Source organism: Antedon mediterranea, chromosome 1 (assembly GCF_964355755.1).
Source record: "Antedon mediterranea chromosome 1, ecAntMedi1.1, whole genome shotgun sequence".
NCBI lineage: Eukaryota > Metazoa > Echinodermata > Crinoidea > Comatulida > Antedonidae > Antedon > Antedon mediterranea.
Genome location: NC_092670.1, coordinates 3,924,083 through 3,996,171, shown reverse-complemented (window position 1 = coordinate 3,996,171; position 72,089 = coordinate 3,924,083). Strand labels below are relative to the sequence as shown.

General features: G+C 33.0%; 2 protein-coding genes and 3 long non-coding RNA genes across 5 annotated transcripts; 2 read left to right on the top strand and 3 right to left on the bottom strand.

The window, feature by feature from the left end:
- Positions 1–5,622: 5,622 nt before the first annotated feature.
- On the bottom strand, positions 5,623–7,728 carry LOC140051363 (uncharacterized). The gene is made up of 2 exons (XM_072096559.1): positions 6,937–7,728; positions 5,623–6,831 (listed from the first exon to the last, which is right to left on the bottom strand). The coding sequence occupies exons 1-2, from the start codon at positions 7,726–7,728 to the stop codon at positions 5,623–5,625; spliced, it is 2,001 nt and encodes a 666-aa protein (XP_071952660.1).
- A 4,324-nt stretch (positions 7,729–12,052) lies between these two features.
- On the top strand, positions 12,053–41,400 carry LOC140045939 (uncharacterized). The gene is made up of 6 exons (XR_011844727.1): positions 12,053–12,085; positions 12,618–12,688; positions 16,030–16,127; positions 19,499–19,750; positions 19,994–20,072; positions 40,908–41,400. It is a non-coding gene; the product is annotated as an uncharacterized lncRNA (long non-coding RNA).
- LOC140045887 (uncharacterized) lies at positions 34,254–36,324 on the bottom strand. Its single transcript, XR_011844724.1, has 2 exons — positions 35,855–36,324; positions 34,254–34,654 (listed from the first exon to the last, which is right to left on the bottom strand). It is a non-coding gene; the product is annotated as an uncharacterized lncRNA (long non-coding RNA).
- A 1,043-nt stretch (positions 41,401–42,443) lies between the features above and the next one.
- On the top strand, positions 42,444–55,073 carry LOC140045875 (uncharacterized). The gene is made up of 5 exons (XR_011844723.1): positions 42,444–42,502; positions 43,841–43,916; positions 54,034–54,097; positions 54,357–54,435; positions 55,048–55,073. It is a non-coding gene; the product is annotated as an uncharacterized lncRNA (long non-coding RNA).
- A 2,256-nt stretch (positions 55,074–57,329) lies between these two features.
- LOC140051354 (uncharacterized) lies at positions 57,330–69,921 on the bottom strand. Its single transcript, XM_072096547.1, has 3 exons — positions 69,525–69,921; positions 58,707–59,317; positions 57,330–58,625 (listed from the first exon to the last, which is right to left on the bottom strand). The coding sequence occupies exons 1-3, from the start codon at positions 69,919–69,921 to the stop codon at positions 57,330–57,332; spliced, it is 2,304 nt and encodes a 767-aa protein (XP_071952648.1).
- Positions 69,922–72,089: the final 2,168 nt, after the last annotated feature.

Genomic DNA, 72,089 nt, shown 5'->3' with positions numbered 1-72,089 from the left:
ACATCAACCATTCGGCTCGCACGATAAGAGGGGTAGGCCTACAGTGCGTGTTAAATGGAATTTTTACAACAATAGTTCGGCTCGCGCACGATGAATACACGTGGTGATTTTTACAAGAGGGGTACAGTGCGTGTACATTAAATGGAATTTTCACAACAATAGTTCGGCTCGCACGATAAATACACGTGGTGATTTTTACAAGAGGGGTAGCCTACAGTGCGTGTACATTAAATGGAATTTCCACAACAATAGTTCGGCTTGCACGATAAATACACGTGGTGATTTTTACAAGAGGGGTACAGTGCGTGTACATTAAATGGAATTTCCACAACAATAGTTCGGCTCGCACGATAAATACACGTGGTCAACAAACAACATACGTTAGCAGGATTTTCGATCATTATTTATTTAAAAAGTAAATTGTATTCGATGTATTATAAATATATAGGTCTGGTTGTCGATTGAAAAATAATAATTGAACGATTCGCGCGCGAAACGACATGCAATTGATATGGGTCGACGCACAGAGGGCGCTTTTTGACCTAAGAATTCCAATCTTAATTGGTTTCGTGTCAGCTTACCGGTACTTTGTTTATTCGTACGAACGTCGTATGGGTTTTACCCCAAGGGTAAAAACCAAATAAACGTGTATTTCAATCGCCGTACGAACACGGTCATTGAAAATTCATCCATTATTTTTTATTCAGATAACAAACAAACATGCCAATCCACATAAACCTTTGTAATGCTTCAGCGGCATAGCTAGCGCGCGACCGATACACAATGCACCAAACCATCGTTGTACGCGCTACTGTGATGCGCGGTGTATGTTATTTCGACAGGTACCATTTTGACAATCGTTCGTAACCAGATTAGTTACTTTCAAAAGGTAAAATATTCACGGTCCAGACCGAATTTAGTGTCCATATTTATAGTATATACCAATAATTTACCTACCTACCGGATTTCGTAAAAAAACGCGAAAAACGAAGATCTTCGTGTTTGGCAGTCAAGCGTTGTGTTTCCAAAAACGAAGATCTTCGTGTTTGGCAGTCAAAGTGTTAAAAGAGAATTGAATTTATGTTTAAGTATTGATTTTGTAACGAGTTTGATAAAGATTAATTTTGAATTTTGATGATCGATATATTGAGATATTGAAAAGAACGACAATCATTTTGTAACAAATATTTTGTTTAACCTTTGAGTCGTTAATCTCAAGCATTAATTAATTGATATACAATAACAGGAGATTTTCTTAGTACTTTTAATTGTAATTTTTTTAACATTGAGTACAAAAGTCGAATTTGCCGACCGATTGAAATCGTAATTACCTGTAAATATAAATGCTTAAATCGATAAAGTTGTGACGATAATGATATATTGTGGATAAGTTTGTGTCAACGGGACACACACATTTGTTTCTTTAAAGTTTTAAGTGATTAAGTTTGATATTTTGATTTTAGGCTAATCAGCCACAGTTTCTTGAGTTTTATGTTTTAATTTGATGATTTATGTTTGAAGACCATTAGAACGCGATGAGTTGTCGCACGATTTGACGTATGTTCAATGTAACATACTATTTTTAAGTTTTGTATTTTTATTTTTAACTGATTTATGTTTGATTTACGCGAATTTTATACCAAATTCATTTTTAATTTCATTTTTTTAAAGAGAGAGAAGAGAGAGAGTGAAAGTGATAAGGTTACACTTCAGAGTCAATGGTTTTGGCTAACTCAATTTTTGCATATATGTATAATGTTTTTTTCTTTTATATAACTTTAATTTTGCATGCCACTATTATAACCATTTTTATATGTTAAACAGATTAAAAAAAAAAAAAAGGGAAACAGAGGGATGTGATATAAAGATATACTTTTATATTTAAGAAATTGACCTTTGTATCGGAATTCAAATAGGTTCACAAACTTGACCCAGAAAGGCCGAAGGAGAGTTTGTCCAGATGTTTTAATGACCATTTAGTTTATAATAGAGTCCCTAAAGAAAACACTTAGCTTAATTTTGTGACTTTCCCATCGTTAAACCACAGGAGTGATTGACACTATTTAAGTACAGATTTGACAGTGTCATCCATCACAGAAATACCTTATTATACCGTTAATCACTCCCACTTAAACACCCCTGGATCAACTTAGGACCAATCGTTACCCTCACAGATGATGTAATGACATTATGCAAATGAACTGAGCCAATATACTCCCAAGTTTCAGAAGGGCCCAGACACATCTTACAGCCACCTCACGGAGCACACATCTTACAGCCACCTCACGGAGCACACACCATACAGCCACTTCTCCAGAAGCAGACCTACACACTTCACACCTCACCGACAGCATCATTGATCCTCCGCGTTCCTTATGTATACTTATAGTTGTATATTGTACTGAAGTATTATACTGAATAAATAATATATGTGTTACGACAGTCAAGCGAGTTAGAGTCTTTCATTAGTACCTCAACAACCCAAACATTATATTACATTTATAACATTTTTTCAAACAGTCTTCAATGAGCGGAATTGTCATTAGTGACGCAACTGATCACCTTCCTGTTTTCACTGTGAACATTACTAATTCAAGTAACTCTACAGACAAAGAGAACCGTAAATTTAGAAAATGTAATGAAAACAATATTCATCATTTTCGGAATGATCTGTAAATAACATCGTGGAAGGATGTCCTAGATAAATTATACCCTGACGTAGCGTATGATACTTTTTTAGCAAAGTGCAAAGCCCTCTATGATAGGAACTTCTTTTTGTTAGGTCCACCTAAAACTAAAAATAAATTAAAACCTTGGATGACCAACGGGCTTTTAACCTCCATGTCATACAAACAAAAACTTTATCTCAAGACCATTCGGCACCCTTCAAACACTAATATATTGAAATACAAAAAGTATCGTAATAATAATCTTCTAAAAAGTGTTAAAGTTGATTATTATAACAACTTTTTAAATGAAAACAAATCCAATATTAAAGCTGCTTGGCGTACTATAAACTCTATACTAAAACCATCAAACAACACAATTCCTAAAATTGAGATAATGAGTAATGGAAATCTAACAAAAGACCCGAAAATGGTGTCCAACTTATTAAATAACCCTTTTACCAATATAGGGCCTGAATTAGCAAAAGAAATCGACACTAGTTCTATTAATAGTTTCCGTCACTATCTTAGTCCTCCCACTCCAAATTCCTTTTTTTTATCTCCAGTTTCGGAACATGAGGTTCTTAAAATTGTCAACTCGTTCAAAAACAACAAGGCTGCTGGAATTGACGACATATTATGTGGCAATGTTGTTAAAAAATCAATAGACCTTATTCTTTCTCCACTTACTCATATTTGCAACTTATCTTTATCTACAAGATCTTTCCCTAAAAGCATGAAAACTGCAAAGGTCACTCCTATATACAAAAAAGGTAACAAATTTGATCCCAACAATTATCGACCAATTTCTTTTCACAAATTCTTGAAAAACTTATCTATGACCGTACGTATGATTTCATTAACCTACACAACATTCTCTACAATAAACAATACGGTTTCAGACAAAACTATTCCACTTCTTTTGCTTTAATTGAGCTTACCAACAACATTGTGGATGCTATTCATAATAAGTTGTTTTCGTCTGGCCTATTCATCGATCTGTCTAAGGCATTCGATACCATTGATCACACTATTTTACTTTCAAAACTTTTTAACTATGGTATCCGTGGCATTACTCTTGACCTTTTTAAAGATTATCTGTCCAATCTACTTCAATGCACCCATATCAACAATGTATTTTCCGATTTCAAACCTATTGTTTGTGGTGTTCCTCAAGGGTCTCTATTAGACCCTCTTCTTTTTTTTTTTATTGTAAATGCATCTGACATCCTTTCTTTTTATCTTATGCTGATGATACAACCATTTTTTATTCACATACTAATTTTTATTTCATTTTCAATACTTTTAATAGGGAATTGAAGAACGTGAACGATTATTTCAATGCAAACAAACTTTCAATAAATATTAACAAATGCCATTTTATGCTTTTTGGTTTTCGACACCAAGATTTGATTAACGACACTCATAATGTTTGCCTTGCTGCCAACAAAATTCCCATTGTTAAGCAAACCAAATTTAGACGAAGAACTAAACTTCAAACACCACATTAAAGAAATCGAAACTAAAATTTTGAAAAATATTGGAATTTTATATCGTCTTTCATTTTACTTGCCCAAAGAAGTCGATCCTTCGCATGATTTGACCTTAAATTATTAACTGTCCAAAACATCAATATCTTCCAACAATGCACCTTCGTCTATGAACATGTCAACTGTCTACTTCCAACTAAACTTTCTTGCAGCTTTATAAAAAATAATAGTATTCATACCCATTAAACTAGATCCTCCTGTAACCTCCACCCGCCCCTCACCAAATTAAAATTATTGCAACATAATATCCGTGTGGCGCCAAATTATTTAATGATCTTCCCGACAAAATTAAAATGGCACCTTCAAAAAAAATATTTTCTTTTAAACTTAAACAAATTCTACTCCATAAATAACTTGTAATAATAAATGAACATATTTATTCTGGTTTTTCTGTGCTTCCTTAGTATTTTTTTTTATAAACTTGTCGTTGTCTGTTTTGTTTCTGTTTGTTCAAACTTCAATATGATTACAACTTCTTAACTGGCTACCCGTCACAAGTTTTTTTTGGAGGAAAACCTCCAGATGTTATTACTTTCTGGGTTTTTGCCTCTTAATTATTTATACTTAAATTGTTATTTTGTTTACTTTGAAAGATAAGAAATTGTATTGTCTAAAGCCTCTTTAGGTAAAATACTACAATAATTCATGAATAATTGTTTATAAAATGTTAGCAAATTGATATTATATTTCATTACTGAATTAACTCAATTCACTTTGTAATTGTAATGTAATGATATAGATTTATAATTGAAAAATCAACCTCAGTATCACAATTCAATTGAGTTCACCAATTTGTCCCAGAAAGGTCCAGTGAAGAAATTTTCCAGATGTTTTAATGTTCATTAGACATAATAATTAGTGCCCCAAAGAAAACAGTTGATTTGACCTATGATCTTTCCCATCGTAAAACTATTAGCAGTAATTTGACAGGCCAATTCGTTATTGTAACCTCCAGATAAAATCCATCATTCCTTCCAAAAGGTGCATGGATACACTTAGGACCAATGGTTAAGCTCAGAGATGATGTAATGACATATGATAATGAACAGAAGCCGATATACATGTACCCCCAAGTTTCAGAAGAGCCCAGACACAACTTCAAACACTTCCTCAAAAGCACATCTACAGCCACACCTCACTTACAGCATAATTCATTTGTTCCTGTTTCTTTATTACCGTATTATCCTGTATCCTTCCTGAATGTGTATTATATTGTGTATGATACCGTATTACTGAATAAACAACTGTGATATTCAATCAACCAAGCGAGTAGAGTCTTTAATGTAGTAAAACCTCACACTTTATTATTATTACATAATATTTATTTTTCATAAAAGAAAAGTATTAATATTTTATTTGTAATCAATGAATGACTTTTTACAACAGTTATTTATTTGAGGAAAACTTTAATAATTAAATATTTTGACGTTGCTGCCACTGTAATTAGCTACAGCAATTCTACGTGGGTGATATGAAATGATGCATAACTGCTGTGGATTGTTAATTCCATCTTGTTCCTGATCTATTCTTTTGATAAAATGTCCATCACTGCTGAATAGTTGTAGTTTGTGGTTACTTGATACAATGATGTTATCATCCTCATCAACTACAACTCCTTTTGGCCACATCACCATACCATCTTCATCGCCTTTATTGATAAGTACTTTAAATGGCTTGTTTTTATTATTATATAATACAATTTGATCATTTTCCAAATCCGCTACAAGCATTTTCCCAGTTTGTTTAAGTGTTACATCATAGTATCCATATTCTACTTCTTGTGATCCTATCTGCATCAGTTTCTTACCACTATTGATGTCAAACATGAACACACATTCAGTGTTCCATTCTGCTACATAAATAACATTTGTTGCCTCATCTATGTAAATACCACGTGGGTCTTTCAATACACCTTTACCAATTGATTTGATCACATGACCATTCATATCACATACTTGAATGCAGTTTACATCACTGAATGCTATATGGTTATTCTTCATTTTGTACATTCTGTAAACTGTCACACTTTCTGGTAGTGTAATCTTGCTGATGCATTCTCCTGATTGTTTGTACTCGTGAATTTCATTTGTATCAAATGAAACAAGCAAGCAACCATCATCAAACTTCACTACTCCTGTTGGGTTTTTATCAACTTCAAAATCATTTACCAGTCCTGTCTTCTCTATTTTGATAGTAAATGGTGATTGTTTGATTGGTTTGTCATTCAAATACACATTTAATGTACAAACTCCTATATTGTTACATACTCTTCTTATAACATACTCATTATCTTCTTTAACAAGATTAATGTTGGTTTCTCTTTTTGAATGTGTCCATGTTGCTGTAAGTTGATTTGGACCAACTTGATGTTTTTGTTTTATTTTTGCAACAATTGTTTCACCTTGGATGACATATTCCGGTACCTTTACATTAAGCTGTGTCACAATTCCAATTTCATGTTGGTTTAACATATCAATTTGATGTTTGTTTCCAAAGAAGTTAATTTGTCCATTGTTATTTTGTTTGATTTCTTCAGAATTGCTCATCTGATCCTTCAGTGTATTCAATGCAATCTCACTTGACATCATAGCAGTTGATGGTTCACTTTTTAGTGACTGATTAAGGAAACTCACATTTGTGTTTAGTTCAGCAGTAATTGCCCTTATTTTCTCCATTTCTATGTCATTTATTTTCTTTTCATTTTCATAAATTGTGTCAACTTTTTTTTTCATTTCATCTCCCTTTTTCTGGATTATTTGTATCGTTTCTTGAACTTGATTATTAATATCTTTGATACTTGTTTCTTTACTGTCTATTAGTTGTTCAGCATTCTCTGTGAGTTCCTTGAGTCTATTTTCTAGTTTAGCTTTGTAGTGATGGGCTGTTGATTTCAGTTGTTGTGCAGATTCTTTAAATGATTCAAATGCTTTCACAATTTCAATTGGTTTGTGATCTACTGCATGTGTTATTATGGCACATTGAATACATATTGGTTCTTTACATTTTGTACAGTATAGCTCTAGTGGTTTGTTGTGAGAAGAACACAATGGTGGATTTAATGCTTCAAGTTGTTGTGGCGTCATTGATTGCACTTCCTCTGCAGCAAGTAGCGTATGAGTTGCTGACATTGGCAACATTTTGTGATACTTACTACATGTGGAACACAAGTAATGTCTGCATTCTTTACAGTAGTGTATTGCCTGTTCTGTTGTTCCACAAATGCACTTTATATTATCCTTCTTCTGAAATTGTTCAATGTTTTCTAACATGTTATTTAGAAATGTATTTGGTGGAAGCTTCTTAAGCCCGCCATCTGGAATAGGACATGATTTGCAACAAATTGGACATGTTAGTTTGCCGTTGTTTGTTTTTACCCAGTTATCTATACATGACAAACAAAAGCTATGTAGGCATGGGAGAATTTTAGGATCCTGAAACCTTTCCTGGCAAATGGCACATACTAAGTCCTCATCTACAACTTGAATAAACTGATTTAATTTGCTTGTAGCCATTTTGAAAGAAGTTGATCCTGTAAGATAATAACACCCCATAAGAGTTATAATACTCCTCTCTATGGTGAAACAATATTTGATATATTTATATCACATATACAGAGTAATGTAACTTGCTCTGTAATATTGTTGGCCATCATTGAGTATACTGTTTCTTTAAAAAATGTCCCTGGAAAATATGTATATTTTTTATTTCTTTGACCCTAACCTTTCAAAATTTAAATACAATTATATGATGAGTCATTGATCATTGTGGCTAAGTTTGGTGAGAATCGGAAAAAAAACTGTGGTCTCTAGGCAGTGAAATATTATTTTGTTAGTTGTGACCTTAACCTATGACCTTTTCCTCTCAAAATCAACCTCGTCCGAGCTTTTGGGGCATAGATCATTGTGGCCAAATGTGGTCAGATTCGGATGAAAACTGTGGCCTCCAGGCTGTTCACACACACACACACACACACACACAAACACACACACACACACACGCAAACACCCACATACAGGGGTGAAAATATAACCTCCATGGCGGAGGTAATAAAGAACAAATTATATTGCACTGAAATTAATTTATAAACATGTCTGCATTTTATTGAAATTTAAAAAATAAAATCTTATTCCTGTACACGCCCAGATGGGTTTTTCCAATATCTACTACTTCGTGTCATATGATCTCTGCTTGTTAGTTGTAGTCTAGTAAAACTTGATGTAAAAATGGGTAAAAATCCTATTTTAAAGACTATAGAATTTTATTTAATAAATTATAGTAAATACCTTGAACTTTTGATGTTTGTGTGTTTTCAGAAGTTAATGATGTGTGTCCATAATGAAAGTTGGTTTTCCTGCTTGTTTGTGGCTGTGTGACCATATCATTATTGAGTTGTTTCTATGTCAACTGCCACGTCACACCATGTTTAGCGATGCACAACACTGAACTTCAATAAAAGCAATTTCATTATTTTAGGATATGTAATGTTTTGATGCAGTATTGTATGTACTTTGTATTGTTTAGATAACAAAGGCCAGCGCAGGAATTGGAATATTAATTATGTAGATTTTATGCTCCAATGCCTTTTTGAACACGTAACATACAGGTATTTTTAATTCTGAATTATTTTTTTTTAGGCCATGCGAGAGAAATAAGCATGATGAAGAAGAAAACCTTTGATAAATTGCGAAGCAGGCAAGAGGAAGATATTGCACACTTTACAAACTGTATCCAGAAAGATTCAATCCAACCAGGGAGTTGTTAATTCTAATTAACAAATCCCTGCTATCACCAGGGAAAATATCTTGATAGTTTGAAGAAGAAAAAGTGAACTGAGTTGATCAACTTTTTGCAAGTTTTTGTTTGACAACAAAAGTAGAACGACTAAAGGAACGAATCTGACAGATTTCCTGCCAACGAGTTTGTAATTCTGTTTAGTTTGCCTATCTATGAATTTTCATACCTGTAACTAAGTTGTTAGTTGTCGTAAGTACCATTATAACATAGTTCCTTAGAATCATCGGCAAGTAACTTATATATTACTATGGACAATAAAATAATATCAGTATCAGTATAGTTTGTAATACTTCGCATACACATGGTTGGTTGGTTAACTATCTATAAGTATCCGTTAGTTTATAATCAAACTTAACATACGTGTACGTGATTGGTTAATCATGTTTAATGTAAAATGTATTTTTCCGGAGTACAAATTAATCTGTTTCGTAAAAATCGATTTCTGAGTCATTTCCACAAACTGCATTGACGCGACGCCAAATATCGGGTGGTGGAAGTATTTAGTATTAGTGTTCTTCCTATAGAAAGAAAATGTTCTAAAAGCCTACTGTGCATATACGTTCCTGGACTTATGATAATAATGTTCATATTTGTCCTTTTGACAATATTTTACAAAGCCATTTGAAATTATATAATTAATCATTCTTCATTTTTTTTCTTTGAATTTGTTTTTGCGAACTGTCGCTTGCGATTGATGAACTTGCGTTGCGCGTACAGCCTTGCGTTGCGCCCTGTCTAGTTGGAACCAAGCATTTATGAGGATCACCATTCTCAATATCAATTGCGTTGGTGATAGGTAAACTTGTTTTTCGTTGCTCTAAGAAATCGGTCCAAAGTTTCAGCTACAGACGCGAAACCATAGTATTTTAGTGTTGCTTTACAGATACAGATACAGATACAGATTCATTTATTGTCCAACATAATAATGGAAATTACAGCGCTCATAAACCTTGGCTTGCCTAACATAAATATAAATATAAAGGGGACTATCTAACAAATGTTTTGTTATAATGCCTTATCCCAGCTGTGTAGAACGAGTACTTGTAACGGTCCGTCTGCGCATTCACCGTCCTCATCCTTCTAACAATAACGGAGCCGATAATGTCCTTATGAAGAGGATGGTTGGTGTCTTCCAATATAGCATGGAACACATCGGCAAGACGTTCGCTGTAGAAAGAGTCAAGCGTTTGCATAGACGAACCAATTACTTTCCCCGCTCTACCCAGCACCTTTTCAATTCGGTCTTTATCCCCTTTACTGATATTCCCAGCCCAGCCCAACATACAATAACCCCAAATAGATAACATCACTGATGAGTAAAACATTTTACAAATATCCTGCTTTACTCCAAACGAACCGAGTTTCCTTAGGCAGTACAGCCTTGTATTTAACTTCTTAACTATATGGTCAAAATGATCCCCCCATTTAAGCTTATAGTCAAATACTACCCCCAGGTATATATAATAAGGTATTATAATTGTTAACAATCTCTACTTCCTTTCCTTTAATGTATACCGGGTCCATACTGTCAGACCTATTGTGTTTTCGAAAATCAATCTGCATTTCTTTCGTTTTATTTATGTTTAGTTCAAGAAAATTATTGCCACAGTAATCGGTGAATCGAATAATCTCAGAAAGGTATAGAGAAGAGTTGTTATTATTAATAAGTCCTACCATAGCCGAGTCGTCCGCAAATTTTATCATTGGACAACTCGGGGATACCGACCTAAAGTCTGACGTGTACAGAGAAAACAAAAAAGGTGCCAATACGATACCTTGTGGTGCACCAGTACTAGTACGCACAGTATCGGAACAAATATTATTCTGTAACTTAACAAACTGGCTACGTTCGACTAAAAAATTAAACACACACGAAATTAAAACACTTGGAACATTCATATCAAATAATTTATGAACTAATATGTGTGGCTGAATTGTGTTAAATGCGGAACTAAAATCAAAGTACATAACCCTAACGCATGGGTTCGTTTTCCAGTCATCTAAATGACGGTACATTTGGTGGAGCTTATATATCAAAGCGTCTTCAGTGCTCCTGTTTGTGCAGTACGCGAATTGGAGTGGGTCAAGATAATCCGCAACTGATAACTTAAGCCTATTTAACACAATTTTTTCACACACCTTCATATGCACAGAGGTCAGTGCATAAAAGAGCTACACTATAAAAAAGCAGGCCAAAATATGCATCGGGCATTGAAAAAAATAGTTTACTTAATTTGTTGCTATAATTCCTATATTTATTCTATTTACTACAATGTTTCTTCTTTGAAATCCTTTGGGCAACCTTATTTATTTATTTTTTGATTTTGGTTTTGCCATAGGGGAGAAGTATTGCTGCTTAGTCATTTTGCAAATACTGTGGTGTGAAATTGTTGATAGTACTGTAGAATAATTTGGGTAAAAACCATATAATTCTATGTTGGTTTAAGTGTACACTGACATGCATACTGATTTATTTAAACAATACATTATTTGTTTTATTATATATAGAAATACTTCGTAACTATAACATCGTATTTTTATTTCATTCTATTCCAATGTACAGTATTTGTTTTATAACCACTCTACTGACCAGTTATACATTTTCTTTTTACATTTTGTAATTGTAAGAAAACGCTGAGTGCATGCCCACTATATAACACTGAGAAACTAGTTATATTAGTAGGCCTAGTCGTACATTTATATATTATTTTAAGTTAACAAATGCAAAACCATTTAATAACAAATACTGGTTTTCAAATCTAGTGCACACTATTTAATCGCATTTTACTATACTATGCACGATTATGAAATTTACCAATAAGAATTGATCAAAGTACACCCTCATTAACTTTCATTTTGTGTATCTAATCTGTGTGTATTTACAAGTTGTACTGATCTGTTGAGACACCGGTATCTCTTCAAAAGTATATTTGTACATATATTATTGCTACACATCCTATATCCAAAGGTTTTTCTGACTAGACACAAGTCTACACAAGTTAATTTTATACCCTGGTATTTCAGAGTTGCTGACGTAGATGTAGTCGATGGGTATGTCAGAGCTACATAATAAAAGTAAGCCAACACGTGTAATCGGGCATGGAAAGACAAACTTATTAATGTGTTCCTATTTATTTACCTCCGCCAAGGAGGTATAATAAGTATTCAAACGCGTGTGTTTGTCTGTTTGTTTGTTTGTTGTTGTATTGTACTCAAAAAGTTATTGCAAGATCTTTACCAAAATGAAACATATAGCTATTCAGTATTCATGGTCAACCACAGTAAAATATGCACATGGTTTGAAACTTTTTTGTTTGTTCAAATTCAAAAGTAAAAATTTCACATAATATAAAGATGAGTTTAAAAGGTTAAAATTTGGTAAAATACAAATAAAACACATCATTTAAAATACAGATAAAGTAGTAGTAATTTAGTATTATTTTCAGACCTGTTAGTGTAGTGTAGTAATTTTAAAACATAATTTGATTTAATGTACATGGTTTTTTATACAAGTAGATTAAAAAAAACCTATCAGTTTCCTTGTGTATAACGAAAGTGCTCCCTCTATAGAACATAGAATGTCAACAAACATCTTTTTTTCTTGTAGATACATTACTGAAGAAAATGAGGTGTTTGATGTGGCTAAGGTGCATATGAAATAATGGCTCACAATATCAGGTTAGTTGAATAGGTATTGTAGATACGTTAGCTGACGAGAATAAGGTGCTAGATGTGGCTAAGAGGTGTTTTATTCAAAACATTACCGGAGTAATAATGTGAAGCGCTTAGATAAGATCGACGTATTATTATTATTAATTATATAAAGGCTAATATTGTCGGAATAACACTAGAACTACAGTAGAATGGTATGGTGAACATGTGTTTAACATTGTGTTGATTGTGGTCTGTTGGTAGGCCTATATATTTATTTTATAAAGTTATGGTTTACATTAATGTGAAAACATGCTTTGATGATTTAAAAAAAAAAAAAAGATACATTAGCTGAAGAGAATAAGGTGATGGATGTGAAGTTGGTTACTAGTTCCTAGTTCCTTATTCAAATTGAATTAAAGGGACAGTCACAAATATTTAAAAAAACAGATTTTAATACGTAATAACTATCTAACACTTAAGTAGGTCATGTGTTATTACGTTCGTAAAAGCTAGTTACTTATTCGCCGTAGAGGGCGTAGATGCAAAAAAGTTCGCGGAACTGGGGTGGCCAATGGTAAAGTAGGTCAAGGGTCATCGATCCATACCAAAATATTTTGAAAAAATTAAGTAGGTCAAGTGTTATAACGTTCGTAAAAGCCAGTTACTTATTCGCCGTAGAGGGCGTAAATGCAAAAAAGTTCGCGGAACTGAGGTGGCAAATGGTAAAGTAGGCAAAGGGTCATCGATCCATACCAAAATATTTGGAAAAAATTAAGTAGGTCATGTGTTATTACGTTCGTAAAAGCCAGTTACTAATTCGCCGTAGAGGACGTAGATGCAAAAAATTTCGCGGAACTGGGGTGGCAAATGGTAAAGTAGGTCAAGGGTGATCGATCCATACCAAAATATTTTGAAAAAATTAAGTAGGTCAAGTGTTATAACGATCGTAAAGCCAGTTACTTATTCGCCGTAGAGGGCGTAGATGCAAAAAAGTTCGCGGAACTAGGGTGGCAAATGATAAAGTAGGTCAAGGCTCAACGATCTATACCAAAATATTTTGAAAATATTAAGTAGGTCAAGTGGTCAAAATTATGCCTTTTTAGTCACGTGGACGCGACTCACTAGTTCACTATGTTGGTCGGTCTGTCTGTCGGTCCGGTATCATTATGCATTGTAGCACGCGACATAATGGCTGTTGGCCTTGTTTAAAATATTTGTGACTGTCCCTTTAATTCAATTTGAATAAGGAACTAGGAACTAGGAACTAGTAACCAACTTCACAGACATAATAAGGTGCTGGATGTGGCTAAGGTGCATTATGAAACAAGGCTAAAAATTCCAGTTGAATTAAAGTATTAGTAGGCCTAGTTGGAGGTTTCCTCAAATACCAGGTTATGTTACTTGGAAAAAAGTAAATTATTGTGGGAGTTTCCTGCTTTTTAAACACTCAGTTCACTTGTATCCAGCTTCTGTAAGAAAACCAATCTAGAACTTAAAATGTAAACACAAACCTTGTAATAGCAATTCTGTATTATTGGTTTATTTATTCCACCAAAAACAAAATACACAAATATGCCAATTACAGTCTAGTATACATAAGCAACATTACAGCTACACGTAAATCTATGTTAAAATATCCTAATTTTAACAGGAAAAAGACAATGATAAAATTAGAAACTAAAATTAAGTTTGTACATTTGAAAAGAAAAACAAAATCATAAAGGTTGTATCTATCTGATGCGATAACAATATATCTATACATCTAATCTAGCTATATTTGAATTTCAGTAAAATTGCTGGGCAGTTCATTCTGTTTTACTTTGAAGTTCTATTTTCATTTCTAAATTCTAAAACAATGCATTAATTCAAAAATGTATTATTAATAATTAGACTTAAAAATTAATTTAATAATAATAATAATAAATATAGTTATTTAATCTAAAACTAGACTTTAATTCGTCACTTTGAAAAATTACACGTGATCATTTTATAATTTATTTCAATGTTTTAAAAATGATGCACATACGTTAAAATACGATCAAAAAATGTTGATGTATTACTGAATTAGCTGAATCTAATTATTATTATTATTATTATTATAAACATTTTATTAAGAGTAATTGTTAATATTAAATATTATATTTTTAGTCAATGAATAACATTTTACATTTTAACAAAAATATTATGTGCAGTTTTTAGAACTTAATAATTGAATATTTTAATGTTGCTGCCATTGTAATTAGCTACAGCAATTCTACGTGGGTGATATGAAATAATGCATAACTGATTTGGATTATTAAGTCCATCTTGTTCCTGATCAATCATTTTGATAACTTGTCCATCACTGCTGAATAGTTGTAGCTTGTGTGCACTTGATATGATGATGTTGTCATCTTCATCAACTACAATCCCACATGGATCCATCACCATGCCATCTTCATCACCTGTTTTGATAAGTACTTTAAATGACTTGTCTTCATTATTGTATAATACAATTTGATCATTTTCACAATCTGCTACAACCACTTTCCCAGTTTTTGTAAGTGTTACATCATAGTATCCATATTCTACTTTTTCTTGTGATCCCATCTTCATCAATTTCTTACCACTATTGATGTCAAACACAAACACACATTCAGTGTTCCATTCTGCTACATAAAGAACATTTCTTTTCTCATCTATGTGAATCAATACAGTATTTTTGTAGGTACAGTATTGTACTTTACAATGTTTTTGATCAATAGAGACCAGCAGGAACTGGAGTACTAAAAATGTTATTTAGGCAGGTGTAAATAATAAATTTCATTCATGCTTCAAGGCTTTTCTACTTAACTAACCTTTGTTAATTCTAAATTCACACCATGCTAGAGAAATAAGCAAACAGATGATGAGGAAGAAAACAATTTATAAATTACGAAGCCAATAAGAGGAAGATATTGCACACTTTACAAACTTTATCCAGAAAGATATCTAAGGAAATGTCTTGACAGTTTGAAAAAAAAAATTGAACTTGATCAAATTATTGTTTGACAAGTTACAGAAATAATTAATTTTGTAATTTTTTTTTGCAAATACCATGTTCAATAAATATACTGTGCAAAATACTACATTTAAGACTTTTTTCCATGCAAAAGTTTTTGAGATAATACTGTTGATTTTGTTGATAGGATGTACAAATAATGTCTTTGTTTATTGTGTTTACACATCTTGTTTTCATTGCAGATATAGAGTAAGTACACTATGTGGTTGAGATAATATGTAAAATGGTAAATTGGATCTTTCCATGGTTTCATCATATTGTTTTGTACTCATACTTTGTTACATTAAGTTCTTTATCAGCTTTTTAAAGAATTTCAATCTTTCAGTGACATAGTCCAGCAGACGGAGCACTTTTAGCAATGTTGTGTAACTATAGAGTCATAGCATCTGGGTCTTGCGCAATCAGGGTCAACAAATATTATTGGTAAGCTTATAAAACCATTTATTTTCTACTTTTCTGGTCCTTTGTATTGGCTAACTCACACCTTAATATGTACAATATCTATCTTACAGTTACTATAATCTCAGACATTTCTTTTATTACTGGATAAATTCATTTAATTCCAAGAAAGACAAAGTCATTTCTTAAAGGTTGTATCTAAAACGATGCAATAACAGCGTAACTATACTATTTCTTTGTGATCTAATTAACTATTTTCTGATCTTTAATAACGTTTATGGAAAGTTCAGTCTGTTCATTTCTTACTTTTGATGTTGAAAGAATTCAACAAATCTAAACTTGATTTCTTAGTAAATACCATGTTCTGTGTACTTAAAAATATTCTATATCTAAAAAATGTATAAGAAATATTTGCAGAAAAATATTTGTCTTTATGTTAATGATGTTTAGGTAAAAGTCCCATTATTAAATTAATAATTCATTAATGTCATTTAATTGTGGGCCACCTTAGTAGTTAAATATTTTAATTTTGCTGTCTTCATAATTAGTTACAGCAATTCTACGTGAGTTTGATGAAATAATACACAACTGAAATGGACCATTAATTCTATCTTTTTTCTGATCAATTCTTTTGATAAAATGTCCATCACTACTGAATAGTTGTATTTTGTGGTGACTTGCTACAATGATGTTGTCATCCTCATCAACTACAACTCCTTGTGGATACATCACCATGCCATCTTTATCACCTTCATTGATAATTACTTTAAAAGACTTGTCTTCATTATCATATAATACAATTTGACTATTTCCCCAATCTGCTACAACCACTTTTCCAGTTTGTGTAAGTGTTGCATCAAAGTATCCATATTTCACCTTTTCTTGTGATCCCATCTTCATCAGCTCTTTACCACTATTGATGTCAAACATGAACACACATTCAGTGTTTAATTGTGCTACATAAATAACATTTGTTGCCTCATCTATGTGAATACCACCTGGATCTGTCAATACATCTTTTCCAATGGATTTGATCACATGACCTTTCATATCACATACTTGAATGCAGTTTACATCACTGAATGCTATGTTGTTGTTATTCATTTTGTACATTCTGTAAACGTTCAAATCTTCTGGTAGTGTAATCGTGCTGATGCGTTCTCCTGATTGTTTGTACTTGTGAATTTCATTTGTGCAAAATGAAACCAGCAAGCAATCATCACACTTTACTACTCCTGTAGGCTTTTTATCAAATTTGTAATCATTTACCAGTCTTTTCTTTTCTATTTTGATAGTAAATGGTGATTGTTTGATCGGGCTTCCATTGAAATACACAATTAATATACAAACTCCTGGAGTTTCACATACTCCTCTTATAACATACTCATTATCTTCTTTAACAAGATCAATGTTGTTTTCTCCTGTTGCATGTGTCCATGTTGCTGTAAGTTGATTTGGACCAATTTGATGTTTTTGTCTTATTTTTGCAACAATTGTTTCACCTTGGATGACATGTTCAGGTGCCTTTACATTAATCTGAGTTACAATTCCAATGCCATGTTGGTCTAACAAATCAATTTGATTTTTTCCAAAGAAGTTAATTTGTCCATTGCCATTTTGTTTGATTTCTTCAGAATTATTCATTTGCTCTTTCAGTGTATTCAATGCAATTTCACTTGACATCATAGCAGTTGCTGGTTCACTCTTTATTAACTGATTAAGAAAACTCACATTTGTATTTAGTTCAGTGGTGATTAACCTTAATTTCTTCATTTCTACATAATTTATTTTCTTTTCATTTTCATAAATTGTGTCAACTTTTTTTTATCATTTCATCTCCTTTTTTCTGGATTATTTGTATTGTTTCTTGAACTTGATTTTTAATATCTTTGATAGTTGTTTCTTTACTTTCTTTTAGTTTTTCAGCAATCTCTGTGAGCTCCTTGAGTCCATTTTCTAGTTTATCATTGTAATGATTGGCTGCAGATTTCAGTTGTTGTGCAGATTTTTTTTTAAATGTAAATGCTTTCTCAATGTCTATTGTTTTATGATGGTCCATTGATTGATGTTCTGTTACTGCACAGTGGATGCAAATTGGTTCTTTACATTTTGTACAGTATAGCTCTAGTGGTTTGTTGTGAGTAGAACACAACGGCGGGTTTAATGCTACAAGTTGTTGTGGCGTCATTGATTGCATTTCCTCTGCAGCAAGTAGCTTATGACTTGCTGTTATTGGCAACATTTTGTGATGTTTACTACATGCAAAACACAAGTAATGTCTGCATTCTTTTAATGTGTTGCCTGTTCTTTTGTTCCACAAATGCATGTTATGTTACCTTTCATCTGAAACTTTTCAATGTTTTCTAACATGTTATTTAGAAATGTATTTGGTGGAAGCTTCTTAAGTCCGCCATCTGGAATAGGATATGATAGGCAACAAATTGGACATGTTAGTTTGCCATTATTTGCTTTTACCCAGTTCTCTAAACATGACAAACAAAAGCTATGTAGGCATTGAAGACTTTTGGGATGTTGAAATCTTTCCTGGCAAATGGCGCATACTAAGTTTTCATCTACATCTTGAAAAAACTGCTTTAATTTGCTTGTAGCCTTTTAAAGCCGTTAACCTGCAAGATATTAAAACTCCATGTTATCCTTCTCTGGTGTATTAAACAATGACTAAGAAGTCACATATATAATAGAATTGCTCTGTAATAATGGTTTTCTATCATTGAATACTGTTATGAATATGAAAGCAAATTAAAATGCCAAAGAGTCCTTCAATTAGTTACAAAGTGGAAACAGTGCAACACATGATACGGAGGACACATACTGAATAGACATTATTGCATTATTGAAGTTTATTGATTTTTAAAAGTCCTATATCTGTACACACCCATATGGGGTTTTCCGATCACTTGTCATGGAGTATACAATATTTATGTAACAATCCTATTTTAAAGAGAATATTTTTAAGCAATCATTTAATATATAAAATGTAAATACCTTTGGTGTTGGCGAGCTTTCAGAAGTTAATATGTTTTCCAGTAATGAAACAAAAGCTGGTTTTCCTCGTTGTTTGTGTGTACGTACGTGTGATCATTATTGAGCTGTTTGTATTCCAAATCGTCACGTCATTACGATTTCAAAATCAGTGATGTAGAACATCAAACTTCAATACAAACTATTCGTTACTTTAGTATTGGATATTTTATGTTTTGGTAAACAGTATTGTACTTTATAATGTTTAGAGAACAAACGCCAGTGCAGGAACTAAAATACAGAATATTATGTAGATGGGTGCTAATATTTTTATAATTTATGCCTCAATGCTTTTTGAAATTGTAATAATTATACTTTTAACGCTGAATTAATTTTCTTTTTTTCCCTTTCAGACGATGCTAGAGAAATAAGAAAATAGATGATGAGGAAGAAACCCATTGATAAATTACGAAGCAGACAAGAGGAAGATAATGTTAATTTTAAAATCTAAGCCTTTCCATATTTCATCACATTGTCTTGAACTTTCTTTAATTACATTACATTCCATTTTCAGTTTAATCGTTTGAATCTTTCAGAGACATAGTCCAGCAGCAGAGCACTTATTGCAATGTCATGGCAATTGGATTCAACAAAACATTACAATGGTAAACTAATTCATTTATTTTCTATTGAACTATTATATTGCATTGTATTATATTCACACTATGATATTATTACAATGTGCCATTATGGAGTTCTGTAGCGTTGACAATATCATGACCTGAGCTGTTTGTAAAGCACATCTTGTTGTATTTTTGTCTTGCGGAAAAAGCGTCACTTTCTGGGACCATATTTGAATTTGTTATAAGCCACCAATGTTTTATAAATAATATGCATTTGTCTTGCAGTGTATTGCTGCACCATTCTGGTTTATGGATGTAATGACCATGATTGGACACAGAAAGATGGAAATTTCTTTACAGTTAGGTTAGTGTTGTTCTATTTACAAAACAATGGCATAGTATTTTTAAGTCGTCTTAAGAACAATACTTGTTGAATGACAGTTATGTGTTCAAGTTTTCGCTTTGCTCAAATACTTAGCCCTCAACAAATGGAATATATTCAAGTGCCTGTTCTTATTATGTATAATATATATCATATACAATATTTCATTTCATTTTTTCATTTTTTTTCATTTCTTTATTCGACAACAAGCGGTCCAGGGATTGCGACAGCAACAGAGCGCCATAACACATTTGTGTCCGCAATCCCTGTAACATACAACTTAATACAAGTTAAAAATGAATATAAAATATACAGAATATATTAATTCATTAATATTCATACGACAAATAGTCATATTCATAGATATACATAGCAATTCATAAACAGTTACAGTTCTAATACTCTACTTTCTGGAACACTAAGCAAAAGTGTCTCGTTTTAAAGACTTCCTTGTGTCAGAGCCATATATATAAAGAGTTACGTAATTGAAAATTAGAAGCCATTTTTGTGTCAAAGAATTTGCACGCTGAGTGCGCGCGCGTTTATTTTGTATAGCGTTTTCCTGTAGTTCATGCATTATTATTAGATTTTGTTGTCTATGAAATAACGCTTATATTCCGTTTTTATCTATATATAAATTTACGTAAGGGCAAAATTCGGTAAAACGCGCGTTATTTCTAGAATGTTTACTCGATGGTATGTAAAGTTGGTTCGTACTTTCGGTACTGATTTTAACCACCTGATGTAACCCTGTTTACTAATTAAATTGAGTTCGATAATTAGTTATTGAAGATTAAAACGAATTTAGGTTCAACGATTTGCCCCAAATAGGGGTGTTTTTCGATCGTGGTATACACTGTCTAATGGATGTCCGTCTTGAAAAATACCCGCAGACGATAATACGAGGATGCTTCGCATTTTCCTATCTCTAGGCCTCCTACGATAATTGTTTTTAATGGCTGAAAACCGGTTGAACAGCTCGAGTACAGCATCATAATGTTGAAGACAGGCCGATTTTCTTTAAAAAATACTATTTTGATAGATTTAATATACGTTTATACAAATGTATTGATTTGCGATGAATGGAACATTCCAATCTCTGTTCCACAAGTGTCTATTCCCTCAGGCGTCGTAAAGGCAAGTACTGTATACTCATAACAGAAATTCGATCCATTTTCTTTTCAACCAACCCAACCATTTCAATCTGTGCTGCAGAGGTTGGATATACATTTTTTTTAAACAGATAATGAGCTAGCGTTTTCACTCGCCGTATATTATGTACACATCTTTATTATTGCAGTTAAACCACCCACATCACCACCCTTCCCTCACTGGCATGAGTAGCGTTGTAAAACCAGTAAACGCAGAACAACTTCAGAGGGTAGGGTAGGAACCAACTTAAGTATGAATTGGCTCTAAAAACAATTGAAAACCATTATGCCTACTAATTAAGTTGAGTTAGATAATTTAAAATGTATTGACCATTAAATCGAATTTATGATTTTGCCCGAATAGAGGTGGTTTTCACAAATTGTTTTAAATTATATAAACATATACACGTCGTAGTGATGTATCGTTACATGTACTATACTATTTCAATCGACGGTGGTAGTTTCAACAAAGTATTAAATCGCAATGTTTTACTGTATAGGCCTATAGTGGTATATTATTTGTAAAACATGAAAACAATTAATATTTCGTTACTAAATGGATAAAGAATATATTTAAAAATTGTTCTTCTTTGCACCCATCCTCTTCCCCATCCCTCAACCCTAATGTTACATACAATACACAAATTAAGTTTGTTTAAATTTGACTTAAACAATTTGTCTCATTTTGTGACAAGTTTCTCTTTCGGAAGTAATTCCCAGGGTGCTAATTTTAGTTGAGTACATAAATCACAGTGTCTATTTATTCGTTCCTGTAAACGACATGTATTATTGTCCTGCGATACGTACATTTGAAATCGCCAGTTCTTTAACGCTGAAATTATTATGTATTCGAGAACCATCTAGTTTTAGTAATTAATATTATTAATGGTATTGATTTTGTAACATATATATATATATATATATATATATATATATATATATATATATATATAAAATAACAGCAGAAAACTTGGTTACTTCATTGTTTTAATCACTACAAATTTGTTTCGTACGACCAGCATGTAGCTGGCCGCACTCTTCAGGTGAAATATAAAACATAAGTAACACAGTTGTTTCATAGTGCTTAATAAAAGTGAGTCATCAGGAAGTCGTATACAATAGCCTATTGTTTTAGATAAACTGTTTGGATCTGCAATTTAGTAAGAATTTTTTCCTATGTCTATTCAGTATTTATTGGTAGGCCTACTCACTTTCAAATCAGTGGCACACACCTTTCGGTGGTGCGTCCATACAAATATAAACAACAACATATAAAAGGTAAAAGGTAAACTTACATAATTAACTTACATTGAAAAAAAACAAAAACAAAAACAAATGTACAGTAGTAATTGCACACTTGAGTAGATACTTAAAAACAATTGTATAACGAGCAAATCAATAAATCGATGCAATAGGTCAGTAGTAAATACACATTAGGGCCTACTTACAAAATGTCAGACAGAAAAAAAAAAAAAAATACTTAAACATAGTAGGCCTAAATAAAAAAAAAAAAAAAAAAAAAAAAAAAAAACTAAAAAAAACAACAAAAAAACAAAAAACAGAATAAAGGTACAATAGGTGGACAGTATAAATAATACATAATCATGATAAAATTACTACATAAATCAAAATAAGCACAAATATATGTTTATAATATGTACTTGAAATTATAGATATAGCAAACAGCAAGTACAAGATTTTATTTGTTTAATGATTAGTTATTGGTATATCTAACTGGTCTATCAATAAACTAAATAAGCTAAAATGTCTGAAAAAAAAAAAAAAAAAAAAAATACATAGAAAATAAAACTAAAAAACAATTGGATAACAGTATAACGATACAATAGGTCAAAAGTATAAATAATACATAATCATGATTATTTTTACAAAAATCGAGATAAACACAAATATATGTTTATATGTATTTGAAGTTAGATAAGCAAATAAACTAGTTTATCAATGTAGGCTAATTATTGGGGTAATGTTGGTAATTTCTTATATATATCTAACCTGGTATCCCAGGCACTTTGTAGGTATTTTTTACAAGCCAAGTCAAAAATTTCCCCAAGAACAACGTTTTCATTATATAAATTGTCTAATAACAAATGTAATTTCATTTCAGAGGTTCCTTCGTAGAAAGATTTCCAATAATGTTCAAACCCGTTATTCATTAATTGTAATTTCATTGGGTAGAAGATTTCTTCTCTTAATTTACTAAATGTATTACATTCTAACATAAAGTGTGCGATAGTTTCAGTGTCATTATTGCAGAGTGCACACATACCCGTACTCGTGGGTGACCATGACTGTTTCCTACCTTCAAGGTTTAGAGAGTTCGATCTCGCCTTAAATTTCAAACAACTTCTTTTAAAGTCATTTTTGTAAAGAAGGTATGGTTCTAGTATCGGTTTATTCTTGTACAATATATATTGTGTCTACAAGTAGAGACTAACTCGTTCGTACGGTTTAGTGAGCATAGCTCTGGTTGACATATAATAACATACTTTTCATATATACATAAATTACATCTTTTGTTAATATTTGAGTGAGGTTTGAGTGCGGCCAGCTACATGCTGGTCGTACGAAACAAATTTGTAGTGATTAAAACAATGAAGTAACCAAGTTTTCTGCTGTTATTTTATTTCATTTATGCTCTACCTTGGTATTGAGCACTCTATCCAAACGGTCTGAAAATTTCAACCTGAATATATATATATATATATATATATATATATATATATATATATATATATATATATATATATATATATTATAATGACTAAAAAAATAAATGCTCGGGCCTACATGCAAGTCAGGATACATCAAAGCAAAAAAACATACAAATTTACCCCTCTTTTTATGCAGTATATGGCTCTCTGTGTGTTTTTGACATCAACTGCGCCGCCAACGTTATTAAATTTCAGAGACTCGTTCATCATTTCATTTGTAATAATTTGCCTTTATTATTGTAATGTTGTTCATACCCTTCTCAATATATTAACACATATATCCACGACACTTTATTATTTTATTTAGTCATCAAAACATGCATTATGAATTGAAAATATTACATAATTGTTATTAATAGGACGTAGTTATGGGATGTTTCGTTCCAAAATCAATCAATCGAACTTTATAATGTACTAGTGCACGCGCGCGCTATTATTCTTTGCCGCAAGTACTTCTGTGCACGTCGATATTTCACCATAAAATGCTCAAAAAAATTTTTTTTTAAATATAAGAAAAAGTTGTATTTTGTTGCTCCTATACCCTATACTCTGCATTTAACGGAGACAAGTTTGACACAAATTGATTTGCATATCACGTGACTTTAATCCAATGTCGTAACTCTTTATATATATATGGCTCTGACACAAGGCAGAGCCATATAATAATAGAGAGAGTTACGACTTTGCGTTCACGGATTTTAGAAAGTCACGTGGTGCACGCCGGCCATGTTTGTGTCCAACTATGCCTATGTAGCGTTATGGAGTCGAGTCATTTGCTTAAAAAATGTATAACATTCACAAGGCTTTAAATATCGAATTTAATATCAAAACAATCAATTTCAATGCCAGAAATCATACTTCCAGCCATTTTTGGACAAACTTGTCCATTAATATGCATCTCCCAAACAATTTGACACTAAAATTATTTCATTTAATCTAAGCGTTGCAAAGATATGATCATTTTGTTTTGAATGGGTCAAAACATTCAAATTGAGGTCAGAGGTCAAAGATGAATTTTAGAAATTTGACAACATGGGTTTTTATAACCAGCATGATTCAAATATTCATAAAACACAATGTTTACACTTTCCCCATGATCTGCACACGAAAATACATAAGGATCTGTGGCCGTATTCACCAATCTCACTTAGGCTAAGGGAAATACTTACCCTTAAAATTTAAGAATTCCCTTAACAAAGGGAAACACTTAAGGGGTATTCACAAATGAGTTAAGGGATTCACTTACCTAAGGAAAACACTTAATTTAAGGGTAAAACTTAAGGTTAAAAATAATCATAAATATTCATGAGTTGTCCCATTGTCCAATCACAGAGGATTTAATTCCCCTATGGTCCAATCACTTTCCTCTCTAAAACTAATTTGCATATTTTAAAAAGAGTAAGGGGTTGGGGGACGGGGGCGAGGATGAAGAGAAAATAGTGTATGGACGATGATCATCAATAAAAAGAAAATGGCAGTCAAAACAAAAAGTAAATGAATATTAGACCTAGACGAATTTGTATGAGGATCAAGTAAATTAGGTCTAGCCTAGATGCTACTAACAAACCAACATTCTGTGTAGTCATAAACCTGTCTGTATTGAGGCATATGCATCCTAGGCTGGTTACTGGGCAGACCAACAGGGGGCCTAGCATCTCTACCTAGCCTACTAGAATGGGGCTAATTTCTATTACAACGAAATGGGAAGCCATCTTCCACGAAAATAATGGCAGTCAAAAAAAAAAAATAAATGAATATATAGGCATAGACTAATTTGTATGGTGGGGATCAGCAAAAATGGTCTAGATGCTACTTAAACTAAACATGAATCCTAGGCCAGTTAGTGGGCAGACCAACTAGCCTTAGCCTAGCATCTCTACCTAGCCTAGACTGGGGCTATCTACAACTGGGCATAGTACTCGCACACACAGAATCTTCAGCACAACCAAGGTACTGAATAGTTAAGGGAACTTTTAAGGGACCTTTGAGGTCCCTTAAAAGTTAAGGGGAAAATAGACCAAGTTAAGGGTTTCCATTAACCTTAACCCCTTTGTGAATACCACTTAAGTGAAACCCTTAATATTTTCTTGATTTAAGGGAAATTCTTAGGATTTAATGGAAATATCTCACTTAAGTGTGATTGGTGAATACGGCCACTGGACTATAAACGCGCACGCGTAGAGCGTGCATGGAGCGCACAACCAGAGCCGTTCCGAAATTGCTATTTTTGTTGTTTTAAATCATGTTCGCAGTAACTTTATAATTTTTTATTATTTTAACAAAAACCTTTAATCAAATTGATTGTTTTGATATTAAATTCGATAATTAAAGCCTTTTGAACGTTATATATTTTCAAAACAAAAGACTCAACTCTATACCCGGTCCCTACATAGGAATAGTTGGATACAAACACGGCTTCTAATCCATTCAATGCCGTAACTCTCTCTATATGGCTCTGCCTGTGTCAGAGCCATATATATAAGGAGTTACGACATTGAAAATTAGAAGCCATTTTTGTGTCAAAGAATTCGCACGCTGAGGGCGCGCGCGTCTCTTTTGTATAGCGTTTTCTTATTAGTTCATGCATTATTTTTAGATTGTGTTGTCAATGAAATAACGCCTAGATTCCGTTTTTATTAGTAAATAATTTTATTAATGGTATTGATTTGTTAATATATATATATATTTGTTATAATAACAAACAAAAAAATGCTAGGGCCTACATGGAAGTTAGGATACATCAAAGAATGAACCAATACAATACAAAAAACAAACAAATTCACCCCTATTTTTATGCAGTATATGGCTTTCTGTGTGTTTTTTACACAAACTGCGCCGCCAACGTTATTAACATTCAGAGACTCGTTCATCATTTCATTTGTAATAATTTGCCTTTATTATTTTAATATTGTTCATACCCTTTTCAGTATATTAACAAATATATCCTCAACACATTATTATTATATTTAGTCATCAAAGCATGCATTATGAATTGAAAATATTACATAATTTTTATTAATAGGACGTAGTTATGGGATGTTTTGTTCTAAGGGCCTGTTTCTGCTGCATAGAAAATAACCGGTTAAAATCGGTGTGAATAAATTAAAATCGGTGTGAATAAATTAACTCCATTTTCTTGGCAGTAGAAACAGGACAAATTTGTGGTAACCGGTTAGCTGCAACACGAAATAACGGTTATTTGATTGACAGTTGTGACCCCGGGTCAGATACCGTCGCATACGATGTGTGTTTTCCTCGTGGTTTTGACAGTCGAACGAAGAAGTGAACATGTATGTGGATGAATGAAATCACAAGCAGGCCCGTAGCCAGGGGGGGTTTTTATGGTTCGGGCGAACCCCCCCTTTACAGCGAACCCCCCTTAACCAACTGCGAACCCCCATCCCCGACATGCCCAATACCTCACCCTCATCTCCAAAAATCCTCCAAATACGTGCCCCACAGTACAAAAAGTTGTTTGTAAATTGAAAAATTCGTAAACTTGTTCGTGAACCTTCTTCTCTGTATGAGCGTCAACTAGTGATACGTGTCTGTAAATTTCTAAAAGCTGCAAATGAATTGCCGATTTTAACCTGAAAAATAAATGTTTGGTCCCTGCATGTAACATGATATTGACGCGTCTCATAGCGAGCTGGCGTACGAACGATTCGTACAAAGGACACCGCCAGACAACTGCGTACCTATAATTGTTTAGATCACTGGCAGTCAGGCAGCATGCATAAAGTATATAGCCTTCCGACGTACATCAGTATTTATGTGTGACTATGAAGTATAATGTATCATAGAGGATTATAGTGAATATTAATAGTTTACACTATTCCAATAATATCTATGGTATCAAGTACTGTAGTTCACATTATGGCATCCGATTATTTTTTTCTAGACCACCAGCCGATACGTACTAAAATGTATCAATATCACCTATTTACATATTTATATTCCTCAACAAATTGCTGTAAATAAATATTATAGATAGAGCTAGCAAATAGCATTTGCCTTCACCCAGTGTGCTTTTTTCGGAGCTGCTCCTAGATATACGTTCGCATTGAACTTGAACGCAAAACAAAATACGGAGTAAATGATCAAACAATCGGCGGTTCCGCACAGAGCACGCGCATCTAACATACGGCAACAAATAGTTATCGTCATTTAAATTATCGACGTGTTTGCGGAGGAGGAAAAAAGTACGATCTTTTTGCTCATTGGTTATATAGCATGCTGCACGAGAGTGTCTTTTCTGGGCATCTAGGGGTGTCATTTAACAAAATTCGCTTCGCATCAGGGAGGGGGAGGGGGGGGGGGTTTACCCAAATATTTAGTGTCCGAACCCCCCCTTGACAGATCTTGGCTACGGCCCTGACAAGATATGCTATTCAGTTGTGGGGGGAGAGAAAGTACGGGGAAGGATGGCAGGCAATAGAAAAGAATCACAGATAATAAATAAGAGCATTTTTGCGAAAGTAAAATAGAAATTTGGGGTGGAGTTCCGGGGACTACCCAAGCTAAGCAATTTGAGGCGTTAGGTACACGCTCGCGAAGGGTATGGATGGGCCTATATAAACACCAAAACGGGAAAAAAAGGGACTCAGAATGTTGCAAATACCTACCAAACGAGAGTAGATAATGGTTAATTAATTATGAAAACCCAAATTTTATAGCAAAAATCATCCGACAATTTATGTTATAAACGATGAATTTAGCAACAAAAACTTAATCCAAACGAGCGTATTTATGGCACGGCCTCAGTGCCTTTCATAGGAGAACAATGAACAATCTTACTTTGATCGTTTTACATACAATTTTTTTAGAAAAACATCACATCGACCGAAAACAAAGGTTATCAGAGCCTTTGATAATATATTAAATATGATTTTATTAAGCATAGAAATGTGTTATTATTTATGTTAGTACATAAATATACGAAACAATGTTTAATACTCATTATTCTATTAAAGGCACTATGTGCGTGCGATATTCTATGACTTGGATACTCTCGTTTGATTTAAGTTTTTGTGGCTAAACTCGTCATTTTTAACATTTCGGACGATTTTTGCTATAAAAGTTGGGGTTTCATAATTAATTAACAATTATCTACTCTCATTTGGTAGGTATTGCAACATTCTGAGTCTCGTTTTTGTTTCCGTTTGGTTTTTTGTAGGACCGCGCTCGCTGGGAAGGGCCGTGTGTCATCGCCTTTGTTGAGGAATAATAGGCTAGATAAAAATTATCCTAGGCGATCGGGCGCTGCACGACCCTCCCCGTGTTATTGAAGGCGCCATGAGAATTAATTTTATTAACGATGGTAAGATAGGCTTTACAAAAAACAAAACTTGTAGACAACATTTTATTATGTTAATGTAATATAGTGTTGCGTTGTTGAGGTACTAATGAAAGACTCTGACTCGCTTGACTGTCGTAATACATATATTGTTTATTCAGTATAATACTTCAGTACAATATACAACTATAAGTATAGATAAGGACGGAGGATCAATGATTGATGCTGTCGGTGAGGTGTGAAGTGTGTAGGTCTGCTTCTGAAGAAGTGGCTGTGAGGTGTGTGCTCCGTGAGGTGGCTGCAAGGTGTCTCTGGGCCCTTCTGAAACTTGGGAGTATATTGGCTCAGTTCATTTGCATAATGTCATTACATCATCTGTGAGGGTAACGATTGGTCCTAAGTTGATCCAGGGGTGTTTAAGTGGGAGTGATTAACGGTATAATAAGGTATTTCTGTGATGGATGACACTGTCAAATCTGTACTTAAATAGTGTCGATCACTCCTGGTTTAACGATGGGAAAGTCACAAAATTAAGCTAAGTGTTTTCTTTAGGGATTCTATTATAAACTAAATGGTCATTAAAACATCTGGACAAACTCTCCTTTGGACTTTCTGGGTCAAGTTTGTGAACCTATTTGAATTCCGATACAAAGGTCAATTTCTTAAATATAAAAGTATATCTTTATATCACATCCCTCTATTTCCCTTTTTTTTTTCTAATCTATTTAACATATAAAAATGGTTATAATAGTGGCATGCAAAATTAAAGTTATATAAAAGAAAAAAAACATTATTATACATATAAGAAAAAATTGAGTTAGCCAAAACCATTAACTCTGAAGTGTAACCTTATCACTTTCACTCTCTCTCTTCTCTCTCTTTAAAAAAATGAAATTAAAAATGAATTTGGTATAAAATTCGCGTAAGTCAAACATAAATCAGTTAAAATAAAAATACAAAACTTAAAAATAGTATGTTACATTGAACATACGTCAATCAAATGGTGCGACGACTCATCGCGTTCTAATGGTCTTCAAACATAAATCATCAAATCAAAACATAAAACTCAAGAAACTGTGGCTGATTAGCCTAAAATCAAATATCAAACTTAATCACTTAAAACTTTAAAAGAAACAAATGTGTGTGTCCCGTTGACACAAACTTATCCACAATATATCGTTATCGTCACAACTTTATCGATTTAAGCATTTATATTTACAGGTAATTACGATTTCAATCGGTCGGCAAATTCGACTTTTGTACTCAATGTCAAAAAAAATTACAATTAAAAGTACTAAGAAAATCTCCTGTTATTGTATATCAATTAATTAATGCTTGAGATTAACGACTCAAAGGTTAAACAAAATATTTGTTACAAAATGATTGTCGTTCCTTTTAATATCTCAATATATCGATCATTCAAAATTCAAAATTAATCATTATCAAACTCGTTACAAAATCAATACTTAATCATAATTTCAATTCTCTTTTAACTGAAATCACATCATTACTAAACAAATCTCATCAAATACGTAGACTATGCTATCATTAATTTAGCAAATGTCGTAATTTAAAAATAATCTTGCAAAAAAAAAATTAAATCAGTAATTCGTTGCATTATACAAACGTTTTATGAATCGTTTTGGCGATCCACTTATCGGTATCTGTTTATCTTTAATGATCTCTTTAATCAATTTATCTGTATCGTTATATCTGTCAATATTCCACCAAAATTTGCGATCATTAGATTCGTGTTTTGTTTTATCATGTTTAAGATGGCGATATCACACACGTGTACTGACGTCGATGTAAACAAACAGCTAACTTACTACTTCTGTCTGAGTGTATTGCATTTTGGGTAATGATGACGTTTTGCTCGACGACCACCCATAGATTTAACCGGTTATTTCGGAGCACAAATTGAGCAGAAACGCGGTCTTGTTATTGCTATCTATTTTTAATCTATTTTAAAATAACCGGTTTAAATTGCGTTATGCAGCAGAAACAGACCCCAAAATCAATCAATAGAACGTTATAATGTACTAGCGCACGCGCGCGCAATATTCTTTGGCGCAAGTACTTCTGTACGCTGTGCACGTCGATATTTTACCGTAAAATGTGCAATTACATTTTTTTAAATATAAGAAAAAGTTGAAAGTATTTTGTTGCTCCTATACTTTACATGCATTAATGGAGACAAGTTTGACACAAATTGATCTGTATATCACGTGACTATAATCCAATGTCGTAACTCTTTATATATATGGCTCTGCCTTGTGTATAAAAAGTGCTTCCTCTATATAATATGGAATTTCAACTAACATCTTTGCGGGTATGAAGCGTCTCACATACGCAAAAAGCCAAAATCGCATCTTGGACTTGCACAGTGTATGGACTCTAACCTTACGGTTTTCATTAAATATATCATTGCATGCTATCATTCTATATATCTAACTTTAAAACTTTTGCATTCCTCTTTTTTCATTTCATCCTTTTTATCTTGGTGAAAAGGGAGGATACTACATTTTCCTCCCCTGAGTTTATAGTTTCTCTACTCTACAAATAAGATAGTTTAACAAGAAAATTTTAATCATGAATTTTACTGCCATTTTTCATCTTTACATTTTAATTACCATCGTATCTAAAATTTTAAATGAAAACAAATATGGTTAATACTGAATTCAAGCATCTTATTATGTAAATATACCAGTATTTTAACTACTTTAAAAACTTACTTTTAATGGTCACAATTGTACTTATATGTATATAATATATTCACAAATGAGAATTTAAATAAACGTGAGATGAACTCACACAAGACAAAAAAAAAAACATCTTTGCTTTTTTCACATTTATTTAAAAGTTTTATTTAATTTTATTTCAACAATATTTTACGACGGTGGTCCATCCAGCCGAAGCTGATTTGTTTAGTTAATATCTAAAACTCTTGTATTAACGGCAGTATGCGTAAACTAGGAAACAATTAGGTAATCAGGTAATTGTTGTATCTGGGTTGATTTGCATAAATGCCAGACCAGGCGACGTATAATAGAAATCACTGCATCATCTCAACTAGCCACACTAGCAGTGTGATTATCACACTGCTAGTGTGGCTAGTTGAGATGATGCAAGCGTATAGACTGGAGGTCTTAGTTAAAATATATCGATTGTTGCATGATACAAGCCTTCCGTGTTCTTTCTTGCGTATTATCTCAACTCAAATAAGTGGCCAGTGAGGCCGCAGTTACAGCTCTGTCTTAGCACTATCAATCTGCCCAAAAATATTAAAATGTTTCTGTATTTCCTACACCAAATTATATAATAGAATTGTTTTCTTTTAAATTGTTATTGATACATTTATAGTCTATAGTTCACTATGTCGGTCGGTCGGTCGGTCGGTCTGTCTGTCGGTCTGTCTGTCGGTCCGGTATCACTATGCGTTTTATCGCTTTCTGACCTTATCTTGATATCAGTTTAATCTAGCTAAGTCAATTTTTCACAGTATATTCCTTATGGCCAGGAATCGATGTGGTTATGTTTTCACGGTGCGCAATAAAAAATTACGCGGTCTACGCACGATTTAACAAATTCACGTTTGTAATCATATCTTCACAACCATGAATCTCAATTAAATAAAATTTGGTACTCATACATTTCAGGGCATAAATCATCATATGGCAATACAATTACGTGCGTAGCGTATGTAACGCATGCGTATGCGCGCTTAAAATTTCAAAATTTATTTTCGATGAAATAAGAGTACGTTTCAGGCAATTTTAAGCGTTTAGAAAATTGCCATGAGTGCGAAGATGTTTGCGCGCGCACTGCGCGTTAAATGTTGTTGCGCACTCTTTTTGCCCGATTTCTGTTTTCTTGACTTACTTTTCAACTCGAAATTACGTTATACGAGCACGTCAAAAGTGACAGGCTACGCACGTGTAAATTAAAAAAATATAAATGTTTTTAAACATTTCAACATTTTTAAACATGTTCAGTAATTTCGGTCAGTTGGTAGGTTGGTCGGTCGGTCGGTAAACACTAATGAGCACGCGACTGCATCCATCTATATGGCTTTGTTTAAACTAAGTATTGTTTACTCTAGGCAAGTTACACTCATCAGATGAAGCATTGAAAATAGATCTTGTACAGTGGGACAGCCAGTCGACAAATCGTGTCAAATTTCGACTCGGAGAGGGCGCCCTACTTTTCTAATTTAGTTCAAAATTGCTAAATTTTAGGGTGTTGGAAAAACACAATATTTGTAAATTTAGCTGATTATCGGAAAAATATTGTTAGTGAAATAAATTCATAAATGGTTTTAATATATTGTCATGTAAAATTAAATGTATTTGAACAAAACGATAATCTGTAATTTAACGGCAAAATCAACCAATGTCTTTTTTCCGAAATTGTACCCTAGAAAATCGTTAAAATAAAATATTTAGAAAAATTGAACAGTCCTGAATTTAAAATCCCTGTTAGAAAAATTAATAATCTACAGAATACGATATTAAGATACAAAATTCGGTGGTTGGGATGCAGCTCCGACTATTCAAACTAAAGGTACCACTATTTGTTCCTTCGAAAACTAGCGAAACCGCCATTTTGTAAACACATCGTCATCGTGTTTATGAATTTATTTATAGCGAACGATATACGCGATGTTTATAATTGTCCGCGTATAAGAATTCATATAAATAAATACATTCCAATACAACGTATATTATTACTTGTTTATTTATCACAGTATACATTTTAGTTGAGGAATATTTATCATAACTATTATAATAGCTTTTATACGAGTCCGAGGCCTAGCCCTATTAGCGAGCGATTGTTCCAGGGGCGGAAAGTCACTTAGTGACGTTGTGATCGAGCGCGTCGGGCCTAGCTAATATTAATATTAATAATATGACCTGAAATAAGCGGCTAACAAGAACTGTTATATACTTGCTTACAATTGTTTTGTTATTGATGAACAAACAAGCAATTAGATTGAATAACAAATTATTTATTCATTTTTTTTGGGTAAAAACATGTACAAACTAGTACTGTATAATATAAATTAATAGTAATATTAAAATACAGTATTAATAAAATATAAAATAGGCCTAACATACAATAAATATTCAATTTTTAAGGTCTACCACATGACAATAACATAATTTACAGAGTATAGTGTAGTAGGTTTGCATTCAACATAAATATTTGTATTGTAATTCATCTAAATCCTCTGCAACATACATATATTTGTAATTCAACATTTTGTTTTAAATAATTAAATTATAGTTTGGGTATGACAATGTCGGTAGGTACCGGTGTCATCTTTTTATCCACTTCACTCTCAGTTTGAAGTCACAAAGACAAAAAACTCTGCATCATCAACGATTCCTGAAAATAAATATTATTTAAAAAAAAATGTTAATGTCAAATGTAAGCTGTATTTTATTAATTAATTATTACAGTATTTGCTATTATTATTTATATAATCTAGGCCTACTAGTAACCTAGCTAGGCATCTATTGAGGCTAATAAATCAAATAATAAATGAAAAATTAAATAATAATATTAATACTGATTGAAAAAAAGTATTTTTTGGGGGGGATCAGATCACCAGGCTAGGCCGGCCAGGACCAATGATACTCGTAATCAGTATGACCGGTTGGGCCGCCGACAAGTTGAGCCGCCGGTAATTTCTATGAAACGCCCAGTGCGTCTTTTACGACATTTCGCGTAGTGATAGAGGGGTTTCCTAGTACATAAGTTCATGGTCTTTAGGTTTATTGTGTCATGAAAATAAATAATAATTACATACTACAATTTTGTTGGTTTGAACCGCCATAACAACACAGCAAAGGAAAGTAGTCATATTTAATAATTTAATTGTTTTTAATCTTTCAAGGTAAAAATGCAGTGCACTCCATAATATTTTTCTCGCGTAAAATCACGTTGTCTCTCAGGACTAATAAGTAATAGAGTATTGATACTCTTCGAATGAGGTTAAATAATTATTATTTTTTATCTACTATCTTTTAATATCATATTTGATTGAATTTTACAATGTTAATACACAGAATATTTTACTAAAAAACGGTGATTTTATGCAATTATTTTACCGAAAAATGGAGTAGGCCTAGTTCATACAACTGCCGCCTAAGGGGGAAACATGTTTACGTCATTTTTGGCTAAAAACGATCACTTTCGGTCATGTTTTAGGCCTTATATTTTGGAATCTACAAACAAGTCAGATATTCATAATTATTTCTCTTTAATTATAATATTTAATAATATATACTAAAAACCGTGATATATAAACTTTGGAATATACATCGTTATTATATCTAATAATTAATATAAATAGAACTTCTATTAAATAGAAACGAGCACCGGCGAAAGTAAGCATTTGGCGTTTCATAGAAAATAACGTTTTTCTGGCGGCGGCTCAACTTGTCGGCGGCTCAACTTGGCCTAATCCAACTTAACGACTATCGGATCAGCATCAACACAGTACAACACACGTCTCGCTATCGCCTATACTGACACACGTCTCGCGTTGCCGAAACCACGCTCACAGCTAGAAAATGTACCTACCTTTCGAGGCCTGAGAATACACCAACAAATTTTGAACAGGATAGAAATATATCATACTCGATTAAACTAATATTATTCTTGATAAAACAATTGATTATAATCTTTTTAATTTGTTGGGATGCACCTCCGACTATTCAGAAAATGGACAACAAAACAGTAGTCAAATCGTACCACATTTATAAATTTCACGAGTCCCGACTTCAGTCGCCGAATGTATTGTATTAGCTTCGGTTTCTTTGAAGGAAACCGATTGGTTATTCAATTATACTTATTAGGAAATGATTTTACCATAATAGGTAATGTTGGGCGGTTCTTAAATATTCATGAGAGCTTAAAATAAAACAGCACTTATTTGCTAGGCGACGAAAAATCGTGGTTTCAGTTTTCAACGATAGGTGGCGCTTCAAAATCGTCAATGCGGAAGTAAGTCGATTTTACACGATTTAACGGTCAAAACGCGAAGTGGCTTTCCCACTGTTGTAGATACATTAGCTGAAGGAAATGCGGTGTTGGTTGTGGCTAAGGTGCATGTGGAACAATGGCTCAAAATACACAGATGATGAAAATAATTAGAAACTAATGTTATTAAGTTTTTACATTAAAAAAAAAGACAGTCTTAAAGGTTGTATCTAAAATGACAACTTGTTCTCATGTACCATTCATTATTGCTGGGCATCTGTATGTCATTACCTTTAAAGTTACATAATTCAATTAAATTCTAAATACAAATTTCATTGTAAATATCATTGTATGTCTAAATCCTAAAGGTAAAATACTACAATGATTTATGAAAAATAGTTTATATAATGTTAGCATGATATTATATTTCATAGATATATTATTGTGAACTATAATATCTCTATAATTTCACCACTGAATTAACTCAATTTACTTTGTAATTATTATTTTTATAATTATTTATTTGTTATTATTATTACTTTTATAAGTATTAATATTTTATTTTCAATCAATGACTGACTTTGTACAACAGTTGTTTATTTGAGGAAAACTTTAATAATTAAATATTTTGGTGTTGCTGCCAGTGTAATTAGCTACAGCAATTCTACGTGGGTGATATGAAATGATGCATAACTAACTTGGATGGTTAAGTCCATCTTCTTCCTGATCTATTCTTTTGATAACATTTCCATCACTGCTAAATAGTTGTAGTTTGTGTTTACTTGATACAATGATGTTATCATCCTCATCAACTACAACTCCTTTTGGACACATCACCATACCATCTCCATCACCTTTATTGATAAGTACTTTAAATGACTTGTCTTTATTATCATATATTACAATTTGATCATTCTCCAAATCTGCTACAAGCACTTTCCCAGTTTGTGTAAGTGTCATAGTATCCATATTCTACTTTTTTCTTTGCTCCTATCTGCAAAAGTTCTTTACCACTACTGTTGTCAAACATGAACACACATTCAGTGTTCCATTCTGCTACATAAATAACATCTGTTGCCTCATCTATGTAACCACGTGGATCTTTCAGTACACCTTTACCAATTGATTTGATTACATGGCCATTCATATCACATACTTGAATGCAGTTTACATCACTGAATGCTATATGATTATTCTTCATTTTGTACATTCTGTAAACTGTCACACCTTCTGGTAGTGCAGGCCCCTAGCCAGGGGGGTTTTTTGGGGTTCGGGCGAACCCCCCCCCCCCCTCTTTTGCGCGAACCCCCCCTTTTACCAGCGAACCCCCCTTGAAAAACAAAGGCCCCACTTCCAAAATCGTGCAATTAATTATCAATTATAGCAGATTTTTTGGTCATTTTACTTCTATAAATTGACTATGTTTAAATCGATCGAATATACAGATTGTCCGATGTCAAAGTCACTGCTGAGCGTGAGATCGAGAGATTGTTGAGAGATGATGGTTATAAATATGACAGAAAAATGGACTGACCAATCGCGTGCTTCGGCCGGGCTTTTCGGAACGCACAAGATCACGTTCAGTTCAGTTCAATCTTTTTGGGGATTTTAATTTTTTTCCTGGAAATATTTTTCATTAAACCAAAGAATTTCACTGTGTAAACTTGAATAAAAATGGTGCTGAGTTAAATTGGTACGTGTACGTAGGCCTACCGTATATTTCGGTGTATAAGACGCACTTTTGACACACAAATTTGACCTCTAAATGTTACCCTAATTAATAATTATTACAGTACGCATTAGATATTCTACCCAGGCCTAGTACTCGCGGGTGTGTATTCTCTAGCAGCATGCAGCATCACAGCGCAACACATTTATGGAAGAGTCCATTAATTACGGTGGTGTCACATTTTAATTACACAATAACTATTTCCCTTGATCACGATGGTTTATTTTTATTACATCTCTATGTCAACAATCACATAATTTTATAATCATGTAGGCAATAGTTCGTATGTCAAGCGATATCTAAAAGAGTGTGTTGTTATTGTGTTAAGTAGCTTCCCCTAATCTCATAGTGTATATGGCCAACAGTGCTGGCCACCAGGCAAGGAGCACATGGTCAGTGCTCTCCTCTACTCATAATATTGCTGTAATAATGCATGCATGGAAATAGGAAAGATTTTCATATAGGCCTACCCAACATGATATTCCTGGTTCATTATCAGCCCAAAAAACTGAACATCATTTGGATTGATTTTATAATGGTCATACACGTCACAATAAGAAGGTATATATTTAAATAATATGAAATTAAAGTTACTTAAATAGACATAGGCTAAGGCTAGCCCTACCCACACAGTGCATCGTAACTGAAACAATATGGGGATTTCCCTTTTCATTGAACGTTCAGTTGAAGTAGAGACTGATACGATGTAATAAAGGCAATCAAACAAAATTATATCATTTGATTCTAATAAATATGTCTCAAATATCCTTGTTTTATTATTAAAATGCGTCTTATGCATCGACTACATAAAAAATACTAATATTTCAGTCTCCGTTATGGGTGCGTCTTATACACAGGTGCGACTTGTACACCGAAATATACGATACTATTTGTTTTTTATGTTTATAGGATAAGAAATTATTTAAGGGCCTAATATAATATACTTTTTTTGCAACAATAAAGCTGTATTTCATGATCAGTACTACTAACTTCCATAATACTGTACTATATAATTTCTCTGCATAACTCAGATTTTAGTAGGTAAAAAATGTCTCTGTAAGCTTATTAAAACAACCGAAATTGCTCTGAGAGCCAAAGCTTCCAGGGGCCTTCGCCCCCTGGACCCCGACCGGGGGCCCTTGGCGGGCCCTTGGCGGCCCCCTGGCCCCCAGCCTACAGTTGCTCGCTGCGCTCGCAAAATACTTGGTGTCAAGAAAACCCCCCTCTGTAGCATTCTGGCTACGGGCCTGTAGTGTAATCTTGCTGATGCATTCTGATTGTTTTGTACTTGCAAATTTCATTTGTGTCAAATGAAACCAGCAAGCAATCATCATCACACTTCACTATTCCTGTAGGCACCATGTCAACTTTAAAATCATTTACCAGTCCTTTCTTCTCTATATTGATAGTAAATGGTGATTGTTTAATTTTTTTTCCATTGAAATACACATTTAATGTACAGAATCCTGAATCCACAAATACTGCTCTTATAACATACTCATTATCTTCTTTAACAAGATCAATGTTGATTTCTCCAGTTGATACCGTCCATGTTGCTGTAAGTTGATTAGGACCAACGTGATGTTTTTGTCTTATTTTTGCAACAAGTGTTTCACCTTCATTAACATATTCCGGTACATTTACATTAATTTGAGTTACAATCCCAATATCATGTTGGTTTAACAAATCAATTTGATGTTTGTTTCCAAAGAAGTTAATTTGTCCATTATTATTTTGTTTGTTTCTTTAGAATGATTCATTTGCTCTTTCAGTGTATTCAATGCAGTCTCACTTGACAACATAGCAGTTGCTGGTTCACTCTGTAGGGACTGATTAAGGAAACTCACACTTGTGTTTAGTTTAGAGGTGATTGACCTTAATTTCTTCATTTCTACATAATTAATTTTCTTTTCATTTTCATAGATTGTGTCAACTTTTTTTATCATTTCATCTCCTTTTTTCTGGATTATTTGTATTGTTTCTTGAACTTGATTTTTAATATCTTTGATACTTGTTTCTTTACTTTCTTTTAGTTTTTCAGCATTCTCTGTGAGCTCCTTGAGTCCATTTTTTAGTTTAGCATTGTAATGATGGGCTGCGGATTTCAGTTGTTGTGCAGATTCTTAAAAGATGTAAATGCTTTCTCAAGGTCTATTGTTTTATGATGGTCCACTGCACTGATTGATGTTCTGTTACTGCACAGTGGATGCATATTGGATCTTTACATTTTGTACAGTATAGCTCTAGTGGTTTGTTGTGAGTAGAACACAACGGCGGGTTTAATGCTACAAGTTGTTGTGGCGTCATTGATTGCATTTCCTCTGCAGCAAGTAGCGTATAACTTGCAGTTATTGGCAACATTTTGTGATGTTTACTACATGTGGAACACAAGTAATGTCTGCATTCTTTACAGTAATGTGTTGCCTGTTCTTTTGTTCCACAAATACATGTTATGTTACCTTTCTTCTGAAACTTTTCAATGTTTTCTAACATGTTACTTAGAAATGTATTTTCTTTTGGACATGTTAGTTTGCCATTATTTGTTTTTACCCAGTTCTCGAAACATGACAAACAAAAGCTATGTAGGCATTGAAGACTTTTGGGATGTTGAAACCTCTCCTGGCAAATGGCACATACTAAGTTCTCATCTACATCTTGAACAAACTGATTTAATTTGCTTGTAGCCATTTTAAAGCAGTTAACCTTTATTCCAAATCGTCACGTCATTACGATTTCAAAATCAGTGATTTAGAACACCAATCTTCAATAAAAACTATTCGTTACTTTAGGCCAGTGCAGGAACTAAAATACAGAATAGTATGTAGATGTGTGTAAATATTTTAATAATTTATGCTTCAATGCTTTTTGAAATTGTAATAAATTATACTTTTAACGCTGAATTAATTTACTTTTTTTCCCTTTCAGACGATGCTAGAGAAATAAGCAAACAGATGATGAAGAAGAAAACAATTGATAAATTATGAAGCCGACAAGAAGAAGATATTGCACACTTTACAAACTTTTTCCAGAAAGATTCAATCCAAAATATCTTTAAGTTTGAAGAAGAAAAATTGAACTGAGTTGATCGACTTGTTGCAAGTTTTTGTTTTGACATCAAGTTATAGAAATAGTTAATATTGTTGCATAGCAAATGCCTTATTCAGTCACTGGTATTGTGATTACTATGGCACTTATGGCATTCCATACTAATTATTTTGTCTAATGACAATAAATAAATATACTGTGCACAATACTACATTTAAGACTTATCCTTCATGCAAAATAGAGAATAAACAGTAAAATTTCTTCATAAAGTTTTAGAGTTAGAATACTGGTGATTTTTTTGGTACGTACTTACAAATAATTAATTTGTTTATTCTTTGCATAGCTAGATATTAAATATTATTTCATACCAGATTCCTATCAAAAATATAATCAATTACAACATTGATGCAACCATGATACAAGGATACAAGGAAACTTTTTTTATCCCAACTTAGGAAATTGTGTTGCTGTCTTATAACAATGCCATAAAGAAAAGAGAAATGATAGGCCTAATACATAAGTGTGATAATAATAATAACAAAAATAGTGTATTCGTAATAAATTCCCCTATCTTTGAAATCTTTCATTATTTTCTCGTATGCCCCTTGGGAGGAAGGAGAGACGATGGCGTTCAGTGGATCCCCGTGGCGGCCTCAGTCTACCACTACGTTCCATAAGGCAGTCGGCAATGTCCGAGTTAAGGGGATGACTAACATCATTGCATATCACTCTAAACATTATTGTGTTGATTTACTTTTTGATGGCCCATTCTTGATGTTAATATCAAGCACTGTTTACTATATGTTATTATAATAGATATAATATACAGTATCTTACATTTTCCTTATTTTTTATTTGAATAATTCCCATTGCAATCAAGTTGGACTACTGTCACTTTCTAGCATAACATTTATATATGTAGTTGCGATTGCAGTAGGTAATGCCTTATTACCACATTGCAGTTATAATGTAAGTATCTAGTTGAGATGATGTTAATTTTAAAATAGAATCCTTTCCATGTTTCATCGCATTGTCTTGTACGTTCTTTAATTACAATTATACATTCCATTATCAGCTTTAATCATTTGCATCTTTCAGAGACATAGTCCAGCAGCAAAGTACTTACTGCAATGTCATGTCAATCGGGTTCAACAAAACATTGGTAAGCTAATAAAAACATTTATTTTCTATTGAACTATTCTATTGCATTGTATTATATTCACACTATGATATTGTTACAATGTGCCATTGTGGATTTCTGTAGCATTGACTAGATCATGACAAGAGCTGTTTGTAAAGCACATCTTGTGTTTTCTTTCTGGGACCATGTTTGAATTTATTATAAGCAATTGCTAACTATGTTATAAATAACAAATAGAATACATTTATTTTGCAGGGTATTGTTGCACCGTTCTGGTTTATGGATGTAATGACCATGATTGGACACAGACATACGGAAATGTCTTTACATTTAGGTTAGTGTTGTTCGATTGGATTTACAAAACAATGGCATAGTAATACCAACTCATCTTAAGAACTTGGAGTGTTCAATTTTTGCTCAAATTACAGCAAGCCCTCCACAAATCGAATACATTCAAGTGCGTGTTCTTATTATATAAATAGTCATACTCATTAATATTTATATATATATATATAATAATAATATTCGACAAATAGTAGATTATAGTAGATACACTCTTTGATGTACCCTTTTTTAAATGCATTTTTTCAAAAAGTGTCTAGTTTATAAGTCTTCCTTGTGTATTATAGTAAGATGACATCGGTATGAAGCGTCTCACATACACACAGAGCCAAATTGGCATCTTGGACTTGCATAGTGTATGGACTCTAATCTTACGGTTTTCATTTAAATATATCATTCCATGCTATCATCCATATTATCTAGTTTTCAAACTTTTGCATTCCTCTTTTTTCATCTCATCCTTTTTGTCTTGGTGAAAAGGGAGGATATTTTATATTCCTCCTTTAAGTTTATAGCCTCTCTACCCGAACATGAACAAGATTTTAAAGTAAAATTTTAATGACAGTTCATAGACTTTTATTACCATGTTTTATCTTTATATTTTAATTAACATCTTCTTTAAAATTGTAAATGAAAGTATATGGTTTTATATTGAAATCAATCACCTTTTATGTAAATATGCCTACATTAAACACTGTAACAATCTTAGTAATATACAATAGAAAGAGAAATATTCATACAAATAATTAATTATTACAAATGTACCTTTATTTTTATAGAATTATAATAAAAGTGGGACGACCCCACACAAGACAAAAAAAAGTCTTGTTTACTTGTTTTCGGAGCTCAGCAATGCTGGATCCGGAGTCGAGGCTAGGCTATGCCTATAAGCCCCTCTTGATAATTACATCAACTCTTGAATATGGCGCAAATTTAAGAGGGTGGTTGGACCATGCCCGTTCAAGACCGGACTTAAATTGATTGGTTGATCTTGAAGCTACTACATCCTCCGACAACGAATTCCATAATATAATAGCTTTTCGACCAAATGAGTCCCTCATCCAATTTGTGCGTGAGAACTTAAATATAACTTGTGTATAACGAAAGTGCTCCCTCTATAGAACACAGAATGTCAACAAACATCTTTGTCTTTTAGTTACTTTCTAGTGTTTATGTTTCTGTGTTCAAATTACTATACACATAATTTATTGAATTGTGTTCTTTTAGATTTTTAAATATACATTTTATGGACATTTTCGAAAAACTATAATATTTTTTGGTCTAGGCAAGTTATATTCATCAGATGAAGCCTTGAAAATTTGTCTTGTAGATACATTAGCTGAAGATGTGTTGGGGTTGGATGTGGCTAAGTAAGGTGCATATGAAACAATGGCACAACATACCAGGTAAGTTGAATAGGTCTTGTAGATATATTAGCTGAAGAGAATAAGGTGTTGGATGTGGCTAAGTAAGGTGCATATGAAACAATGGCTCAGAATCCCAGGTTAGTTAAATAGGTTTTGTAGATACATTAGCTGAACAGAATGAGGTGCTGGATTTGGCTAAGGTGCATATGAAACAATGGCTCAGAATCCCAGGTTAGTTAAATAGGTTTTGTAGATACATTAGCTGAACAGAATGAGGTGCTGGATTTGGCTAAGGTGCATATACAACAATGGCTCAAAATACCAGGTTAGTTGAATACTTACTTGTTTACTTACTTGTTTCCGGAGCTCAGCTATGCTGGGTCCGGAGTCGAGGCTAGGCTATGCCTATAAGCCCCTCTTGATAATTACATCAACTCTTGAATATGGCGCAAATTTAAGAGGGTGGTTGAACCATGCCCGTTCAAGACCGGACTTAAATTGATTGGTTGATCTTGAAGCTACTACATCCTCCGATAACGAATTCCATAATATAATAGCTTTTCGACCAAATGAGTCCCTCATACAATTTGTGCGTGAGAACTTAAATTTTAATTTAAAAGAATGACCACTTGTTCTAACATCTTCATCACGCTCAAAAAAAGAATCAGCAGAAATACTATCCACTCCATGTAAAATTTTAAAAATCTGTATCAAATGAGCTCTTTGCCTTCTGTATGCGAGAGTAGGTAGGTTGAGAATTTTCAGCCTTTCTGAATAAGGTAAATGACGAATGGAAAAAATAAGCTTGGTGGCACGTTCTTGGACTTTTTCCAATAGGTCTTCCTCCTGGCAATGTAGCGAGTTAAAAACAACGTTGCAGTATTCCAAGGTCGGACGAATAATAGCTTTATATAAACGAAGAAACCCATCCATATTTAAAAACTTGAAAGCTCGATAGGTCTTGTAGTACGTTAGCTGAAGAGAATAAAGGTGTTGGATGTGGCTAAGGTGCATATGAAACAATGGCTCATAATACCAGGTTAGATGAATAGGTTTTTGTAGATACATTGAAGAGAATGAGGTGCTGGAAGTGGCTAAGGTGCATATGAAGCAAGGCTAAAAATTCCAGTTGAATTGAAGTTTTAGTAGGCCTATGGAGGATTTCCTCAAATAAGAGGTTATGTTACTTGAAAAAATTATTGTGGGATTTTTCTGCTTTTTAAACACTCACTTCACTCAGGGGCGGATCAAGGATTTTGTGAAAGGGGGAAGGGCGCTGCAACTGCAGAGAGTCCACACCAACCATGGTGGGGCTGAGTTGAGGCGATTTTGAAAATATAACACCTCTAGATGGTCGGAAATGGCACTCTCACGTTAATAAATGTATTAAAAATTGATATTTTAAATATGAAAACTGAGGTACTAGCCTATTAATGGGTGACATTTTCCCCACAGGCCTATTTTGAGTAAAAGCGTCACAACAGGGCGTTTCGCGCAAGTCAGCGTTTTCATGGCGGAAAAGGTGCTTGTCCAGGGCCGTCGACAGGACCTGTGGCGAAGCGAATTTTGTTAAATGACGCCCCAGATGGCCGGAAATGGTACCTTTTCCCTCCAATAAACACATGTGACTCATTACAGGACGATATAACATTTTGTTGCCGATTTCATTCACTCAGTATTTAGTTTTGATTGCGTTGCGTTCAAGTTCAACTCAAAATTGAATGCTTATTATAGCTCAATATTTATTTACATCAATTTGTTGAAGAAATTAATATATAAATATAAGTCACACAAGTAACAAGTCACAAATCAGTTTATTTGATCCAAAAGAAAAAAAAATACAAAGCAAAAAATATACAAAAGGACCAGGGAGACGTCCATTAAGGTATTGATACAGTTGGGTGGGTGGCCTAGAAAAAAAATCGGTTGCTATAGCCTACTACAGTACATAGTTACCACAGTTAGTGTACTATATTATTATTAACATATCCTCTATGATTATGATCTGTAGGTAACCACGGCGTTCCATTTTTTGCGTATATACACTTTTATGTATGCTTGCTGACTGCCAGCGATCTAAACAATAGGTAGGCCTACGCGGTTGTATGGCGGTGTCCTTTGTACGAATCGTTCGTGCCCTGAGTATGGGCGATACACCAAATGCGACCAAAATGCGTTTATTTTTCAGGTGAAAATAGGCAATTCATTTCGCAACTCATAGAAATTTTCAGACAGCGGCAATGGTGACCTCTAATAAAAAGTAAATTAGCCCGGCGCTGAAACAATGTGTTTTAATCAAAAGTGAAAGTACTATTTCTTACGCTTTTTCCCCCCAAATTTTTTTACCTTATGGTAGGATAATTTTTTTTCTCCAGCTTTATAGGAAGGGAGCGTGCGTCAAAACCCACTCTCTGGGGAGTCTCCCATACAAGTAACTCTTGAACCAAGCATGAAGATTACCATAGATTCCAAATTGCTTGAGTTTGAAAAGAAAAAGATTATGTGGTATTCTATCAAAAGCTTTAGTAAAATCTGTGTAAACAATACCGCATTGATGTCTATGCTATATGGCTTCATATACGGTAGATATAAGCGTGGCCACATTGGTCTCAAACGATCTACCGGACATGAAGCCATGTTGTTCAGTAGCGATGTGGAGGAAACGTGGTTCAAGAGTTGCTTGTGGACCAGGCGTTCGAAAAACTTTGATATAGTGGGGAGTTATGAGATGGGTCTGTAATTAGTAACGTTAAGTCTTTAATTAGCTTTGTGTATGGGTACAACGTTGGCGGTTTTCCATCTTTCAGGGAAAACACCAGTCTGTAGAGAGAGAGAGAGGAAATATGCGTGTGACTGAAAAGGACAAGGAGGTAGAACAGAACTTTAGAATTTTGTTGCTAATAGGGTCATTGCCTTGCGCACGTCGAGCGACCTCAAGATCTGGTCAACTTCATCCTGCCGAATAATGATGTTGTTCAGGACATCAGCGTTTACCTCAGGGCGACATCGATACACCCCAGGTACTAAAATCAAATAGGACTTCCCAAGGGACCCTTTTAAAAGTTTCGTTAAGTTCTTCAAAGTTTGCTTTTTTATAATTAAATTGATATCTAGTAAAATTATTAGCAAAGCAATGTTATCGTCAAACTTGAGCATGAAAGATATTGATTCGTAGTCAGAATCGAAAACAGTTTGACCAGTTTTTATCTCGTATACCATATGGTCTGGATAGCTCTTCATGGATGACTCCAATGTTTCGATGAAATGTTCGACAGAATCGTGTTTGAGATTAGGTGGTCGATAGTAAGTGGCAACTAGTAATTTCAGAGATCGAGATATAATCACTTCGGCTCATATTATTTTGTTGACATCGTCTTTCAGGTGAAATAATCTACGACTGGTCAATCGATTTGAGATGTACATAAGAACACCTCCTCCACCTCGTCCATCTCCTTTGTAGACCCTAAAGTCAGGAATCGTGATTTCAGAATCAATGACAAAATCTTTTAACCAGGTCTCCGAGAAGGAAACGATATCATAAAGGTGGTTTAACATGTGTGTCTGCATACTTGAGTGCAGTATATCCATTTTGTTTTTTAGACTAACGTTCTAGTAATACATATTAATATGATGTTCGCCATTTTTACCACTAACATTCTGGGTTGTTGATTGTGGTGGACCCGCGTTTAATTCTACATCTCCGAATTGAGTTAATTTTGGCTGAAAAGATGCACAGCACGAATAGTTAGAATAATAACTCACCGACCGGCTTGAGAAACGCCTTGATCCAGTAACGAGCGTAGTTACTTTCGAGGATGTTTGTGATTAAACATCGTATTCCCCATTGAATGAACATTAGAAATGTTTTTCCGTAGAAATAGAAATAAAAGTAGGATGATTAAACCCTCATATGTTTGCTGCAAGGTAGGCATATTGGTTGAGATAGTCCAAATCCGTTGGCGAGTAGTGTGTACAGTGGTATGTACTTGGAATCTTTGGAATGCCTGACGACACAACAGCGGGCGTTTCAGAAGCCTGAAATTTAACGTGCAACGCTAGTGTTTTTGAGTAACAGAAAAGCACAGAAATACTCACGAAACAGTCACATTTCAGTCAAATTAACAACAGCACAGTCTTAAACAGATCATAAACATCAACATTTGTAGGTAGACCAGATTCAGCTCAGTCGAAAACAAGGAAAAATAGTGAAGTAGGCCTACATAGCTCGAACACGTCCGTGTTCGACCACTGTGAGTGAGCTTAATGTGCAGTTTTTATATGAGAACAACTTAATAATTGAATATTTTAATGTTGCTGCCATTGTAATTAGCTACAGCAATTCTACGTGGGTTTGATGAAATGATACATAACTGATTTGGATAATTAAGTTCATCTTTCTCTTGATCAATCCTTTTGATAAAATTTCCATCACTGTTGAATAGTTGTAGTTTGTTTTTACTTGATACAATGATGTTATCATCCTCATCAACTACAACTCCACGTGGATCCATCACCATGCCATCTTCATCACCTGTTTTGATAAGTACTCTAAATGATTTTTCTTCTTTATCATATAGTACAATTTGATCATTATCCCGATCTACTACAACCACTTTCCCAGTTTGTGTAAGTGTTACATCATAGTACCCATTTTCTACTTTTTCTTGTGATCCTATCGTCATCAGTTTTTTACCACTATTGATGTCAAACATAAACACACATGTAGTATTCCATTCTGCTACATAAATAACATTTGTTGCCTCATCTATGTGAATACCTAGTGAAGTTTTCAATGTATCATCACCAATGGATTTGATCACATGACCATTCATATCACATAGTTGAATGCATTTATTATCACTGAATGCTATGTTGTTGTTATTCATTTTGTACATTCTGTAAACGTGCACACCTTTTGGTAGTGTAATCTTGCTGATGCATTCTCCTGATTGTTTGTACTTGTAAATTGCATTGTTGTAAAATGAAACCAGCAAGCAACCATCATCAGACTTCACTACTCCTGTAGGCTTCCAATCAACTTTGAAATCATTTACTAGTCCTTTCTTCTCAATCTTGATGTTAAATGGTGATTGTTTGATTGGTTTCCCATTGAAATACACATTTAATTCACCGTGTCCTGTAGTACTAAATACTGCTCTTATAACATACTCATTATCTTCTTTAACAAGATCAATTTTGGTTTCTCCTTCTGAATGTGCCCAGGTTGCTGTAAGTTGATTAAAACCAACTTGATGTTTTTGTCTTATTTTGGCAACAAGTGTTTCACCTTGGATGATATATTTCGGTACCTTTACATTAATCTGAGTTACAATGCCAATATCATGTTGGTTTAACAAATCAATTTGATGTTTGTTTCCAAAAAAGTTAATTTTTCCATTGTCATTTTGTTTGATTTCTTCAGAATTATTCATTTGATCCTTAAATGTATTCAATGCAATTTCACTTGACATCATAGCAGTTGCTGGTTCACTCTGTAGTGACTGATTAAGAAAACTCACATTTGTATTTAGTTCAGAGGTGATTGACCTTAAGTTCTTCATGTCTTCATCATTTATTTTCTTTTCAATTTCATAAATTGTATCAACTTTTTTTATCATTTCATCTCCTTTTTTCTGGATGATTTGTATTGTTTCTTGAACTTGATTTTTAATATCTTTGATACTTGTTTCTTTACTTTCTTTTAGTTTTTCAGCATTCTCTTTGAGCTCTTTGAGTCCATTTTCTAGTTTAGCATTGTAATGATGGGCTGCGGATTTCAATTGTTGTGCAGATTCTTTAAAAGATGTAAATGCTTTCTCAATTTCAATTGGTTTGTGATCTACTGCAGGATGTGTTATTATGGCACATTGCATGCATATTGGTTCTTTACATTTTGTACAGTATAGCTCTAGTGGTTTGTTGTGAGAAGAACACAATGGTGGGTTTAATGCTGCAAGTTGTTGTGGCGTCATTGACTGCACTTTCTCTGCAGCAAGTAGCGTATGACTTGAAGACATTGGCAAAATCTTGTGATGTTTACTACATGCAGAACACAAGTAATGTCTGCATTCTTTACAGTAATGTGTAGCCTGTTCTGTTGTTCCACAAACACAAACACATTTTATGTTATCTTTCTTCTGAAACTTTTCAATGTTTTCTAACATGTTGTTTAGAAATTTATTAGGTGGAAGCTTCTTAAGCCCGCCATATGGAATATGATATGATTGGCAACAAAATGGACATGTTAGTTTGCCATTGTTTGTTTTTACCCAGTTCTCTAAACATGACAAGCAAAAGCTATGTAGGCATGGGAGACTTTTTGGATCATGGAACCTTTCTTGGCAAATGGCACATACTAAGTCTTCATCTACATCTTGAAAAAACTGATTTAATTTGCTTGTAGCCATTTTAAAACAAATTGATCCTGCAAGATAGTAAAACTTCATAACAGTCATGTGATCCTCCTCTGGTTTAATAAACAATACCTGGTATCTGACTTATAAGGCACATATATATATATTTTACTCTGTAATAACTATTTTCCTTTGTTGAAGAATGTATTTTTAAACAAATTCAATTAATATATAGTACAAATGATATAATAATAGAGATAAATTATATTAGGCCTACTGTACATATTAACATAAAACATAAATGCATTTGTTAAAGTTTATCGATAAAATAAAATCCTATTTTCATGTAGGCCTACTGTATGCTATTAGTGTACACGCCCAAGTTGGTTTTTCCAATCTCTACTATTTCCTGTTATAACAATTGATTTCTGCTTGCTGGGCATTGCATAGTACAACTATATGTGTACAAATGTAGTTATTAGTTTCAAGCAATTATTTAATAAATAAAATGCAAAATACCTTAAACTGTTAGTGTGGTTTCAGAAGTTAATATTTGTCAACAAGAAAACAAGCATTAATTTTTGTGTGCAGACCTTGTTGGTGTACTGTATGTGCATCATTAGATTAGTTTTAACTGATATGCATAGTAAACTTTCACGTCATTACGATTTTAAATTCAGTGATCCAGAACACTATACTTCAATAAAGGCTCTTGATCATTACTTTATTTATGTATTATCACACATTTTATCAAATACCATAGTTGTGGTATTTATGTAGGTTCAGTATTGTACTTTATATTGTTTAGATCAATAGAGACCAGCAGGAACTGGAATACTGAGAATGTTATTTAGGCAGGTGTAAATAATCTATTTCACCTTTTAGACCATGCCAGAGAAGCAAACAGATGATAAGAAAGAAAACAGTTGATAAATTACGAAGCAGACAAGAGGAAGATATTGCACACTTTACAAACTTTATCCAGAAAGATTCAATACAACTATCACTAGGAAAATATCTTTTTGAAGACGAAAAAGTGAACTTTGAGTCGATCAACAAGTTATAGAAATAATTAAATGTTGGTGCTGTAACATAGCAAATGCCTTATTCAGTCAGTATTGTGGTTACCATGGCACTTTTGGCATTCCATACTAATTATTTTGTCTAATGATAATAAATAAATATATTGTGCACAATACTACATTTAAGACATATTCTTCATGCAAAATAAAGAATAAACAGTAAAATTCCAACATAAAGTTTTTGAGTTGGTGATTTTAGTGGGGTGTCACGAAAGCTCAGACCACGAAAGCTCAGACCCCCTAAGACCTAAGATCACGAAAGCTAAGACCCAACACCTAAGATCACAAATATTTATCTTTCGCACCTGCCTTGTATTTTAACTCCCAACATTTATTCTGAATACCACACCTTAGAATTGGCACTTTCATGAAAAAGAATGTCACATAAAAAGTAACAAATACATTTTTAAATTGATGATTTTACAGACGTTTTTCTCGCACACAAAATGACTAGCCTACAGTACAGTAGGCCTACCCCATGGGCCATGTTCAATGTTTTTGTTTCTATGGAGCGTCAAAAGAGCAAAAATTATATAGAGGGCTGAAAACTCTGTGGAGTCCATCTACAGTGTGGATGGAACAATGTAAAATTAAAATTGTAATGATAATAGTATAATCATGCAAGTACGAAGAAATAAATACTGGCAAATAAATTTTAATTTAAAAATCATGATAAGTTTTTTTGTTTCGTTTTCTTTCTGTTTTTATACTTGTACTATTATTGTTGCTCTTTTGGCGCTCCATAGAAACAAAAACATTGAGCATGGGGAGCTCGAGGAGTTACATTGTCATAGTATACAGTACAAAGAAACACATCTGTAAAATCATCAATTTAAAGGATTTATTTATTTGTTATTATGTGTTTCTCCTTCTGAAAGTACTTATAAGTCCTAATTTTAAAGTGTGGTGTTCAGGATAAAGTTAGTCAACAAATTTGGAGTCAAAATACAAGAAAGGCAGGTGCGTAAGAAAAACATCCTCTGAACCAACACAATGGAGTAAATATATACCAACAAACAACCCGTCAAGTTTGTTTGTTGTAAAGAAAAAATATACATTTACTCAACGGGCGAAAATAATGTGAGTTTATCTATGTTTTGCGGTAGTATTAAATTATATTTATGGTAATAAATGAAACCTACTGTGTTTAAAATTATGTATGGATAAACAAGTATTGTTTTTAAGCTGTAGTATATCTTAGTATTTGTAATCTTAGGTGTTGGGTCTTAGCTTTCGTGATCTTAGGTCTTAGGGGGTCTGAGCTTTCGTGGTCTGAGGTTTCGTGATGTTATGCGCGATTTGAACGATTTGCGCAATTTGAAATTGCGCAAAAAAAATCCTTGCGCAATTTGAATTGAAACATGTGTTTCAAATTGCGCAAGCAACGTATTAAATTGCGCAAGTAATCTGCAAATTGCGCAAGGTTTTTCGACAGATTGTGAAATCATGCACACCCATATTTTTATAGTAATTTCTAAGAATGATTCAAAATTAAAGATAAATATCGCATTTCCTTATTTTAGTAGTGCAAATATTGTTATAAGTTAGCATACCGTCGAAGAACCGACGAAGGAAACGAAGCGGTGGTGTTCCACCAGGCGGGCGTGGCGCGGGCGGCCGGCTATACTACTCTAGCCTAGCTAGGGTCTGGACTACTGATACTGACTAGGTTACATGGCCTAGCTTAAACTAATATTAAAAACTTAATTTTTACATTTATTTTGATTTATTTCAAGTTACAGTGATAATATTATTTAATTGTAATAATAAATGTTATGTATTTATTATACACATGTTATCTTCGCATTTATTATGTTTTATTTTGAGTTATTTAGTTTCCAATAAATTATTATAATACCGATTGTCTGGTAGAATTTTGTTGCGCAATTTGAAAATTGACAGTTCGTTTTCAAATTGCGCAAAGGTGTCATTTTGCGCAAGAACTATCTTGCGCAATTTACAAATTGTGCAGTGCAATTTAAAATTGCGCAAAGATTTTCTTGCGCAATTTGAAATTGCGCAAGTTGATTGCGCAATTTGAAATTGCGCAAAAAATCCTTGCGCAATTTTAAATTGCGCAAGAATTCTTTGCGCAATTTCAAATTGCGCAAGGATTTTTTTTCGCAATTTCAAATTGCGCAAATCGTTCAAATCGCGCATAACAGTGACACCCGATTTTAGTGTTGGTACTTATATACAAATAATTCATTTGCTAGTAGATATTAGATATTATTTCATACCAGATTCTTATAAAAATATAATCAATTTCAACATTGATGCAAACATGATATGTGTTGATTTACTTTTTGATGGCCCATTCTTGATGTTATCATGCACTGTTTTACTATTTGTTGTTATAATAGATATAATATACACTATCTTGAATTGTCCTTATTGTTTATTTGAATAATTCCCATTGCAATCAAGTTGAACTTCGGTAGCTGTGAGAAAAATTATCCGTGTGATAACAATGTGAATTTGATTTTCTTGATGTATCGATTATTACACAAATGTCACTTTCTAGTAACATTTATTATAGTTGCGATTGCAGTTAGTTAGGTAGGATAATGTTTTATTACCATTGCAGTCATAATGTATATATGTAGTTGAGATAATGTTAATTCTAAAATTGAATCCTTTCCATGTTTCATCATCATTGTCTTGTACTTTCTTTAATTACAATACATTTCATTATCAGCTTTAATCATTTGAATCTTTCAGAGACATAGTCCAGCAGCAGAGTACTTACTGCAATGTCATGCCAATCTGGTTCAACAAAACATTGGTAAACTAATAAAACCATTTATTTTCTATTGGACTATTCTATTGCATTGCATTATATTCACACTATGATATGATTACAATGTGCCATTGTGGAGTTCTGTAGCGTTGACCAGATCATGACAAGAGCTGTTTGTAAAACACATCTTGTGCGTATCTTTGTTTTGCGGAAAAAGTGTCATTTTCTGGGGCCGTGTTTGAATTTGTTATAAGCAATTACTAACTATGTTATAAATAACAAATAGAATACATTTATTTTGCAGGGTATTGTTGCACCGTTCTGGTGTATGCATATAATGACCATGATTGGACACAGACAGACGGAAATTTCTTTACAGTTAGGTTAGTGTTGTTCGATTGAACTCGTCTTAGGAACATAACACTTGTTGAATGACTGGAATGTTGAAGTTTTCGCTTTGCTCAAATACCCACTCCACAAATGAATAAATTCATTTGCCTATTCTTATTATGTATAAATTATATAGACAATAGTCATTAATATTCATACGACAAATAGTCATATTCATAGATAAACATAGCCATTCATAAACAGTTACAGTTCAAATTAATACCCTACTTTCTGGAACACTAAGCAATTAGTGTCTCGTTTTAAAGACTTCCTTGGATATAAAAAATGCTCCCTCTATATAATATGGAATTCATTGCTTTTTAACATTTTATTTCAAAGTTTTACTTTATTTTTATTTCAACAATATTTTACGAGGGTGGTCTATCCAGCCGAAGCTGATTTGTTTAGTTGGTTTTCAAAGCTCTGTCTTAGCACTATCAAACTAGTTTGACAAAAAAGATGTGATGTGCCCAAATATGGTAGTGTAGACAGCTTAATGTGCCTGTGTTTCCTGCACCAAATTATATAATAGAATTGTTTTCTTTTAAATTGTGAATGATACATTTTATGGAAATTTTCTAAAAACTAAAAATTGTTTACTCTAGGCATGTTACACTCATCGGATGAAGCATTGAAAATAGATCTTGTGGATACATTAGCTGAAGAGAATGAGTTGCTAAATGTGGCTATTTATTTATGTTATGTTTTTATGTAAAAGGGTCCTGAGATAACAGAATTATAAACATCTTTATGCAGGATCCTTGCCATCAATTATATACTGAAATTGTAATTATAAACGATGACTAAATAATAATAATAATAATAACTTTATTTAAAAACGGATGCAACACTTGAATCACCATATTGGTGTTTTTCACAAGGCCGTTACTTACTACAAAACTATTTATACTATTACACAAGTTATCAATTACAGTACAAAAACAACAACAACAACAACAACAAAAAAAAAAGATTTCATGAAAAAATATAGAGTTTCAAGTATATTTTATCTTTGGTCATTTATCATTTTTTTAAATAAATGTGAATGAATTAAATTAAAGACGCATATGAAAAAAATGGCTCAAAATACCAGGTTAGTTGAATTAAAGTATTAGTGTAGTAGGCCTATGAAACCAGATGTTACTTGAAAAAAGTCAATTATTGTGTGAATTTCTGCTTTTTAAACACCCACTCGTGTTCAGCTTCTTTAAGTAAGCCAATCTAAACTTATAATGTATACACAAACAAAATTCTGCATTGTATTGGCTTATTTATTCCACCAAACACAACAGCATACATAAATCTGCCACTTACAGTCTTGTATATACATAAAAACACTACAGCTACACATAAATCTATGTTTAAAATATCCCATGTTTTTAACAGATTATATTAGAAACTGAAATTAAGTTTGTACGTTTGAAAAGAAAGAAAGTCATTACATGAAATATTCAATAACAATGTAACTATACATCTAATCTAACTATCTTTGCATTTCATTTTAGTAAATGTTGGGCATTAAAAATTAAATTTACTGCATTGAAAACTGGAAAATTATTATTTTTGTTGTTGAACCAAATAATACAGACACAAATTACATAAATACCTTAGTGACATTTAATTACTGCATTATTTGACTGTAATAGAGATATTCAATCATTCATTCAATCTTTTTTTTTCGGAATCTCTGGTCCATAGAAAGTAAAAATTACATATAAATGAAATAAAATAAACAAGACTAATTACTACTACTCATCTCAGGATGGCATTCCACCTGGAGAGCATCTTCGACTTAACTAAGACTAATTGCTTATAATCGTTGAGACTAAAATATTTTCGCTTGCATTTAGTCTACCCATCACAATGACTATTATAATTAGAAATAATTGTATTTTAATGATTTTAATTATTGACGTGCCTTTTTACGTAAAGGTTTTACAATAATTCATGAATAAATAATTTATAGTAGTATATAATTTTATATTGAAATTATTATATTTAATCACTGAATTAGCTAAATTCACTTTGTTATTATAATTATATTATAATTGTTAATATTAAGTATTATATTTTTAGTCAATGAATAACCTTTTACATTTTAGCAAATATATTTATGTGCAGTTTTTATATTAGAAAAAAAAGCAATGTTAATATTTTGTTAGTTTAAATAGCTAGTAAGTAGTAATTTACAGTTAAAAGAGAGAATATGTATTGTTAATTAAATATATGTTTGATCGAAACAAATGCAACGGTAATAGTATACTATGATTGTATATATTAAAAAAAAAATGAAAAAAAAATGCTAAGAGAATGGGAAGGGGTTTTTTTTTTTTAAACTATATTTAATGAGGGTGATCCATCCAGCTATTGTTGATCATTAGGGACCCTCAGAGGTTCACAAGACAAACATATACACAAGATGCTCTACATAAACAAAGTATTATTACAAGTCTTTGGGAGTGGAGTAATTTGGTCCTTAGCAAAAATCCTGACATGTGACGGGACTTGAACCCAGGACCCTTAGAGTGGTAGCCAAGCATCATAACCACCAAGCCACAACTCCACTTAGAATAGATAATATGTATACAAAGAAGAAATCAGTACTAGTAGAAATTATATAAGAATAGGTTACGAAATGAATACAACTGATTGTTCTAATCAGAAGAAAAAACAAACATTGTTAATTGAATATTAGATGTTAAGTAGGATGTTGAGAATAACATTTGTGAATAGAAAAAAAAAAGTAAAACTACTGAGGAAACGGAAATGTATTATATATTATATGAAATGAGAGTATATACAACAATTGTAATATATTTATGAAAGATTGAATGATGAATAAAGGTGGTGGCTACCACAAAAGATAAAAAAAAAATATTAGAAAAACTTAATAATTGAATACTTTAATGTTGCAGCCATTGTAATTAGCTACAGCAATTCTACGTGGGTGATATGAAATAATACATAACTGACTTGGATTATTAAGTCCATCTTCCTTCTGATCAATCCTTTTGATAAAATGTCCATCACTGCTGAATAGTTGTAGTTTGTGGTTACTTGATACAATGATGTTGTCATCCTCATCAACTACAACTCCACGTGGCCGCATCAACATACCATCTTCATCACCTTTATTGATAAGTACTCTAAGTGATTTGTTTTCATGATCATATAATACAATTTGATCATTTCCACAATCTGCTACAAGCACTCTCCCAGTTTGTGTAAGTGTTACACCAAAGTATCCATATTCTATTTCTTCTTGTGATCCTATCTTCATCAATTTCTTACCACTATTGATGTCAAACATGAACACACATTCAGTGTGCCATTCTGTTACATAAATAACATCTGTTGCCTCATCTATGTGAATACCAGGTGGGTATGTCAGTACACCCGTACCAATGGATTTGATCACATGACCTTTCATATCACATACTTGAATGCCATTACCCCAATTACCGAATGCTATGTTGTTATTCTTCATATTGTACATTCTGTAAACGTTCACACCTTTTGGTAGTGTAATCTTGCCTATGCGTTCTCCTGATTGTTTGTATTTGTGAATTTCATTTTTGCAAAATGAAACCAGCAAGCAATCATCAGCACACTTTACTAGTCCTCTAGGACTTCCATCAACATTAAAATCGTTTACCAGTCCTTTCTTCTCTATCTTGATAGTAAATGGTGATTGTTTGATCGGTTTTCCATTGAAATACACATTTAATGTACAGATTCCTGGCTTCTTACATACTCCTCTTATAACATACTCATTGTTATCTTCTTCAACAAGATTAATGTTGGTTTCTCCTGTTGGTTGAGTCCATGTTGCTGTAAGTTGATTAGGACCAACTGAATATTTTTGTCTTATTTTTGCAACAATTGTTTCACCTTGGATGACATATTCCGGTACCTTTACATTAATTTGAGTTACAATCCCAATATCATGTTGGTTTAACAAATCAATTTGGTGTTTGTTTCCAAAAAAGTTAATTTGTCCATTGTCATTTTCTTTGATGTTTTTAGAATTATTCAGTTGCTCTTTCAGTGTATTCAATGCAATTTCACTTGACATCATAGCAGTTACTGGCTCACTCTGTAGTGACTGATTAAGGAAACTCACATTTGTGTTAAGTTCAGAGGAGATTGACCTTAATTTCTCCATGTCAACATCATTTATTTTCTTTTTATTTTCATAAATTGTGTCAACTTTTTTTATCATTTTATCTCCTTTTTTCTGGATTATTTGTATTGTTTCTTGAACTTGATTTCCAATATCTTTGATACTTATTTCTTTACTTTCTTTTAGTTTTTCAGCATTCTTTATGAGCTCCTTGAGTCCATTTTCCAGTTTAGCTTTGTAGTGATGGGCTGCGGATTTCAGTTGTTGTGCAGATCCTTTAAATGACTCAAATGCTTTTACAATTTCAATTGGTTTGTGATCTATTGAGGGATGTGTTATTATGGCACATTGTATGCATATTGGGTCTTTACATTTTGTGCAGTATAGCTCTAGTGGTTTGTTGTGAGAAGAACACAACGGCGGGTTTAATGCTGCAAATTGTTGTGGCCTCATTGATCGCACTTCCTCTGCAGCAAGTAGCGTATGACTTGCTAACATTGCCAACATTTTGTGATACTTACTACATGCAAAACACAAGTAATGCCTGCATTCTTTACAGTAATGTGTTGCCTGTTCTGGTGTTCCACAAACACATTTTATGTTATCTTTCTTCTGAAACTGTTCAATGTTTTCTAACATGTTATTTAGAAATGTATTAGGTGGAAGCTTCTTTAGCCCGCCATCTGGAATAGGATATGATTGGCAACAAATTGGACATGTTAGTTTGCCATGGTTTGTTTTTACCCAGTTCTCTAAACATGACAAGCAAAAGCTATGTAGACATTGAAGGCTTTTAGGATGTTGAAACCTTTCTTGGCAAATGGCGCATACTAAGTCCTCATCAACATATTGAAAAAATTGATTTAATTTGCTTGTTGCCATTTTGAAAAAAAAATATCCTGCAAGATAGTAACAACCATAATAGTTATTTAAACCTCCTCTCTATGGTGAAACGATATTTATCACATATACAGTAATGAAACTTACTCGACCTGTACCATGGAGTAAAGTAAATAAGCCTGTAATTTTTCTCCCTACTGTTTCCTTAAAGCAAATTAAAATGCCAAAGAGACTCTCAATTATAGTTACAGCATAGAAACAATTGATAAATATAGAACAAATTATAATAATTGCATTGAAATTAATGTATAGCCATGACCACATTTTATTGACATTTCAAAAATAAAAATTCAAAAAATCTTATTCCTGTACACACCCTGATGGGTTTTTCCAATCTCTCTACATCTTGTCATCTCTGTTGTTGGGTGTAGTCTCTCGTAGAACTTGTTGTGAAATGGTTAAAAATCCTATTTTAAAGACTAGAGAATATTTTTAAGCAATTATTTAATAAATAAGATGTAAATACCTTGAAATGTTGGTGTTTGTGTGCTTTGAGAAGCAAAAGTTGGTTTTCCTGCTTGTTTTGGTGTCTGTGTGACCAGATCCTATTGAGCTATCCCGCGTCATACCTCTCATATTCAGTGATGCAGAACATTGAACTTCAATCAAAGCAATTAATTACTATAGTATTTTATTATTAGATATTTTATGCTTTGATGCAATGTTGTACTTTGTATTGTTTAAATAACAAAGGCCAGGAACTCAGCTGGAATACAGACTATTTTGTTGATGTGTGTAAATATTGAATTTCATTTATGCTTCAATGCCTTTTTGAACACATAGCATACTTTGTTAATTCTGAATTAAAGAGGATTTTTTTTTTCTTGCAGAGCATGCGTGAGAAATAAGCAAACAGATGATGAGGAAGAAAAAAATTGATAAATTACCGCGGCAGACAAGAAGAAGACATTGCACACTTTATAAACTTTATCTAGAAAGATTCAATCCAACCAAAGATTGTATAGCGCCGCTATTTAATTGTGATAAACCAATTGTTTTAATAGAAAATAATTATGTGGATATTTTGAAGAAAGAAATTATTGTATATATTTTGCATATCAAATATTTAGGTTACTGCAGAAAATATATTGATATTTTAGCTAATATTAGCTATAAGAAAAAATTAAGTGTATGCTAGTGTCTCCACATTATTACTTTGCCAAGTATAGTATTTGCTTTGTATGTATGTATGTTTGTATGTTTGTTTGCACGGTAGCGCCTACAGTTTTCAAGTTATCATTCTGAATTTTTTGGTGTAGATAGGTATATACTTTCAGACCATGCCTATTGAAAATAAAGAAAATTGGTTTATTAATAACTTCACAAATCAAAAAATGATATTATTTTCAGGCCGGGCTGTGATTTTTTTTTTCGTACTTAAGTTGGGGACCCCCCTCATGAAACGTCACAAAATAAACATGAATAATTCATCAGTTAAAAATTTTCTTCCGTGTGCACCCAAGCGTATAGCAACAAGCTGTACGATTCTAGGCCTATCTCCGCTGTGGTTGCCGCGTGCGATTTCATAATAGAGAATAGCGGCGTTTTGTGTGGATTGTCGAAATAATCAGCCTTTAGTTTATGGTGTTTTTAATATAATTTATTACTAAAGAATTACGTGTTAAAATTATAGTTTCTATTGATACTATTAGGCCTAATTACTAGTCTCTAAACCCATGTCTATTCCAGTTATAGTAGCTGTGTTGGTGTGTGTGACGTGTGTGTTAGTTACCTGTATGACACAGTCCGAGTAATAAGTCAACAAAATTAAACATAAACATTACACAAAAATACATTTTTTATTCTCATGGGTCTAATCTTCCCATCTCATGTGTTCATATACGCGCATTTTTAAAGTTCCTTTGAGTACATGCATATTGTTTGATAATAAAATAGCAGAATTAAAAAATTACAGTACACAAATTATACACATTCTTTATTCTTGTGGGTCTAAGCTTTCTTTGGGCTATGTCCAATTACTACTTAGTTTAATGTCTTGCCTAGCTGTCGATTAGCCTCGACACATTTTGCATAGTGGACGTGTGTGTGAAGAAGAGGTGCGCGAAGGCAATCACGTGAATTGACCTAGAATCCTAGGCCTATACGCTTGGGTGCACACGGAACAACAAATTTAACTGATGAATTATTCATGTTTATTTTGTGACGTTTCATGAGGGGTCCCCAACTTATGTACGAAAAAAAAAATCGCGGCCGGGCTAGTGTTATAAAAGATAGGAGACAATTTTCAAAACCCGGCGAGCAGTAAGTGTACTGAAATTGCATTTTCTCGAGAACTACATCATTTTTGTACAAGAGGCAAGAGTTTGTGATTTGTAATTTTCTAAACATAATTTTATCTAATGTACAGGTGTTTTGATACGAGTACCTATTTCTTTTCATATCCACCCGTTTGTTTTTCTCGTTGCTGTTTTATTGTTATTCAAATTAAACTATTGTTAGTTGATAATTAGTTTTTTAGTACCACCAGCATGTGTCCTTCCTTATTTCATTCTGTAAATAGGTATACTGTAGACCTATACTTAAAGAACATGCCTATTGATTTTCAGGAAAAAAAAAATTCTTTCAAAAAAAAAATATATTGGTTATGCCACAAAAGCTTACCTTCCGTACGATATATTAAATAGCACGCATTCTGTCTTCTTTTAACATGGACATATTATAATATAATATATGGACCAAATTATAAGTGGACTGGTCGAGCGGTTAAGCTTACTATATGGGTTAATGCAGGGGCGCCGCAAATCGGCACAGCTTCAAGACACTCCTCGACTCCTGGTCAATATTGCTTTTATAAAGGTCAATGACGGAGTTTGTTTGTAGTATAAATTATTTATAAAAACTGATAAACCCTAGCAGGATTTGAACCATGTAAAGCTAATACCTAAAGCAACAAAATGTATCATTCAACATGCTCCCTATCAGTGGATATAATTTTTTAATCTTAAAAACCAGCCTATGATGTATGTTGTTCTTTAAAGTGTTTGTTCTTGTTTCTCTGTACTTAAATTTGGTTATACAAAGAATCGTCAAGTTTTGCTGATAAAGACTTTACAGTGGGTGTGTGCAAAATAAATAAAAATACAATGTGATATAAAACAACAATGGTGCAAGTCTATTATACAGTAATCGAGATAAGAAATTGATATCTGTTCTATGTAAAATAAATCATGTTATTAACATTGTTTTTCCAACAAACTGTTTTATAGTTCGTCGGAATTTCCAATGAAATATTTGCACAGCTGGTACAACGCGAACAATTTTTTGGTTTTTTTTTTTTTGTATCATGCGAGATTTTATTAGATATAATATTATAATTAATTGCATTTCTAATGTGTGCACTGAGTACATTAAATAAATAATAATAATAATGCGCTGCTCTCACAGCATATCGGAAATTCGTTTTTTGTACACTATTTAAAGAAACAAATAAATATATGAAAACATTATACACACTATAAAAAATTACACATAAACGTTATACACATTAAATTACTTAAACGGAACCAAAGTAATTTATTGTGTATAAGCATAATAGAGTTAACTGTATTCAAGCAGAGAGGTAACTGAAAATTCTCATATATTATGGTCAGTTTTTATATTTCAATTGTAAATGTCATTGGTCGCTGAAGGTGAATCATTTTCCGAGAAGATAACACCACTAGATTAGTTTGCTAAAAGTAAACACTTAAAGCATACACTTATAGTATAGCAGGGTCTTCTCTGATTATAGCCTATTTTTATAAGGGGGTTTCCACGTAGGTCTACTGTGGACGTTATTTGCCAATAGTATATTTCGAAATCATTGAGATAGAAATTTTTAAAAACAAATCTAAAATAACAATTCTATTCAGCAGTTGTGATTCATTGACATTTCACTATTTTTTTCTCAGAATGATAAAGATTTGTAAAAATTTGAATATTATTATGTCTATTTATGTATCTTATTACGTGAATCTGAACTAGATTGTTGATTTGATTTTCATTCCAATCATAATAATATTATGTGTTACCACTAATTGCTAATCGATTAATGAATAGGCCACATTACTCCATATTGTACGTCAGATACTATAGGCCTATTGTATAGAAATTTAAGCTCTGTCTACAGTATCAAAATAGTTTGACAACAAGTGTGATGTGCCAACATTTGGTAGTGATATGTCCATTAAGTTTGTAAAATAACTTTTGATAGTGTAGACGCGTCCTGGTTCAAGTCTTGCGAAAGCTATGCCACTGTAAGCCTTGTATTTCTTATGGATGGTTTAAGTTGGTAAAGTACACACACAAGACATTAAAGTAAGTACAACTGGTTTTCAAATCTAGTGCAAACTTTATTTAATCATTTTTCAAATCATTAGATTGCATTGGTTAATTTCCAAAATCAAAAAATCAAGCTGTCATTATTCCGCTGTGTAAAAAACGAGGCGGACGGTACAATATTAAAATTCATGATTTAAGTCCATTCCGCATCATCAACTACGTTGGTCTTATTTCAACTATTTTTAATAGACCATTAGTTTAACCAGTTGCATGGTTTGATTAGAGATGACGAAATACTACAATGAATAGGAAAATGAAACAAAAATATTGTATTCAATTAAGCAATTATTAGTATTCTGCTACTAACATTTGTCAATCATTAGGCCCTACATCGACGGTATCAATAAAGACTTTGCTGGTGGTCATCATTGATTCAACAACAGTCGTCATTTCTTCCGTTAACTTACTGTCTTTTTCTAGCAAATTTGCTACCCGTTTGCTCTGGAATCTAGTAAAAAAAACCGTCTGCAAACTGTGCTCACATTAGAATTACATCGGATGCTATGAAGACCGATAGGCCTAATCCAACAACAGTTAATGAAATTCCTCCAGTTACAGGGGCAAAAATAGCTGCACCGATAGACAAAACACCTCCAAGTATACCGGAAATGAAACCAATAACTTTAACTATATTCATTCCAATTTTTACCATTATGACTCCACCAATAAACACCTTCAACTCTTCAATAACCTCTAAACGACATTTCGACCACTTTTCGAAGAGTATACTAAATTCTTCTGTAACTTCTTTTATCTTTGGTTGGATATCACCGATCAATTTAAGATTTTCAATTTTCCTTTTTAGCATGTTTCTTAACTCCGGATGGACGAAAATTGTTAGCATTTGTCAAAATATCCTGTATCAAAAACTTTACCGAATTACACGACTGTTCATCTGATTCACACCGCATCATGCTGTAAACCCACCGTGACGTAAACGTTTTGTACGGTTAGGCCTACAAATAATATATTACGGCATTTATTCTACTGACCTGATCAAACAGCTGTCTATCGAACGAACTAGAACGGTCTGGTATAATCTACCAGAGCGTCGCCTGTAATGAAGTTGTTGCTGTGAGACCGTTATATTTCCACCATAGACTTATTTTTAGTTCATGATCAAACGTATGCGGCGTGATTGGTCAGTTATTAATAAATACGGTTATTCCTGGATCAAAATTTAGATGCATTGCCAAGATTGGTTAAATTTTGGAAATTAAACTTATGGAATTGAAATCGAAAAAGACTGTCGAATTTCGAGTGAGCTGCAAGAGGGTGAAATCTAAAAAATAAAAAATTAAAAGTACAACGGTGGATCAATCGTAGGTTATTGGAAAAAAATATTGAATTACTGCAGTAATAATCAATATTCACATTTTAGTAGTTAATAATGGCTATAAGAATAATTTTATTAATCTCTTTTCCCGGATTTGTTTTATGCAAACTTGCGATTTTATTTTATATATGATCTTTCTCTTTCTGTCATTTTTAGTCGCGTGGACGCGACTCTATTTCATTTCATTTCATTTCAAAAGACATTTATTTTCCTCCATAGCAATACAATACAAAATAATAAACAGAAATGGTAAGGTATATTAAAAATGAAAAAGATGATTGTTGGATATACAAAAGAAAAGTGAATTAAAGAAAATAGTTCACTATGTCGGTCGGTCGGTCGGTCTGTCGGTCTGTCTGTCGGTCCGGTATCACTATGCGTTTTAGCACGCGACTTATGGCTGTTGGCCTTGTTATTGTTTATCGTAGTCATCGTCATGAGGTGCGTCCGGAATGAGATGGGCAGTTTGCTTCTTACGCTGATCAGTCTCAATATTAACCGCGGTTGTACCATAGACTTCAATTTCTTCAAGTTAAATTTGTTATTAAGTGTCTCTACGTAGATTTTCTGGTTGATGGTGCATTGTTGCCCACACCAGTTTCTCGTAGAAATTATAAATTAGTTTTTAGGCATATGGGTTCTCGTACCAATGCATTTTACCACTCTGTTTTTATTTCCTTTCCGAGGTTGTGGGATACCCTCTCTATTGAAGTGACTGATTTGTGCCTTTTTGGTTCCTCTAAGTTTTTCCCTGCCTTATTTAATGTATTTTGCTGTTAACTTGTTTTTGTCTGCACCAGAAGGAGAGTACTAACATAGTGACTTGGTCACTTTTCTACAATCCGCCAGTTTTCTTGTGTTTGTATTTTTGATTGTATTATATGTTTTATATGTCTTCTGGAAAATAAATGAATTGATTTGAATTGAATTGAATTGCATTGGTAAGTTTGTTTTTCACCTCCGCTGCTGCTGCTGAGTACACAGGTTAATTTTATAGCCTGGTACGTTGGAGTTGCTGACGTCAGAGCTATAACACATTAACAAGTAGACCAAAACATGTATTCAGGCATGGGAAGTATTATTAATTTGTTTCTATTAAGTGGTTTAATTTGGTTTATGTCTACATTGATCTACAGATTTATTGTATAGAAATAATTATGTACAGTATGTTATAATTATAACCAGTCTCTACTGACCAGTTTTTTCAAACTCATCAAGTGCGTCTCATGATGCTATTCTACAAATGAAATTTAAAAAAAAACATTAAAAAACAGCTTTAAAGTAGTTTAAGTAGTCATTTCTTCAGTTTAAAAAAATGTAAATAATGTTGATGAATAGTGTTTAATATCAAAATAGTTTCAATCTGACAACTTTTTTTAAATGTACACATTCAATGACAGACCAGTGTGTCATACCGTGGGTTAGTGTGCTTATTCATGTTTTCTGAAAAATATCCAAATACATAAACAATTGAAACGTCCAAAAGAAGGATTGTTGAACCCACAAATGTGAAAACGCTCACAAATGTGAAAACACATCACCCACAAATGTGAAAACAACCACAAATGTGAAAACGCATCACCCACAAATGTAATAAACAGCGCCCACAAATGTGAAAATGACCATCGCCCACAAATGTAAAAAAAAAAAAATCAAATTTAGTGCTAGACTCAAACAATTTTGATCGAGTCAATACATTATAATATCAGGATTGTATTGAGTTGTTTCAATAATTGTGTATTTACAATACGTCTGTTGTTAGGGTCGTCGTTAACGCATTTGCTGCTCGTGCGCACGATATTTGCATGTTAAGCGTGGTTCCCACTAGGACGCATCGCAAGGACGTAGACGCAACGCAAGCGAGTTGAACAAAGACAAGCCACTGTTCGAATAATCCATGGCTTGTGATTGGTCAAATCACTTACGTTGCGTTACGTCCTTGCGTTGCGTCGACCACGCTTAACTCGTTGGTTTAATGTACGTAATAGTTCAAGACGATATTTGTTATTTGTTAACTACACACTACAAGTAACAATGATATAACATGACCTTGACCTTGAAGTATCGTGCATGCGCAAAAAACAAATATCATCTTGAACTATACGTACATTAAACCAACGAGTTAACATGCAAATATCGCGCGCACAAGCAGCAAATGGTAATAATCCAACGCGTTAACGACGACCCTAGCAGACGTATCGTGAACACACAATTATTGAAACAACTCAATACAATGTACATAAATACATTAACATTAACTCGATCAAAATTGTTTGGGCCTAGCACTAAATTTGATTGGGATTTTTTTTTACATTTGTGGGTGAAAAGGTTTTTACATTTGTGGTTGTTTTCACATTTGTGGGTGATGCGTTTTCACATTTGTGGTTGTTTTCACATTTGTGGGTGATACGTTTTCACATTTGTGGTTGTTTTCACATTTGTGGGCGTTTTCACATGTATGGGTTACAACAAGGATACCGTATAATATTAGTCCGCTGTTGGCATATATGCTTAGTAAGCGCAGCTGTACCCCACGCACAGTTATGGCTCCATTGTGAGATATGTTGCCACTGTAGTAAAAAATAATATTAATTTGGGACGCTCGATGTGTCAAAACAATTAAACTGACCTGAGCAATCAACTAGCTGTTATTGTACAATGATCTATGGATTAACCAGAGCTTCGGACACGTTGGAATCTGTGTATAGAGAGATCAATCTTGGAAAAACACGATCTATAATGAGTGCTGTATTTTCCATAGAATGTTAGTAATTTTAGTTTAGGATTGAATGCATTGATGTGATTGGTTTATAAGAATCTTAGTATTGTTAATATTTAGCATAAACAGCGACTATGCTACAAAACAATACCCAATTTTGGCTATTGTTATTATGTATATATATTATGCTTTTTTTAAAGTTTTTATTGTACAGTATCTTTATTTTTGATAATTCTTTAATTTTTTAATTATTTTTTTTTTAAATTTGTATCTTGTCTCGTCTTGTTGATAAAATCAGATTCGGTTCGGAGCGGACTCAATCGACTCTTCGGTAAAACTGATCATCGATGCGTGGCAACACTACACATACCGCGAGCTTGCTTTAAATTAGTAGTAAGACTTACAGGCCAAAACAGACAATTCTTCAAAGAATGAACATCATTGCAGTAACTGAACTCAGAATACAATAAACGTCTATTTTTGGTTTTGAGTTTTCCAGATGTTAGTCATTGTACTGTCAATTGTACTTATTTTGCAATAAATAAAAATACAATTCCTTTATTGTTCAAAAACAAATACTGGTATACACACTGATGTTTGAAATGTAGAAATATGAATCCTTAAATCAAATGTTTGCTATTCCTTCATATTGTCACAATTATATTACAACCCATATCAACGTTCTTCATACAATAAAGATATCCTAGTGCCGGTGGGCCATTTGTGGTTTAATCATAAAAATAATTAACAAAATTATGATATGATAAAAATGTATGCTCAGTCTTCGAATACGAATACATTCATAACTTAGTGCCAGATCAATTAAAATATTAAGTATGTACAATATACAAACAAATGAAATAGTCTGATATGATCTGTAAAGTATAGACAGGATTATCGATAGTTTATTTAGTATACTAACAAAGAATGATGTAGGCTTACACCGAACAGGGTAGTCGTACTGTAAATCCTAATGTACATTCCCATTGTTTAAAAGGAATGTCCAAGATATTTTTAATATCTAAATTTTATGACAAAAAAAAAAAAAGATGGATGTATTAAAATTTATCATTATCATATGATATTTATTAATTTTATTTTTTTTTCCTTTTGCATACAGGTTCAGTTAGAATTTTAATTTTGTATATGACGTACACGGCAATTGAGTACAATTGATTTTTTAATTGACATTTACATCCTAACAGCTACTGCTGTTATCTAGCTTTTTAAATATATTGCCAATTTTATTCCACAGTATGTGACTACGTTTACAATAATAAAACAATAATAATGGTTCATATTATAATATGTTTTTCGTCTTCAATGACTCCACACTTGTTACATATGTTATTATTACAGTTTCCAGTTATACAGTTTTAGATTTGTAGGTAGAATTCTATTTAGTAATTTGTAATTCAATTGGACAAATTTCTTAGTTTTTTTGTTTTTCACTTTTCTTTTCCAGACATCACACCACTTGATATCTTCGTTGAATACGTTATTCCAAGTATGCTTTTCAGGGGAATAAAACATTATTAACGAAGTTAGAATAAACATCTTTTGTTGTCATCTTAATTATATTGTTGGTATATTGTATTCCAGATGAACTGAAGAAAAGTGAAAATTAACGACAAAAAAAAAAACAAATAAAAATAATTAATACCACGTACAAGTTTAGCCCAGACTGTTTCTTCATGCGGGCCACGGATGTCATATTGTGTTTGTAAAATGTCATGTTCACGTATCAGCACTGCTTGTAATGCCGTAATATGTTTCTGCAAGTCAGATTCAGATCCATTACGTATATCCTTTATAGTTTTCATTACATTTAAAGCGTCTTTAATTACAACAAACATAACTCTGAGAAATCCATAAATACACAGACAAATTACTGTTACTACCTTAGCAGTAGTTGACGAATAACGACGAGAGTACACCAATTGTAGATTTAAGATAAGTTGGTTCATTTCAGATGTATATCGGCTTTTCTTAAACTCATCAACGGCATCATTGAATACTTTATTGGTTGTTAGCAGCGAAGATTGAACACAAGTTTGCATTTGTTTCGTTAACCTTCGGTCATCTTGATCTTCTAGCAACAGTGATACTCGATAAATTTGGATGAAATTAAAGAAACCGTCGAAAACTTCATATAATACAAGCGGTATTGTTAACTGGAATAGATTAAAGAACCAAAATCCTCGAGTTAGCACGAGTGCTCCGATAGGCACATAAATTAATATAATACAAATCGTTGAAAATGCTTTCATGAATTGTATTAGAAGCTTTACAAATTTGACTTCCTCAATTCTCCTGAACAATTTTTCAATAATTGATGAACGTTTTTCTGTCCATTCTTCAAAGACTTGTCTAAATTCTCCTGTTGTTTCTGTTATCTGTGGTTGGATATCATTTGTAAATTTAAGATTTCTCAGAAAATTCTGAATATTAAAAGACGTTCTATGGCTTATACTCATAATGCTATTCTGAAAAAAAATACAATGGAAAGTCAGTTTAAGACTTACTATCTTACTGTACATCTATTATAATATGACAAACGTTACAATTAGTAATAATTACAAAAAGTACTACATTTTAATTGTAGCCTAAATAATTTCCATTGTTGTACTAAGTACGGTGATTTATCGTAATTGCATATTATCCCTTTATTGTGCCGATGCTTAGGCCCTGTTCAGACCCATGGCGTTAGACCGTTTTAGCGTACAACAGACAGACCGACAGACAGACCGACAGACCGACAGACAGACAGACAGACATACCGACCGACCGACATAGTGAACTATACTGACCGAAATTACTGAACATGTTTAAAAATGTTGAAATGTTTAAAAACATTTATATTTTTTTAATTTACACGTGCGTAGCCTGTAACTTTTGACGTGCTCGTATAACGTAATTTCGAGTTGAAAAGTAAGTCAAGAAAACAGAAATCGGGCAAAAAGAGTGCGCAATAACATTTAACGCGCAGTGCGCGCGCAAAAATATGCGCACTCATGGCAATTTTGTAAACGCTTAAAATTGGCTTAACATTTTAAGCGCGCGTACGCATGCGTTACATGCGCTACGCACGTAATTGTATTGCCATATTATGATGATTTATGCCCTGAAATTTATGAGTACCAAATTTTATTTAATTGTGATTCATGGTTGTGAAGATATGATTACAAACGTGATTTCGTTAAATCGTGCGTAGACCGCGTAATTTTTTATTGCGCACCGTGAAAACATAACCACATTGATTCCTGGCCATAAGGAATATACTGTGAAAAATTGACCTAGCTAGATTAAACTGATATCAAGATAAGGTCAGAAAGCGATAAAACGCATAGTGATACCGACCGACAGACCGACCGACATAGTGAACTATAGAGTCGCTTCCACGCGACTAAAAACGAGGTGTTCAGACCCATAGCGTACGATTATCGTTACAACGGAAGTACGTCATCCAGGTTGTTTCTAGTTGCATATTCATGTGCTTTTACCCACGTGTTTTCATCATTATTTCCACTGTATATAGGCCTAGATCTCAGCCCTACAATTATGACAAAATTTGCCGTAAATAAAACATACCTCAGCATTTATTTAAGAAAAATAATTATAGTAAAGCCAAATTTCTGTTTCTATTGTTTTTATTTTGTAGTAAAAAACATTTTCCCCAGGCTCTTGTGTTACGAAAATAAAGCAGGCCTCGTAATGATTGTGATTAGTCTATCCAGTCCAGTCAAAGATATATATTCTTTGGTCCAGTCGGTTGAAAATAACCCTTAACTTGCTAATAAAAGGGACACAGCTCCCCTTGTTTGTTTACTGATTTTTTTAAGAGTTAGGGGGTTTTCAGCCTAGTCTGCCTTGTATGAATGATTGACTTGATGTCCCACGCTAGTTTTTAGCTTGAATGAAATGCGTGAATGACTCTAGTACCCTTTTTACACTATCGACTGAGAGAGGAACACGAGTTAAACTCGGAGGCAATTTCCATTTACACTAGCCAAAAAAACTGCGAGATGAACTCGAGTTGCGCCCATTTACACTACATCGATCACCCCGGTGCTGTCAATCAAATCACTATTGCAAGCGCACACGTGGAACTTAACTGACTAATGGTTTAAATGTTAAAATACTGGAACATATCGATAAATCTCATATAAAAACATAATAATCCGAATTTACACACAATTTATTTAATTTTGAATGTAGTCCAGTGTTA

Bases quoted from the DNA above. Each gene is read 5' to 3' on its own strand.
- LOC140051363 (XM_072096559.1), bottom strand. From the start codon at position 7,728: ATGGCTACAAGCAAATTAAATCAGTTTATTCAAGTTGTAGATGAGGAC. The intron at 6,832-6,936 runs GTTGACACAATT...TTCCTTAATCAG, and splicing joins GAGATGAAATGAAAAAAAAA to TCACTAAAAAGTGAACCATC.
- LOC140051354 (XM_072096547.1), bottom strand. From the start codon at position 69,921: ATGCAAACTTGTGTTCAATCTTCGCTGCTAACAACCAATAAAGTATTC. The intron at 59,318-69,524 runs GTATTAATTATT...TGTCATGTTTAG, and splicing joins CTGGGCTAAACTTGTACGTG to AGAACTGGGTAAAAACAAAC. The intron at 58,626-58,706 runs GTTCAAGAAACA...GAAAATAAAAAG, and splicing joins TCAAAGATATTGGAAATCAA to AAAATAAATGATGTTGACAT.